Genomic DNA, 72,089 nt, shown 5'->3' with positions numbered 1-72,089 from the left:
AGAGTATGGACATAACTCTATTATTTATGGTTTTCTCATTGTTCTTTAATACTTTTAAGGAAGCCAAACTACTGTGTAGGCCTTATCCAAGGTTTACCCTACCAAGCTCTACCAAATATGATGCAATCGCCTAGTCTTTTGCTTAGAATAGAAATAGTAGTCTATAGCTACAGTGTCAAATCTTACAATGCAAATAAAACTATTCTATTCTAAAACTAATCCTATTCTAAATGAATTATCAGAATTTAGCGGGGTTGTCTAGATCATTTGACTAAATATAAAAAATGAGTAAGGTGGATAAAAATAATTTCACTCAACATGAAAAGATTTTGTAATGAAAATTATTTTGTTGTGAGTGTCCAGCCATCGCTACGAGATACCCCCACTGATAATGCAGAAATTTTCACTTTGGCCTTTTCTGTAGATATGGAGAAAGTGAATGAGGAATTATCATTCTCCTTTTCATACAACAGGGAACAAGGAACCACCAAATGAAATAGAGTAGCAGAAATAAAATAAACCGAAGTATGTCTTGTTTAGACAGCAAAAATTAAATTGTGAAATTCAGAAAGCAAAAAATCCAAGTGGTTTCAATAGGAACTAGTGCTTACAGACCAGTTCCTTAAAAAAACAATAGTTCAGTTGCACTCTCTTGCTCAGGAAACCCTTCAGCACCTACGTGCCTGAAGTTGGGAGATGGATCTCATTTTTTGTGCTCTTTCCCTTCTGCTGATCATTGTCACAGATTAGAGAGTCTCTGGTCTCATCTAGTATAATCTTCTGGCTTCATCCTCTAGTTCATAAATTACTATCCATTGGGGTTTTTATGGATAAAGTGAAACAAATTAATTCACAGGGTAAACCTTTGTTAAGGCAAAGATTTCTTTTTCTTCCGTTAAGTTAGTATATTCTTTAAGTCATCATCTATTAAATACTGACCACAGATGGCAGCATGAGTTAGTACTATTCCGTGATGTAAAAGTGCAAAAAGCTCAAGGGTTATTTGCACAATAAAATGTCACTCAAGTTTGTGGGTATGGTATGTTCATATGTAACTCTTTGGTTCGATCCATTATTATGTCGCCAAACATCAGACACTAATTTCTAAAAGTAATTGAACTCTTCATATAATGTCTAAGGAAAAGTACCTCTTACTTTCTTCCTGATGGGCTCCCTGATTCAGTCATGAATTCTTCATTCCAAAAAGAAACTCGAATAACATATTTTTACAGAAAAACTCAGAAGCCTCCAGAGCTTTGTGTGGCATGTGGGAGTAGATGATTGGGTGAATGAGAAAAGCCAAGTAACTCCAATTAAAGCCAGTGGGAATTGCACAGCTAAACCCCTGTGCCCTGCTTTGAAGAATTAGGTTGAAAATATCCATATTTGATTAAATGTGCTTTCGTTTTTCATTTTGACTTTCAACTAACGGTAAATTCTTTTAATTCTTTTAGATCCATCCAGAAGTCTATGTCCGAAAATGAAGCATTTGGTTAGTAACTGCTTAAATCGTTTACTGTATAGTCTCACAGAACCAACTGTAATTAAGGATCTGATTTGCTTTACAGCTGTTGGAGCAAATGCAAAGGAAAGGAAAAAATACAGTTAACCTATCAATATATTCCCCCTTTCCCCGCCGCTTTCATAGACACATTTGCAGGTAGATATTGAAAACAAACTAGTTAAACATAGAGATTTAAAGAACGTTTTATGGGACAGCATGAGAAATACTCAGCGGTGTTTCTTTTAATCATGTCGATAAAAGATTGAAATATCTCTGATCTAATCAAATCCAGGTCCCTGCCCATTCCTATATTAAACTTCCCATATTAAACTACTTTGCTTCAGCTTTCACAAACAAGTTCACTAAAGAAGAAATTCAGAGGGTTTTTTTTAAACCCTTCCTGACACTGCATATTATTATTCACACTTCTGGTTCAATGGGTTCTATTTTGTAAATCCTTTGTAGGAAATAATCATCAATTTCTTAAAAAGTAAAAATTACTATTTTTTCAGTGAGAGTTTCCTGTTAACATTCTATTATTTATTTTCTGGAGTTTGGGTTTGGTTGTTGTATCTAGCCCTTACTGAGTAAAAAGATGAGTCTATATGCCTGTAACAATGCAGCAGTATTTCAAAACAACGTGTCTCAGATAGCTGAAGGTTCTTCTATGTTAAGACTTCATTCTGTGGCCCCACACTGGGAAGACTTTGATGCAGAACAGTATCATTTGGCCTACAGCATCCAGGCTGCGATGAATTCCCACCACTTGACAGAATCGACACGTGCTTTCATAAAGAACGTTTTCTCACATAGAGTGAAACCTAACCCAAAACCAGAAAACACAACAACTTAATAGCCATCAATATGCCGTGAAGCATGACCACTTTGAAGTTCACTGAGAGAACAGAAGAATAACTATCTTGTTCTCAAAGCCAACCTAGTTTCTCCCATTCAAGCTGAGACAGCACTAGCCATGGAGCGTGTGTGACATAGATATGGGCATCTTTGATGCTTCTTCGTGCTAACACACTAGGTGGTTAACTGTAAAATTAAATAATATTTATACAATTCCTGGAAGCAAAATAAATGCACAGATGTTCTGTGGGCTCCTAGGTCTTAAAACCAGGGTTAAGATAACAAACATTCTGATCATGTTTTAACAGTGTTAAATGAGATACTAGACAGCAGCAAAAGATGATAAAACTTGAAGTCTGCCCACAATAAATACCATCTGTCCATCAAATTTCCTGCATTGTGAAATCATCAATTCATTTCTGTGTTTGAACAGACAATACAGTGTTCTGCAAGCTTGTTTGATTTGCATTCTGATGCTATTTTTATAGACTTTCCTGTTACTTCACAGGTTTGCTATGAATTCAGGTGACTGCTCTCTGTACTTTTACTTTAGACAGGAAAAATGTGAATGGCACGCTTTGGCAGGGTTCCAGGAAGCCAGAGAATGATTCGTACATCAGAAGGCACTGTCAGCTTGAAGGTAATTGCTAAACATATTTCAGCTGATTTTGCATTTTCCACAAAGTATTTTAAAAGGCACCTAGGAAAATTTCTCATTTTTCACCAATAATCTAGCTAAATAATTTGTCAAGTCTTATTGAGATTTTCCTTGTCCTTAAGGGGAGAAAAAAAAAAAAAAAGTAGTTAAAATAAAGCTTACTGTAAAACTGGGAAGCTAAGAATACAATCTGTGAGCAACAGAGTCTGTAGTCCACAGGCCAAAGAAGACTTCCACTACAGTAAATTTCCACAGTCTTGTTGTATACGGTTTGCCAACTGTAATATGAGCCTATAGTAGGAATCCATGTTCCCTGTATACTTTACGCTGCTCCAGGTATCCAACAAGGAAACGGTAATTTTTCCGAGAAAAAAACTCATGACACACACAAAAGAGAGTTGGCAAAATTGTGTAGGCAACTGTTTTGTCCATTTCTCTTTCTAAACCTGTTTTGACCAACTTTGTTGAAGCAACCTTACAGCTAATATATGGGAAATTGCTAGTGACAATGTTTAAGACTTGATCAATATAAATTCACTAAAATAACTACAAGTAATAACAAGTGAGCAGTCACTTTTTTGTCTATTTAAACATAAACTGGACTTTTAAAAATCAAAATGCTTTGATAATCTGCTTAATGTTGCTTCCAGGAATGGAATTTTTATTTGTACTTTTCAAAGTCAAGGTAGATGCGTTATAGTTGCCTAATCAGACCAAACCAGACAAGGTTCAACAGAAACAGAAACCAAGGTATGTGAGATTAAAGTAGATGTGTGTTTTTTGTTTTCCACTTAAGCCATCAAAGTGGGAAGATAGGCATTGTCTTAACTTTTAATATCTCCTGTACAAATGGTCTAGATACCATCTACTGTTAGGAAATTCTACTGTTATCTGGACATGCCAAAGAAAGCACAGGCACCAGCTTTCCCTCCGGATTTCATTCACTTCACCACTTGAAGATAAACTCTTAAATGCTTGGCAAATAGATCTAAAATTGCAAGATCTATTGTATTTGCCCGTATATGGGTAAATTGGGTTTCTTGGAATGAGAACAAGAAAGAAGAGTTGACAGGAAAATTTAGAGGAACTCTGCTCTTGTGATGAATTGATGAGGGGGAAAGGGACCTTCAACGAGTCTCATTGGCTTGCAAGGGAAAAGGTTGTAATGATAGGTGAAAGAAAAATGAGGCATTTCTCTCAAGAAAAGTCTTGATTTTAACCAAAACCATTCTGGAATGATCCCTCAAACTACTCCAGAGGTTGTCAGTATGGAGGTAGAAAAAGGCTGAATAAGAAAACAGAACTTTTTGACCTTGCTCCAGAGTCTTTTCTACTCAAGAGGGTTTTTTTTTTTCCCCTTTTAAATATTATCCAAAGCATGCAAAAGAAGCAGTGCACATTTTAAAAGCTGACAAGTGTTGTAATTGAAGGGCAGGGGCCCGGAGGGAACAGGAAGCAAAGCTGGCAGCTAAATAAAAATCTCCCTTTCCCCTACTGCAGGAAAACGATTTGAAGGGAAGTCCCCTTCACACGGTGGTGAAAACCATTGCAAGGAGATTTACAGTGTATCACTATTGATCAAGATAATTTGTCACTATTGATCAAACCTTTCTCTTAACAGTGATAATCCTTCAAGGTCTGCAAGTCTATTGCATAATACGAATTTCTGTTAGATATAATAACCCATGCGCGGTGGCCAGCATAGACTTCTTTGCTTACTTCAGGGCTGTATTCACAGACCTGATCCACATCTCACTGAAGTCAATGAAAACATATGCACTGCCTGACATCCACCTTTGGATTAGGTCCTTAGTACTGCTGTGTGTATAGCCTCGACAACAATCAGTTTTCCAGACTGATAAGGCAGTAAAAACATATATATCGCACAGACACAATAGTAAGAGTACCTGGTTTTGCTCACAAGCCCAAACTCAAATCGTCAGTACCAGATTTACCAGCTTAAATGTATAATTGTTGAAAAAGTAGAATATGTAAGTCACAGTCATCAGGCTTCCATGACAGAGTATTAAGGAGAAAAACAGAAAAGAGCTGACATCTCTCAGGGTCAGTCAACATAATTCTCCACTGCTCCTAATAGTAATAGTAACACTCCACAGTAAAGTGACTGGTGCCCATTGCCAGACTAGGAAGAAAAGAACATTGCAGCTCACATGTTCTTTTGCATGTTGGTTTTTTGTTTGTGGGGTTTTTTTTTGTTTGTTTGTTTGTTTTTTACCCACATACCCTATTTCATACTTTAGTGGATCAGAGATCTGATTTAAGCAAGAGTACTGCAGATGCATGTTATTATGGCTAGCAAAAGAGATCATGGTTGGTTAGACATCACTAAGATTTGCTTCAATAAGTTGCTGTTGTTTATTTGGTTTAATAAATTGCTGGTTTATTTGACCAGAATTACATTCAAACAGTAGCACTGTAAGTAGTCTTTCAGGCTAAGGTCATTATACGTTGCCCCACAGTTCTTTGTGATTCAGCTGTAAACAGCTATCAAATAATACTATTTTGGACGAGACTGTGAGAGGAGTTGCGGGCACCGGACTGAACACTGTAAAACTTAAGTTTTAGACCTTACAGAGCTTACAGAGCACAGGGGCAACGTGCGCAGATGCCTGCAGGAGATGAAAATGAATTAGCTTGAGGACCAGAAACAACCCAGTTATGTTAAACTGGTGTTGCATAAGCACTGCTTGACATGAGTTATGCTGCTTCTAGAAGATCAGCTAGCTCTATATTTAAATAAGCAACCGGATTGTCAGACACCTGGCTCTCAGTGACTTCAAGGAGATTTGCAGATGCTTGAGACATCTCAAAATATGGTCAGTCACGTTAGATTTTTGGAATGTAACGTACTTTTTGGAAAAGCTTTCGGTTTTATTGTAACCATCAAGTCTGAAGGGGAAAGACACTGTCCTATAATTATAGAAGCTCTTACAGGAGCCTCCAAAGGCAAACTCATGAAATAAAATTTTCTGTGACTCATTTTTCCTCTTCCTGTTGACGTACATGGCAAATAAAGGAAATTGTTGGATGGTGTTTTCTATGCAGCTGACCTATGGTTTCAAGGCAGAACTAGGATATGAAAAGAGTGTTGCTTTTTTTTGTCAGATGCCCAGATTGTAATGTCTGAGTTTTAAACCAGTCTTACAACATTCAAGTTGCAAAATTGTAAGCAATATTATTTGTTACTGTGTTACAATTTTTGTTTGCAGAGGATTTTCTTTTAGGAAAAAAAAACAATCCTAAAAAAGTCTCTTGATTCAGAATTTGCTTTAAAAATAACATGAAAATTTACATCCTAACTTGCGGCCCTTTAATTTTTTCATTCAGATGAATTTAGGGTTTTTTTGGCTAGCTTTACACACATTGTTGTCTCGTTTAATTCCAACATAAGCATAGGCATTTCGAGGACTGGGATCTTACTTACTTCTTTGAATATAAATTTTCATGTTCAAACACTTTTTTTCATGTGATACCTGAAGAATCTCAGTCACTTGGAATTATTTGCTGAATTAATCTTTCTTTTTCTCTTGATTGTAGATAAAACAATGCAATCAATTTCACCTGCCTACAATTAGCCTTTGTGAATCTGTATGTTAAGTTAGTTGTCCTTTTGCAAACATGATAATTACTGATGTTGTAAGGTATTCCTCAGCAGCAATAAGGAGGCCAAGTTAGGGTTCCTGAAAAAAAACCCAACACATTTTCCTATCGGTTTCTGGTATCTTTGGAAAAATAGGATAACACTTTGGGCTGTGGTTAGCAGATAATTTTTCTTTTGTTGTTTCCTGCAAAATGACTGTGTGCCTCTGATATCTGCATTGATGAAACCTAATCACTAGGGCCTTTCCACAGTAGTATAATGGTGGATGTTTTGCCTTAAGAGTGGGTGTAAAAGTAGAACTTTCAAGGTAGACTTACTAAAAGTAAACTTTTCAGAGTTGTTTGACATGTTATTGCTCATTGTTATAACGACGGTAAATAATTTTCCCCTGTAAAACATTAATTTCTTGGGAGAAATGGTAGGGTGTTCATCCTTTGAAAGCTATCTCTAATCTAATCTAATTTAAGCTAAACAGATCTCAATTACAAAGATCATTCTTGTCCAGGGCCTTCATTTTTTATATGAATGTTCTATGCTCTCCTGCTATAAATTAGCAGGGCAAGAGGAAGTACTTGGTGGGATTCTGGGTTAGTAAACTCTGAGGACTAAGTACAGATGATGAGTTTTCTTTCTGTGAGTCAGTTTGCCAATTTGTTCTGTAGACTTACTTCAAAGCAGTTTGAGGTAAAATGCATGCTTAAATGATATATTATTAACTTCTGAGAGTCAAAATATCAGCTCAAAACTTCAAGTGCAATTCAAATGTTATTCCTCAGAATATCTTAAACCAGGACATTTTAAAGCATGTTTTCTCTTTTTTTTTTTTTTTTTTTTGTGTCATAATCCACAGAAGATAATATTATTGGTGATGGTATACATTTGCTGCAAGGAAAGAAGATAGAAGAAACCACATGCCAGGTGAAAGAACTACTCTTCTTTTAAGAATCTAAAATTTCATTCAAATTAAATGTATGTTTCTTGCTTCCATTCAGTACTTGCCTAGCCTAAACTTTGTACGCGGTATGCCTGTGTAGTTTAGAAGTTTAATTTAGAGCTTAAAAGACTCTGGTGACTGCCTGAGGTGGGCACAATTTTCATCATTCAGACCATATGGGTTTTAATACTTAGAAAACTTTTTTCTTTCCCTGAGTGAATAAATTTCTGTTAAATCGATGTGCTGGAATTGTGTCGAGCATGATCTATACTAAGTGTTTAGATCAGTCTTGCAGCATCCATATTGGCACACGTATTCTTATTCTTTCTGAATTTCTATAAACATATACCATATCTCCTCTTCATAATACTACATTAGTTATCCCACTAGTATGAGCAACTAAGGAATTCTGACCCTTGGGTTTGCAGAATAGTAGTAACATAAAAGTAGGTAACAACCCATCAGCTGGTGAGCAGCAGAGAGGTGGGGAGAAGGGATTGTAGCTCTGGAATTAGAACAATTGGTATTTGCTTGCAATTTCACTTCCAGTCCAATGTTTGCCCTGATAATATGTTACTTAAAGAGGCAATTCATATCTGTTGCAAATCAGCTTAGCTCTGCTGATTTCACATGACACAACAGTCTGCCCAGTTTGGGAATCTGACTAAAAGTGTCTAACATACACTTGTACAAGTGTGTGTTTCTAAATGAGGAATTAATACAATAAATCATTTAAAAGCTGAAAATCTGGTAAATTTTCCTTTACAGAAGAATATTACTTTCAAGGTGAATATTAAACTTCATAAAAGGCTCCCAGCTGAGTTTTCCCTGCTGTTTTTATACAATGCCAGGAGTCCTTTTGGATGTTTAGGTTAAAAGAAAGAAAAAACTGTACATACATCACCCCGAAGGCATCTGAAATAAGACAGAGAGCTGTGAAGACCCAGACTTTAGGCAGTGCTCAGCTCCCGTGGAGGACAGAGACACGATCTGGCTTAAAAAGGAGACAAGTCAAATGATCTGTGTATTGGGGGACAGACGACCGTATTGGTGACTTTAAAGCCAGTATGCTTCAGGTTTCTCTTGCTTTCTTTCAGGGTGTTATGTGTCTCTGTATTGTTAGTTTTTTCCCCATGATTGCCTCCTCTCCCCACTGTCAAAACATAGGTGGGGAGGAAGGAAAGGAGAAAAGAACACTTTTCTGTGTCTCATTCTCTTTGTTCTCTTCTTCTCATCTTCTATGTATTAAGAAGACAGATGATTATTCTTTGATTTCCCACAACAGCTCTTCCCTTAGCATGAGGGACCTCTGGCTTTGCCCCTATCCTGCCACGGCAACCTCTGAGCTGACTTGTGATAAAATCCTGGCGGCCATTCCCCAGACATTGTAGAATATGAAAGAAAAAGGGGAAAAATAAATACTTGGCAATAAGGCCTACATATGCTTTAAGTATAAGTTTCTTTAAAATCCCTTAAAGCGTCTACCTATGAACTATTTGCCCCATTTTAAAAGCCAAGTTCTATTTTTGACTACTCTAATTTTTTGAAGATGGTTTTTGGGGCACGTGACTAACAAGTTGTAGAGACTTGGATACTTCCAAGCTTTGGTACCAATTTAAGACCTATTGAACCCGGCTTTACAGCTTGCTTGTTTAAAAATTTCATTTTTATGAAATTATATTGAGTTTTAGAGATGATTACCACTGGCCTTCATTATCATCAAGATAACATTGATATAATACCCTTTGAAGCTACCAAAATAGTCTAATTATGTCTGTTTTCATTTGATGTACTGCTTTATGCATACAAATAAGGAAATGCTGAGAGACCAGCACTATGGGGGACGCTCTCACACTTTTTCTGCAAAATCAGCACAAATTAGTGCCCTTATGGAGTGTCTATATGCTGATGCACACAGCATAGGGAACAAACAGGAGGAATTGGAGGTCTGCATGCAGTTGCAAGGCTGCAGTCTCATTAGGATCACAAGAATATGGTGGGTTACCTCACACAACTGGAGTGTAAGCTGCCATGGTTGTCACTGCTATCTTCAAGGGGGCCAGAAGGAAGATCCGAGGAACTGAAGGCCAGTCAGTCTTACCTCAATCCCTAGGAATGTGATGGAGCAACTCCTCCTGGAAACTATTCCAAATCATATGAAGGACAAGAAGGTGACTGGGGGTAGTCAGCATGAATTTATGAAAAGGAAATCATGCCTGACCAGCCTGAGGGCCTTCTACAATGAAGTGATTAGCTTTGTGGAAGAGGGGAAAGCAGTGGATGTTGTTTATCTTGACATTATTAAGGCTTTCAACCCTGTCCCCTGTAACATCCTCATGGACAAACTAATGAAATAGGGACTAGAAAAGTGGACAGTGAGATGGACTGAAAACAGATTGAACTGCTGAGCTCAAAGGAATGTGATTAATGGCTTAAAGTCCCACTGGAGACCAGTCCCTAGTGGTCTACCCCAGGGGTCGATCCTGGGTCCAGTACTGTTTATCATCTTCATTAATCACCTCGACAATGGGACAGAGTGCACCTTCAGCAAATTTGCAGTCAGAGCAAAACTGAGAAGAGTGCCTGATGCATGAGAGTTGTGCTTGGCACTCAGGCCTTCAACAGACTGGAGAAATTGTGCAAACAGGAACCTCATGAAGTTCAATAAAGGAAAGTGCAAAGTACTGAACCTGGGGAGGAATAACCTCTTCCGCCAACACAGGCTGCGGGAGAATTGGCTGGAAAGCAGTTTTGCAAAAAAGGTCCTGGGGGTCCTGATGGACACCAAGTTGACCATAAACCAGCGATGTGCCCTTGGAGCAAAGAAGGCCAGTATCCTCTTAGGATGCGTTAGGCAGAGTGTTGCCAGCAGGACGAGGTCATCCTTCCCAGCTGCTCAGCACTGGGGGGCTGACCCACCATATATGCGTGCTGCGTTCAGTTATTGTCTCTCCAGTACAAGACAAACAGGGGAAATACTGGAAGAAATCCAATGACAGGCCATGAAGATCATTAAGGGACTGGAGCATCTGTCATGCGAGGAGAGGCTGAGAGAGCTGGGACTGTTCACCCTGGAGCAAAGAAGGCTCAGGGTGATCTGATCCATGTGTATACACACCTGATGGGGGAGATGAAAGAAGACAGAGCCAGACTCTTCTCAGTGGTGCCCAATGACAGGACTAGAGGCAACATGCACAAACTGAAATATAGAAAATGTCATTTAACATAAAAAAAACCCACCTCTTTTCTACTGTGAGGGAATGTCAAACACTGGAAGAGGCTTCCCAGAGAGGCTGTGTAAAGTCTGTCTTTGAAGATACTCAAAACTTGTCAGGACACGGACTTGTGGAATTTTCTCCGGTGGACCTGCACTGAGCAAGAAGTTAGACTAGACAATCCCTAGAAGTGTCTTCCTTTCTCAGCTAGTCTGTGTGAGTCTGGGATTCTACAAGACATGGAAGAGAGAAATTTACAAGCAAAGAGTAAATGGGATAGATGAACATTTTAGGGTTTTTTCCCTCTCATGGAAAAAAAAAAAAAAAGCAAAGGAAAGAAAAAAAGAAAGAAAAAAGAAAGCAAATAAGCTTCCCTGAGTGCTTCACAAAAGCTTTAATCCCTCTCCATTTCCTAAATAGATACTTAGTTCATTCCATTCATTCTGTCAGTGCTGGAAAACAGGGGCTTGGAACAGAAGTACAGGTTGAAGAACACAGCATGAGCAACACTGTAATAATTGTACCTTACCATAAAAAATAGCTTTGCTTTCTGCATTTATTTTTCATATCTTTGTTCTTGTTTGTTCATGTCTAGCAGGGCTCCCTCGATGGCTCAAACCCTTTGTAGCATATTGGGAAGGACATAAAATATGAAGTAATACAGTCTTTGGGCTAATACATTTTCAAAAATGTTTCATGCCTCATTTCTCACGTAAATTCTTAGGTTGCATTCAGCCTTCAAAGTGTCATTCGTATTCATGAAGAAAAAAGGCTAGCGTTCATTACTTTCACTGATAAGCTATGAGCACTGTCAGGCTTGCCCACTAGGGACTGCATCAGTGACCCAGGGAAAGTGTATTCTCATGGTGTTCCTATCGCGAGGACATTGTGACCAAAAAATGGAATATGGGCAAATTATGACAGTGTATGTAGTCTTGCCTTTGCTTAGTTCTGAGGATCCTGCCATTTTCTCTGCATTGTTAATGCAATTCAAGCTCAAACCCTTGGGACTCAACACCCCAGGAAAAATGAGGCGAACTGAAAAAGACCCTCTTTAGAAATGCATCAGTGACACTTGCTCCTCAGCTGAGGGGTTGTTGCTGAGGAAAGCCTTCTGTAGTTTTCCTGCTCGTTGAGAAAGGAGAACCAAGATCTAGGATGAGACCCAAGCATCCCATGATATAATGCATGTCTCTGCCACTGTACCACATAGACTTTGATGTCTCCAAGATGTTACTCTCAGATAACTAAGGAAACTAAGACAGCTCAATATCAAACTGATTTCAATGGGTGTCAGCTGGTGCATGTCAGCCATTGTTCTTATATGCACACAGTATGGAGTTGAAAGACTGCTGAGCTCTCAATCTGTATTCAATGACACGATACTAATTAGGTTTATTCATCTTATTTATGTTGGATTTTTTTAATGCCACTTTTCTTATCATCTAGGTGATAAACTATGAGCAGTGGATTCCACCACGAGTTCACAATCCGAGTGCGGCTGGTAACAGTGAAATGGTGAGTTGCCATGAGAATTGTTCATTTTTTTTTTTCATCAGCAGCTAGCAGCCTAGAAGAACAGGCTTTTTTAGCAGGATTTCCTTTACTGTGTGTTGCTTCCCCAAAAGTTGAAAGATCTTTATCCATATCCATGGTATTAATCATGGTATCTCCTTATCTTTTATAGAATACCTTATTATTGCTCTGCTATTAATCATGATATTTCTTTATCTGTTATAGAATAAGTTATTATTGCTCTGGGATCCCCAGGAGAATATCTGCCCATAATCCTAGCCTGCTTAGTTTGACTCTGCAGTCATTTTTGAGTAGCTAGAGTACCAGACTAAAATAATGGGACTATTTAAAGGTCAGATATGTACGGGCAGGAACACATGAAAGAAGTTTGTAGAGTGCTCGGCTATATATTGGTTGACCATGGCTTTACTGACATTTTTAACATAAAAATTATCTAAATTAAATGCATTTTACAGAACTAACTCTTTGTATAAATAGGGCAGAAAGTTCTTTTTCATCATGTACCATTTTAATATTCACTATGTGCAGCAAGGGTATTACCGAAACTTTCAAAAAATTTCTATCATACAGTAATGATAGCACCATTGACACAGTAAACATACAGTAATTTCTGTCTTCTCACTATTACACTGTACTCTGAATTTAAGTGCATAGGTAATTATGATTAAATCATTGCAGTTCTTTGAGAAAGGCAAACCACTGAGGAAAAATCACAGCGATTAGACTCTGCCATGACTAAATACTTTATGCTGAGAAGTGACATGCTGTGCAAGTACTTTTATTGAAATGAACGCAGTTACACCCAGGAAAGAGAATGCTCAACAAGACTGAGATTCCTGGAATCTGACCAATAGTGTTTTACGTTTAGCTTCCAAATTGCTGTATTTCTGTCACCGGATAAATCCTTATGACATCTCAGTGAGCAAAGATTTCTAAGGTACTTAGAATATCTTAGGATAAACTGGAAACAGTTTATCAGAAACAATTTAGGTCTTTTTTTTCTGTAATATGTTTTTATAAGTGCATTTTTAAAACATATCTTTTGTCCATAAGTATTCATGCACACTTCATGCAAATTATTTGCAAGTAAAGGGCAGCCTGTGATTTATTTTTTTATACAATTAATTTCATTTGTGGTGTGACATGATTTTCCATGACTAAAACCCAGTAAGCAGTAAGCAGAGAAATAAAGAATATTCTTGTTCATGAGGGAATTCTTTCCTTATAGATCATTTTTCTTATAGATAGGGCAAAACACAAGTACAGCTACAATATGCAAGTGAGCAAATGCTCTCACCCTAGAACAGGGGGGGGGAAGGGGGATTTAAAAGTCTGTAAATGTGTTTAAAATGAACAGCTTTTTATAAGTGGAGATGTACTGCTCTGTGCACTGGTCTTCAATATTCTCCCCTAGTTCCTTTTGGAACATCCTTCCCCTTCCACAGAGAATGAAAGTACTGGGAAGTTGCTTACTCCAAATTAGTGTATGCTACTGGTCTAACCAGTAGCGCTGTACATCCTGTCACTGCACTTCCTTCTCTCATATCCTGGACAGTGGCAACTAGAGATACCAGATTCCAGATAACACAAACAGCAAGAAAAAAATTGCTTGAAACCAGAGCATAGCATTTAACAGGGTTTTCTCACCTTTATGCATGCTTTCACTAAGCTGTGGCTGAGGGTTGCCGGGACAATACACCAAAACTGTGACACCAGGATGGTCAGTTCATCTGATGGTCTGTCTGGTTTCTACATCAAAGAATGTTTTACCTCTGTTTGGATAGGTGGTTCAACTTCTGGGTTTGACCACTTAGGTAAACCAAAATAAAATGCTGTAAGTTTAAAAACTGTCCCATCGCTAACTGATATTGTATGAGTTTTCTTCTCCATAAAAGGGGGTTACTGTATTTATTACTTAAGTACTTATGACATTTCACTAACAGTAGATTCTACCAAATGGGTGCTTTTAAGGTAAAGAGGATTAGGTTTGGCCATTAATATAATTATCTGAATAGATTACCTTCCGTTTATCTTGATGTCTCCATGATGGAAATCCCAGATCATAACTCAAAGTCACCATGTTGCTTTTGTATCGTTGCTTATAAGTGAACAAATTATTATTACTACAAGCGATCTTATATTAGAGCAACATCAGCATTTTAAACCCACTTTTGCAAAGACATCTCGCAATGAGAGACTGAAAAATTACACCTCAATTTCACTCTTTAGATAAGCTGAAACTGCAGTCCTGCTATCTTGAATTTGGAAGAAGGGAGAGGGGACTTGAAATACAAATCAGAACATGAGTAGTCTAAGGATGCTTGGATTTGGCCCACAGCGGATGATGAATACTCAGATACAAGCTGTGAAAGGCCCCTAAGCTAAGGTGGATATGCCATCCTACAGTGATGTTCCTCAAGAAGACCTAAAGGGTTTTAAACTCAAAACCACTAGGCTTTATTAGTCTACAAAAATAAATAATTTATTCTTCAAATGGCAGAAATAGAAAGCACCTAGGTTTTGCCTATATTAGTAGCTAGCACAGGGTAATATGTGAGTATCGGCACAGCAGAACAGTTGGTGCTGATGAGCTGATGTCCACAAGATATGCATTATGGGGGATCTATCTGTGTTCAGATCCTCTCTGTTGGACATCCAACAGTACCTGGAGTTCATCAGTTGATCTTAATGTCATCTGCTATGAATTCAGTTTGTAGCACTTTAAGACCAAAACACAGCTTACAGGGACAGCTGTGACATTTACTTCAAATACATGTCCCCAATCAAATCTAAAATACTAAGGTAGCCGTAATTTACAAGACACTGGAGACATGAAAAGATGTTTGCATTCAGCTCTCTGGCTGTCTGCTATGTTCCTGTGGTTAAGTCCCAGTTCCCAGGACAGTCTGCAGTCTTCAAGAAACGTAACGTGCTGCTGAGAAGAAGGGAGTCTAAAGCCAAGCGCTGCCCACCATGGGAACTTCTGCATCACTCACGGTGTTTAGCAAGAGGAGGACTCCTAAGGACCTGTCCTTAAGGACAGAAGTCAGCATAGCTCCATCAGCGTGAATGGAATCATGCTAATTTATATCAGCGATGAAGGAAGTCATTAAAGGTGTATCTAGAGATAGACTAATTAATAATAAGGCTTTACACAGGCAAGAACATTTCATCAGAACAGTGCCTGAAATAATAAAATAGTTTCAGATCTTTTTGTGTGCAATTTTACACATGTGGGTATATGTTTATTTCACTAGGTCATGCTTGGTTCAAGACAATTTCTAATATTATATTAGTCCATTGGTCTTACATGAGAAGGATATACCAGATTCTGTAGGCTATTAAACTCCTATGCCAATTTACAATTGGACCAAGATGAACTGGTGGTACAAATCGTTAGGTACAAACCCTTGAAAGGGTTTGTCATCTGCTAATTCAAACATCTGAATATACAGAGGAACATCTCACCTACTCTCACTTAGCTTTCACTAACTCTCTGCTTCAGCTTCTTATAATTTCAACACAACTGTCTAGTGACACAAAGCTAACTAAATACACATAAAAATGTCCTTTGCTTGGGCATAGAAGTCTTGGACTTCTATTTCGGCTTACAGAACCTCATGTCTTCGTAGAAAAATATCTGAACCTTTGGCACCTGAAGTACAGCTGTCTTTATAAGCAGTTATCTGTCAGGTGAACGGTGGTCTTCTTTTTTTAGACTGAATTAACATACACCCTCTCCCTTACCATTGCTGCAGGGGATAGATGTAACTTGTAATATGTGAATGCTGGGGCTTCAGATGCGCTTCATGCTAAGTCTTTGCAAAAAGCCTTTAACCTGAATAAAAGCTGAGGAGTTCAGAATCTCTCGAGACCCATCCCTAAGCAGCCTGCCCGCTATACTTTAGACTGTGCTAGCAATCTCCCTGATGACTTTGTCTCGAAGGATTATGCATAAGAGAAGGCAGAAAGGATCTATGATGTGTGACCTAATTGTTGAGGAGAGGGCAATAAAGGTCTCTGTATTTCTGCCTTCTGATAACATCAGCACTAGCACTTAATCATTTGTAATCACCAAAGATGCATTGCCACAATAGGCTAAATTCATTATTGGGGTAAATAGGTGAACATCCATAGAAGCTAGACAGTATTGTTCCAAAAACTAGCCATCAATGATTTACGGTTTTATTAATTTCTGATATATTTACTTTTTTTTTTGTTGTTTCTAAGAAAAAGCAGATATCCTATATGAAACACAGCATATGACTATGGAAGAGAGGTTATTTGCTGTCAAAGTATGAAACCTCTCTGAAGCTCACAGTGAAGTTGAGTGTTTCTGGACTGATTTTTAAGATCAGCTGGTTTAACATAAGTGAAAGCGTGTGAGATGGCTGCGTGTTCATAAAGTTCCTGCTTTAGGACCCTATAGTACCCAAACCTTGAGTTGTTGGCTGTACAATAAGAGATTTGAATTGTCGTTTACATTATTGTCATTTCATCTAGAAAAGGAAATAAGGCCTTGAATACAGGAAGACATCAGTATTTCAGAACACACTCCCATAAAAATTTAAATACAGTAGCTCACCATATCTGGGATTTCTGTGCCTCTCTAAAATGCTTTTGGGTAATGTAGTGCATGGATATATTAAAATGTTTTCTGGAACTAATCCAGAATTAAGTAATACTGGGGTATTAAAGAAAAGTAATATGTAAACAACAATATGAACACTGATCTAAGTTTGATGCCTCTTGTGACTTGCCTTTTTCCTTTTTCGTATCTATTTGTCCCAATCAAGTGACTGCCTAACATTTAAAGCATTCTGTAGATGACTAATTCTTTGAATCCGAGAATTTGTCCTTCCCAAAATAAGCATCATGTTACCCTTAGTTTTTATTTGTAGGGTTTGAATACTTTTATTTTCTTTGGTTTTTTGCTAGGGTACAGAGGCAGATGATAAAGCAGAGTCCATGGGAACACTAAAACGATTGCAGAAATTGGTCCGAACCAAAAAAACAAGTACACAAAGCTTGGAAGATGTCAAACATGTTTTGCTCCCCCTCAGTAAGTACAGCATCATATCAGCATTCTTTCCACCATTTGGCAAATGACACTGTATTGAACATAACGGTAAACAATCCTGTCCTGGTCTGTCATTCACCACCCACGATTTTCAAACCCCAACTGAGATGTTACTGCGATACCACTTTAGTGCTGACTTCCCCATAGTGTGAAAACCTGTTTCCTGTCACACTAGCTTGAGTTTTGTAACAGTATATCTTGCAAGTGGGGATTTTAGCAAAATAGAATTGTATAACAGTGGGGCCTCCGTGCTGGGGACAATTTGTTTTTAGAGTAGTTCCTAGTTTTGTATCACATTTCAGATCAGAAAGGCAAAACTCAGAAATGCAAAGATAACTTTCAGTGTTAAGCCATGAGTCAGTAGCAGCTGGGAGCGCAAGAAGGTCTGTGGTAGGGTAAGCCTCTCGCCATACCTGATTGCCATAAGACACAGGAATTCTGAACTGATGCTGAGCTTATGTAATTTTCTCAAGTCTCCTATAGATCACTGATCTGACTGCGCAGCAGTTCTTCATCTGAACTTGTTTTGCCAACGTTAATTTAACAGTGCGTGCATTTGTTGTACAATGCAGTTGTGTACGTGGCTATTTTTAAAGCAATACTAGCAAAATGAGTTTAAACTATCTGATGAACTATTGCTCCAGCCAAATCATTGCTTGGGCTGAAACACACGAGGAAATTCAGATTTCAGTAACGACTTTGTAACTACAACATACATACTGGGAAGGGGCGGAAGAGGAATTATCCAGAAAAGCTTTCCGAACTTTCCCAGTATTTAAGCTAAACTCATGCTCTCTGCAACTATACAGCAATATGACATTTAATTAGCAAATTTTCATGCTCAATGCAGAACCAATACAATTTTCTAGGCCTTTGAGGGAACAAGACAAATTTACCAAATGGAGAATAAATCTTGCTTTTGACTCAGATGTCTGACCCAGTACAAAATCCTTTCCATCTCTCTAATTATCATTATTATTTGGGGTTTTTTTATGGAGTCCTTGGCTTTTTCATTATGTAGAATGCAACAGACAGCATTTAAGAAAAAGGTGGTTTATTTTCTCTATGAATTGCAACATACTAAACCAAAAGTATTTGCATTTTTAAAGATACATTAGACGATGCATATCTTTCTGAAGAAGATGAAGAAGCACTAACTTCTTGCATGAAACTGACAAGACCTCAGGAAAAGAAGACCTGGAAAGACAACGTGAGGAAAAAAGAAGAGTCTGAGACTAGGGCAGATTTTATTTCTGCATCTCTGGGCCGCTCATATACTTCCAGGCTTAATAACCTAGGAACTATTTCAATCCATTCGGAAACTGAATTTCACTTGTGGAGTGACTGGAAGCCATTTCCTGATAACCAGCTCTGTCCTTGTGACTTCTTGATTTCAAAAATAGAAGAATGGGAAAACTGTACTTGCTCTTCTCATCAGCCACATCTTACATATTCCCTAACTGATATGGATCTACAGTACTCCTGGGTAAGTGGAAGTGGTTTCTTTTGTGCTGATACACATAAAAAGTGGAAACTTTTTGCTCCGATTCAGCATTAAAGAGACACTGTCATCTTCTATGTGGTTATGAAATGAAATAAACCAAATTTAGATTTCAGGTAAATGTATGTGAATGCATCGTTCAGGCTAACACCAGAGGTTCATATAGCCCTAGGTAGTTCATTTTTAACCATGCAGACATCAGCAGCATTGAGATGCATGGCTTTAGGCTATTCTGTTTCTCATCAGACACGCTGATTTTTTCATCTGTACGTTAAATACTCATACTTCCAGGCTTGGAAAACTTTCTGGAAGTCTGGGGTATGTCGTTAAGGGCCAGTGGGCTTGGATCAGGCCCCTAGAGGTCACTGCAATGCTAGTAAAGGACACTAGAGTTATTTAGACAAATGTCAGAGGTTGAAGAGGCAGAGGTGTTTCTGCTTTCTTGGATCAAATCAGCTGGTGGAGCCTCTTTTTGCAATTACCTTTGTGGCAGCAAGAAGTTTTTAGGGCCAGATACAACAGAGCATAGTTTAATCTTGGTCTGAAATTATCTTTCTGGATAGCTATCTGTAGGAGGCTTTTCTATTTTAATTGCTGGCTTTTTTAAAAGGGCTATTTAAAACTTGAAAAGCAAAACCAAGAAAAACTATAGTTCTTGAAATACACAAAATATGGACTCTCCTCACTGGGCACAGCAGGTCTTCTGGCACTCCACATGGCGGTAAGCACATGGAGGGTGACTGGCTGACTGGAATATATTAGGGAAGACGTGCCTTTATGCCCATTCTCTCTTCAGTGCTCAGGGACAGAGCTGGTTCTCACTGTGCAATAAGGCTAGCTCCCAGGAAAGTGCATCTAAACCACAGGAGGCAGGATACCTGCTGAAACCTACCAGCTGCGTGTTCAAATGGAGACCTGAGCAACCACAACCTTAGTTCAGAGAGTCTCCTGCTGAAAACAACATTTTCTCTCACATTTACTCCTATATCATTAGGGAAGGTACACATGCATAGATGTGTGGGTCAATATAGCAACCATATTTCTGAATACACGGAGGCAGTCATTCAGTTTATTTTCAATGACACAGAAGCTGACATAACTACAGGCAATAACTGAAACATGGGATTTATCTAGCTGAATGTAGCCCAGAATATTTTCCTGGGATTTGACATAGAAAACAGAAAGGCTAAAGCTTTGGTTGATGGAACTGTAATTACAAAAGAGGGAAAGCAAACTATGCCTAAAAAAAGCTGAGAAAGGTGCAACAGTGAAACCCTGGGCAGTCTCAGCACTGCAAACTCCCAGGAAGAGCCCTGGAGACAGACCTTCAGAGCAGAACATTGGCAGAAATAGGCTGGGAACTGTGAACAAAGACTGTGCTCTGTCGGGTGAGTCCTCATGTCTGCCAGTAAATAAGACTCTGTAGAAACTGAATTGTGTCAGGGATGCTGGGTGCCATCATATGCCTGCTTCTAGAGAAAGCAACTTTCAGTATTCCAAGCTACGGCTGAAGTCCCAGGGTAAAATAATAATAATAGATGTGTCGATCAGATTTATGAGAGTGTAAGTGTCGATACAAATAATTTTATTTCATTTTGTCACAAACAGGCTGTTAACGTTCTCTACCCTGGTGAGATTTGTCCTACCCATGTTACTATTAAGTGCCAGCAAGAGGTTTAGTGCTTTTTTTCCTGCATTATTGTTTATTTTGCCATCTGCTTTCCTGATGGGCTTCCTGACTTTAATGTATCTCTGTGGGCTTAGTGTCTTTAGATTTAGATTACAGGCAATGGCAAGACATCTTATTCTTTGCATTTGCATTCTACCAACTGGCTCAATTGAAGATTACAAAGACTGGATTTTCAGTTTTGCTTTTTAAGAATCAAACAAGCTGACACTGGTGGTTTTGCTATGAGGGGATCAGACATTGGGGATGATGCAGATGTTCTTTCTGATGTTGATTTACTGCTTAGAGTAAACCCAATATATTCTATAATACTCTTTCTGATTCCATGGGTAAAGTATAATTTCATTTTCTTGGCTGATCTTGGCTTGGCCACTACTCTACTGCCTTTGCTGCAGTATGATGTGGAGGTGATATGTTCTGAATTGAGGCAAACAGGCAAAAGTGGTAGATATGTTCTGAATTGGATATGTTCTGAATTGAGGCAAACAGGCAAAAGACTAAGATCCAAGATTCTGCTATTCCATCTGCAAACTGTGGCTGATCTGGTTTGGGGAACAGACAAATATGTAGGTTGGACACATACTATCCAGACTCATCTCAGCAATATATGGAAAGCTGATCCAGCTCAGCTTTAATTAAAGCTTAAATTGCAAATAGCAAATTAAGTAATGCCCTCTCATAATCACAAGGAAAAATACCTGGATCTCTTCATGATAGGTTGCTGTTTAGAGAGACAAAATGTGAGTGATCCTGATTCCCTCCCTCCAGTTTCTACCCTTGACTCCTTTCTTCCTCTTCCTTTCTTCCTCCTGTTGTGGTTGAACCCCAGCCAACAGATAAGCACCACACAGCTGCTTGCTTACTCTCCCCCCATTGGATGGGGGAGACAATCAGAAGGATAAAAGTGAGAAAACTCATGGGTTGAGATAAAGACAGTTTGACAGGTAAAGCAAAAGCCATGTGCACAAGCAAAGCAAAAGAAGGAAATCATCCACTTCTTCCCATGGGCAAGCAGGTGTTCGGCCATCTCCAGGAAAGCAGGACTCCATCACACATAGTGGTTACTTGGGAAGACAAATGACATAACTCTGAACGTCCACCCCTTCCCCCAGCTTTATATGCTGAGCATGATGTCATATGGTATGGAATATTTATTTGGTCAGTTGGGGTCAGCTGTCCCATCTGTATCCCCTCCCAGCTTCTTGTTCACTCCCCAGCCTACTCACTGGCAGGGGGGTATAAGAAGCAGAAAAGGCCTTGACTGCTCAGCAATAAATAAAATATCCCTGTATTATTAACAATGTTTTCAGCACAAACCCAAAGCATAGCCCCATACTAGCTACTATGAAGAAAAGGAACTCTATCCGAGCCAAAACCAGCACGCTCCTCAACACTTTACATGGTCTCCCTTAAGGTGCTTCGTATTGCCATTGGTTTTTTCACCTAAAACAATAATAAGACTGACAGAGATCACCCAAGATGGTGACCTAAACAAGAACTGTGAGAACAGACTGCAAAAGTCACATTCATCTTCAGCTACAACAGGCTCACCAAACTCCTCCAGCTACTCTTCCTTCAGCCTTCCCCAGTTAAGCACACAATAAATACCTGTGTTAGCCAACTGCCTCTGGCACAGGGACATTGGAAACAACTCAAATCTCACCCATCCTGCCCACCTTCATGCATTATGGAAACATTTTAGAAGTCTGTATTTCTGTCCTTTTATTAAATACAGAACTGAGTGTGCTGTGTTACCATTTTATAGCCACGGTGCCACCGTTAGCAACTTTGTGCAAAGTTAACAGACATAGGTCAATTTTTTTCTGCATTGTTCAGCTGTTTACAATATAATTAGTGCTTGGTCAAAATTTTGCTAGGGGCAACATAGAGCATTGCTTTTTTTGGTGTGTCAAGATTGCCATGTGAAATTATTGTTACTGATATTCTTCCTAAGGAGATGTAATTTGTAAATAGTTCTTCCTTAGAAAGTGGAAGAATAGATTTAAGAAAATACTGAATACTTCAGCAAAAAAAAAGAAAAAAAATATGCCTGAATGAAGAAACTACTATGCTGCATATTTTCATATTACCACAAAGTATATTGGGGAGAGAAATGAGTGATCCAGGCTGGTGTTTGTAATGTTATGAATCAGCTTAAAATCAGGAGGATGGAAGAAAAGACACCACTTTAACTACCACTTGACCTTAATGTGAAAGGTTTTTATACTTCTTTTTATTCCTCAAGCTTAGCCCTACAGAAAACAGTTCAGCTGTCTGTCTCGGACTTTTTTTCTCATTTTGTTTTAAATTGTGGTTACTAGAAGCTGCCCTTCTGCTATTCGTATGGTAAGATCTTCACTACCCTAACAAACTAGTAAACTTAGAAGCGCCATGTCCATATGACTTTTATACAATCTGCAGCCTTCTATTGCTATTTATCAATCTGTGCAATTGCGCTAAGTCTTTCACAACCTCATGTAAGGCACGGAGAATCTAGAGTCAGAAGCTTGGAAAGTACAAGAGCTTGATGGGCTTGACTGGCCATGAAACAGGCACAGAGTGGAACACATAGTGGGGTCACAACTGAGGCGTCCTCTTCACAAAAGTGTTCCCAGACTGTCTTGGACATCCTGAGATAGAGGGAGAAAAGCTGATGTGTCCCTTTCTTCTCTCCCTCAATACTCTAACATGCTACTTCACTGGCTGACCCATCCACTCTCCCAACAACTGTGCAATGTGGAAGCTGTGTTCGTAGGATGACACAGGCATCCTTTACAGGAAAGGGAGAGGACACAACATCTCCTGTTGGAGATAAATCAGCAGAGAGCTACTGGAATTGGGTTTCTCTTCTTGCAGTGTCTTAGAAGCATGGTTAAGTTTAACAGAAGAAAGACCTAGTCACTGATACTATAAGAATATTTATCTGTTGCAATGAGAATGTGAGAATGAAAAGGCAAGAGTCATTTCCCAAGACTAAAGAAGGTGAGCAGAAAGAAAAAAATCTAAGAGTGCTGCAGAGCAAGACACCTTTTCTCTCCCATTGTCAGGTAAAGAGGAGAATAGAAAGCTTCAAAAGATTGGTTTCTATCCAATATGAATGCATTACCTTGTGGTGGAATGAACAGTAAGTTTGGGGAAACTGCAAGTGACTTTATGTCAACACCTATGTTCATTCACTCTCTGTGTTACGGTCTTATCATTGTTACATTAACCCTGTTAATATCACATTGGTTCTCTGCCATTTCAGTCACCTTGCGGCTTTTTGTTTTCCTCCCAGTCTGACTTGCTTTCTTGCCAGGCGAGCCATGTCACAGCATCTCTCTTTGACCCTTAGTAGACATGACTAGTTTGACATTCATTGGTTTGTTGAAGAAACACTCTTCTAAGCCCTATTTTTGGACATTTTCTTGTCCTAACTTTTCCTGAGGTATTATACTTAACAGATTCTGGTTCCTGGTTGCCCCATAGTAGCCTTTCTTGCTTGCTATGATGGCTCTTGCCCTGCACTCTGTACTGCCTCTGCTGCTCCTGGTCAACTTCGTTCTCAAAGAAATGCTGTATATTGCCTTGAGGTTTACACAGGTCATTGGATCTCTTGTGATACCAGTAACTGATCATTGCTCTCTAGGTTAGTGGAGTGGGGAGTAAGAGTATAGACAGCCAGTAATGGACAAAGAGGCCAGATAGTGTTCTTCTCTAACAAAATGTTCTTCAAAGCTGAACACTGCATTTGACCATTTGCACAACTCACAGAATGGCTGCAGGAAGATTTCTACTTCATTTCAGCCATTAGTTTCTCCTGTGCACTAGAATGCTGTGGGATTTAATGGACTTTCTGCCTGCTCAATTTTCTTAAGCAATTTGACTGTTTTCTACACGTTTTTCTTTCTTGGGCAAAAGTCTTTCTGTTGAGAAACACCTGAACATGACTTAGAAGAGCTTTCTCAATTACATTTTGAATCCTCATTTGCCGCAAATATAGCACTAGAAGGAATTCCTGGAAATCCCAAAATCAGTTTTCTGAAACACCAATTTTCAACTGCTCCAGTCACTCTGGCTGCTTCGGTGTCAGTAATAAGGCGTCCTTTTAAAAGCTGTAGCTCTTACTTATTCCTGTTTCAGTGCCAGGGTAATAAGCCAGGTCCTTACCAGGTATAAATCTATTTTCTACTGGTGTTAGGAAGTCCTGCTCAGCTGTACCCAAGCTGAGGCCCAAAGTCTTTGCCCAGGGAAGAGCCGAAGAGCAACTGAAAGGGTGACAGTAAAAAAAGCAGTCAAGACCATGATGATGGGTGTTCAGGTGATAAGCTGCGGTTGAGACATGAAAACAGGATTTGTTTTCTAAGATATGAAACTGTCCCCAGCTGCTTGTCTTTCGTCTTATCGTATCTTCATTTACAAGCCCTCCAACAGATTTCCTGTTGCTTTTTATAACATTCTAGCTAATTTCACCTGTTACCCTGCTCTTCCCATCAGTCCACCAGCTCAGCCCTTCACCCTGTGTACTCAACACCTCTTCTGCAGGGTGAAGAGATAGCTAGAAACACCCCCCGGTACTCCCCAGACTGCAGAGTCTTCGAAGGTACATGAATTGATAGACAAAAAGGAACAGCGCTATAGCTAAATCTAGCACATGGCTAAGATCAAAGGCACTCACTATTTCCCAGTTCAAACCCTGTCCCAGAACCTTGTGAAAGCATATTTTGAAATTTAAGCCTTGCGAGAGGGTGGAGATTGAGATCTATTTATACATGTCTGTTGTAGTCAAATGCTGGTGAACTTTGAAAGGCTTTGATTTTAATACTGGAGAAAAATCAAGATCCATGACTGAATTTTCAGTGTTTGCTTTTCCTGGAAATTCCAAGAAAGATATGGACTCATCCAAAAAGATACAATGCTAGTGAACTTAGGAGCACTCATTTTGCTGATGTTTCAGTGCCTGTGGAGTCTTACTTTGCCTCCTGTCACAGGGCGCTGTATTTAAGAAACTATTACATCAGGAAGTTGGTAAATATTGTATGGCTTGCCTCAGTTAAAGACAAAAAGTGAGAGGAAATCACCTCTTAAAGCACAAGTCTTTATCCCTCAAGCCTTGCGCTTGGAAGAAAGGAGCCTGGGAGGGTGTCCAGCCCCACTATAGCTGCACCATTGCACTGTGCTGATAGCAAATACCTGCCACTGCGATTCTGCATCCTACAGTGATTTGTGCTACTTCCTGCACAGTAATGTGAAAAATTTAGAAATTTAGTGTCTTCATCTGTGTTGACTTTGACCACGCAGTCTCAAAGCAGGTTTTAAAAAACATGAAATACCTGATGCCGCTGCTCTTCGCTATGGTAACTCTTGTCCTATTTTATATTTTTAATACCTTACTGGAATTTTCATAGCTATATAGGGAATTATGTCATATTTTCTATTAGTCTTGGAGGCATGTACACCTAACCCTACTAAAAAGCTTAACAATTCCAAACTTTTCCCTCTGAACATTGTTGGACTGTTCTGTAAAGTTGGATTGGTAGTACTTGCTAGTATACATAAGGCAGAATGTTAATTAAGTGAATTTATTTGCAGTAAAAGATATTTTAAAATACCACAATATTTTTAATACGGTTACAGATAATTCCAGAAGAACATTTCAATTTTCCTCAGCAGATTTCATGGGTTTGCTTCCGACATATCTGCTAGGCATTGCAGAGCTAGAGCTAAAGAGAAATTAAAGGTTATTTTGGATTACTGTTGTGAGTGTAGTATGAAGGAGAATATAACTGTCAAAAGCACAGAGAAAATTGTGCATTTCATATCCTTATTCTTTGTAAATTGCATATGAATTCTTATTAGAAAAATGGAATGCTACCTACTTCATGAAACATGATTAAGAGTCAAAACATGATTAAACTAAGTGCAGTTGTTGATAACAAAGTGTCTGATGAAAGGCTGACTTCCTGACTTCCTGTTAGCATCCTTTAGAATTGCCAAAATGATGCACTTCCGCTTACCAAAAGAAATAGATTGTGTTGCCTGTCTGCTGCTTTGTATACCTACACTGTGACAATATTATCCTTCTGTGGATCTGCTGTCAGTCCAGTATTTTATAATTGACATTTTTCTTCTGTTTTTTTTTTAATATTAAAAAGAATTATAAAAGTTGTCATTTCTTCCCATACACCATACAAAGCAACAACAAAAAAAAAGCATACGTTGCTCAGTTTGAGCAGTGCTCCCATCAAATGAATCAGCTAATACAGGCTGTGTTTTGATCCTGTGTTGTGGTAATGCACTAGCTCCTAGCGCTGGCAGGAAGGTTTTGACCAATGAAGCCATCAGGTTTCTTGGGATCTGCATATCCACAACTGCAACTTTTTAAGTGCAATTTATCTCCTTACACAAAGTGATGCGGTTTTACTTCTGCATAGGTTCACTTTTGAAATCTAAACTTTGGCCTGATCTTGTGCTTCTAGAATTGGTGACAAACTTGCCGTTTGTAGTCAAAATGTTTAATCTTCACTGTGCTTGCATGAGCTCAGTATACCTTTTATGTGTGCTCATCTTTATTCAAGAGAAAAGGCAAGAAAGCAAGCTTAGCTTCTCATTTCTTCAGTGTCCCTGATGAAGCTGAAATTCAAGTGCTACCCACATGACTAACTCGGTAAGGATTTTGAGGCTAAGGCTTCAGTAAGGAAGCCACAACCCAAGATGACGCAAGGATCCTTACCGACCTTAAGTCACAAGAATACGTAGGTGGTAGGTAGTGGTGCGTACAACAATGCCTGATGTTCCTTGTCTTCTTCCCTAGCTAATTCAAATTACTTTTTTTGGGGGGAACAGTCATTTTATGGAAGTTCTGAGCTGCCTCAGGAGCTGATTATCTGATTACCTTTGCTTGCTTGTTTTGTGAGTGTAGATTGAGCTAGTTATTCTCTTTGGTAAGTCATTTTTGTATGCTTTAAAGTATTCCTGTAAAGCCTATTTGTGAAATAAGCCTTTCATAAATCAGAAGAAATTAGTCTTGTTTTCATCTCCCTCACACAGAAATGTAGGAAAAGTCACATGATATCAGTGCTCAGCAACAGCATAAATGGAAGAGTGAGGATTTTCAGTGCCAAAAAGGCATTAAGATTTCCAGGGCTGCAGCATTATTATAATGAATGTTTTTCAAAGTCCAGTAAGAAAAGTAATTCTGTTGTGACATTCTCCAAAAGCAGGGTATGTCTTGCATAATTTCTAACTTGTTTTTAGAAACCGAAAATTTAATTTAAATACTGGGTCTTCGTCCAGCTTTGAAAAAATAATTGTGGGTAAAATGAACAAGAATAGGGCTTGAAAAATAAGACTGGAAGTGAAACAATAGACACACAGTGGACACACCTCTAATTCTGCTATTTAAATACTCTCAGTTATATGAACAGACCATTAGAAGACAAAGACCAGGGCTTTTCAGAAAGAACTGGACAATGATTTGTATCTGAGTATTCTCTTCTATTTTGAAAGGAATTCACCTATGGTAATAAAATTTCTGGACTGACTTTCTGTAGACATTTAATTGATTGAAGAAGTTCACCTTCCCTAATGCTGAAGCAAAGCAAATTGGAAACTTGAACATAACATAATTCTTGCTGGAAGTGCTTACGCTTCAATCCATTTCAAGAAATCTGGCTGAATATTTTTCATGAAAGGACCAAATTAATTAGGTTAAATGACATGAAACTTCTCATTCACATCTACTTACAACTTACGTTAGATTGCTTACCACAAGAAATGATGACAAACAGTGCGTGGGAAGTGGGAAAATCAAGAGTTCGGATAGTTTAAGATCATGAGACAGAAACTTTTGCAGATATTTTGAGGGTTTCTATATTTAGTTCTGGATTGTGTAGGTGTTTCAATACTTAGATTTCCTTCCTCACAGATCATCCTTGTTTCCACATAACTCCCCTGGAAATTAATCAGCATGGCAATACATGTGGCCTCAGTTATGACAGGGGACTAACACGTTAGCTGCCGTGCTTTGCTCTCAGATAAATACAGATAACAGCTCACATCCTACAGCAAGATGTGTACAGGTGGCAAAGGGCAAAATGAGTTAATTCTGGTGGCCATTTTAACATAGGCAGGATATTATTCAGATTTTTTAGTTTGAAATCCTTGAAGACAAACTCCCAAAACTTCACTTCCAGCTATATTTACTCTTTTTTTTTGCGCATGTAACCACAGGGCCAAAACCTGAGGATTATGTGCAGCCAGTGAGTTTTAACACCATTTTTTAGCATTTCACCGAAATACAATGACAAAATAAATCTTTATTTCAGTTCTTCATAGCAAGCAGCAGAGCTTCCTTAACTCTGTGAGTCACGATCCAGTGATTAAGGATGTAGATAATGCAGACTGAATTCCCTGCACTTCTACAGACCTCCTGTGTGATATTAGACAAATCACTTAACTTGTCTGCCTCAGGCTTCATTTGCAAAATGGGGATAGTATGTTATTTTACACATCGGACAGTCGTTGCACGAGCAAGAATACACATACCAACTTGTGCACCAGAAGAGCAGGAGTTCAAGCAGTTTATTTGCAGATCCTGACACCTCCATTCCGATTCATCCTTTGCACTGAATGAGAAAGACATTCAGGAGAGAAAATGTGGTTAATATTACAGCTGCATCATTAACACCACATCATAAAACATACATGCATAAGGGTGAGATTCAGGTATCACAGATGGCATTACTTCTGCCTTCCCTTGGCTTTCAAACTTTGCTTTCTTAATCTAATGATTTTGAGTGCCTATGGTATATGAGGGTGCTATTTTTTAGGCATTTGGGTATTATTACTTAGGTTTATAGGGGTGTTTGAACTCAAAGATGTTTCAAATATTTTTGTGAACTTTCACCTCCCAAACTAGAGGAGCATAGTACTAACATTTCACCTGTTTTTACATATAATATTACTTGCTGTAAACTAGCAGGCCTATATCTAGCTTTCAGAATTTTGTTGGTCCTGGATTAAGACTCCTGTCCAGTTTGCTGTCTGCAGGTCAGCAGAACTTTTAGAAGATCATGGAGCTGTTGGAGGAAAAAGTTTTGTTGCCTTTTCATCGACCTCTGCTTTCTGTGGCAGCAACAAGGCAAAGGAGACAGAAAATGCACAAGATAATACATGTGAAAGAAGTAAAAATGATCAGATAGGTAAGAGTTAAAAAAAGACTCTCTAGAGAAGTGGTATGCAACGAGTGAGTATAAAGCTCATATACTTTGTGGGGAATTGAGAGGTGAAGGAGTTCGATAATACAGTGAAAAAAGATAAAGGTTGGTGGAGGGAATCCTGAAGAAAAGTGAGGTGATTGTGAGGAGGGAAAGCATTCACCTCCCTTTCCACAAAGCAGAGTTTTGGAGACAGCCCACCCTTCCCATTGCCTTCTCCCCCCAAAGACAAGTTACTGACACATAAGTAATTACCTTATACCTACTGAGTACCCTCACTGTCCCTGGGAGTGCTTTTAGCCCACAGCCTTAAAAAAACCCTAATGCATGTTATATTAAATCCTTAATGAAATAAATTAATGTGACTGTGCTTCACTTCATTTTGGTGATGAGCTAAGAGCATGTTGCCACACCGTTAGTGAGACCCAGCTGACCTCTGGCAACTTACTCAATCATGACCTTCCAGCCCTGGCCCGAAGTATCTCATGGAGCCCCAAGTGAGGCAAGCAGGCCACTAACTATGACCGGCACAGCATGCAGTAATCACCTGGCCAGTTATCCTCAGTGAAGGACTTGGTGCTGAAGTCCAGCAGGAAAAATGCCTCGTCTTCTTTATGGGAGAGCTCAGTGTGGCTGCAGCTTGCCCACCTTCTGTCACCCCTGCACTGGACCAAGTGGCTGATGGATTGGGGTAACCATCTACACCTGCCAGATGCATATACAGAGCAGAAGCCAGAACTCCCTGCAGCGAGATTCAGGCCTGGAAGTGAGAATAAGAGCAAATCAGCTGCTGGAGTCTCATTCCCAGTGTGTGTGATTTGCCAGGTCTGCTGATGGAGGCAGACTGAGCCACATCCTGCTGGAATTTGTCATTAATGTTAGCACTTGAATCAAGTCTTGCAATGGATAAACCCACGGCTCTGGTACAGAGTGCTTTAAGAAAAGAAAATCAAATGTAAGATTGAAACTAATCACCTATTTTTAATAATGAAACTTTTTTGTGTTTCTTCTGGATATCAATCAGGTATGATATCTGTTAGATTGGTAGAAAGAAAGTTTTAAAACCAATTACAAATCAAACCAGCTTGTCCCTCTCTGTCCTTTCCAAATTTTGATTTTCACCCACTTGAAACGATGTTCAAAGAGAAAGGAAGAACAGCATTTTCCTCTAGAATCAAAATTAAATCGAAGCCCTGCAAGTGAATATGCAGTATACCACACTTTATTCCTTTTCATGTTAGCATTCGCACAGCAGTCCTAACGCTGTGATGGCACAGCGACTTGACACTCTGACATCAGTGAAGAAATTCAGCAGGAGTTGTTTACTGGTAAAAGATGGCTCAGACTACAAAGAGTTTCCTGACAGCAGGCTGTGCATTAGAGTTAATCAGAATTTACTTTTGTTGATCTTGATTCTAATCAGAGATAGGCAGGCAGACATCATGTACATACCTTGAAAAAATCCCCTGCTGCACTGCCAGTGCCAGTGTGTTAAGCTGGTCTTCTAAATGTTGAATGAAGCGTGTCATGTTTTGTGTATGAGATTAAACCAGAGAACCTAGATTTATTTTTTATAACAGTCTCCTTTATTGAAAATCTCATATTTGGGTTATCTGAATAGATGTCCAAGGCAACTGTCACTCTTTATCTCTAAATGCATTTCTGAGAGGCTGAGCTTCAGCTGGATAACTATAAAACAGTCATATAAACCTGCAAATGACATGGGATAAAATTCCTTTGTAGCTGATTAGTAATCGCAATGTTCACTAACAGAATCCATTGAGATCTTCTAGGCATGAAAACTGCGATGTAGCTTTGAGCTACATTTTAACATTCGCTCCGAGAAACAGCTTGCTGTTCACTTACATGCCTGAACCCACAGCAGCATCGTCCTGCCAGTTACTTTCTGTTATTCATCACAGACAGTAAAGTGTATTCTGCTTACAATAAATTGTACAGGAAAACCACCGGTGACGCACATATTTCTGTTGGAAATTATTACACGGAGGCTGGATAAAGCCTGTGGTTGTGTTTTACAAGACACCAACCTTGCTGACTTTGAATTTTCCCAACAGGAATACTTAGAAGATATAGATACAGCTTTGGCTCTTACTCTTCAAGGTAATAGGAAAGGGATTTGTTCAATAGGTGAAAGGCAGTCTCCTTGAGAATCCCTCTGTCACAATAGTATAGATTTTTATTAGCGCTAGTGCTAACTTGACATAGCGTAGGTATGACTGATCTGTTCATCTACTGCTAATGCAAGAGAATGTGTTGGGATCAAAGTTTGAGATAAGTTCTTGGTACTTCATTTTCCCTTTAGGCCAGGCGGTGTTGGGAGCATGCCAAGGACACCATCTGAGGGCTTGGCAATGAGACACTTTTTCTTACTCACAGAGTAGCAACTGCTTTTTGTACCAGACACATCTTTAAATTCAGTAGAAGGTCTGGTAGTGATGCTCTATAGCCTGTCCCTGCCATATTTCTTTGTGACTCCGTTGACCTTAGTGGCAAAGGATAAGCAAAAGAGAAGGAAGAATCACAAAAATATTTTTTCAGGAAGAGAAGGAAGCCCAATAGTCTGAGGGAGGCTGAATTCACAATTCCTGGGACTTGGCTTGATGAGAGTATTCCTGCTGCTCTGCACCCTGACCATTGCTTAAACAAGCATAGACTCCACTCTGTTGTTGTTCGTTCATGCTGTTTCAGTGGATGTATGACATTAAAAATCGTCGTAAAAAAAAAAAAGTAAATTATTTAGCAAAGATCAAATTTTTGAAGCTAACTTCAGATGTTAGTTATTAGCTTTGCTGAATAGCCAGTTTCTGCAGGCTTAAGAATTATACTTTATACAGGATAGGAGTCGTCTTGATATAGTGTTATCCCTCTGCCAAATCAGGGGTGTAAGCTTAAAATATTCTTTAATCCCACCTTGTCTCTCAAAGACTATGAGTTTCTGTAACTTCTTCATTTTTTATTCCTGATGAAAAGTACGTAGGATTCTATTCAATAGGAAATTACACACCTTGTTGCATGAAGCCCCTAAGCATTTTGGGCAAATTTTCAGTACTGAGTTCGGGATGCTTGCAGCAATGAGTTTGCAGTGAGTTTCAAAGGTGGGATCTTAAGCATCCGGCTACATTCCCCAGCATCCCAATGGAAAATCACAGCCTTGATCTTTGGAGTTAAAATTAAAAGTGAGTGCTAAGTTTAAATAGTTACAAAGATAGCCCAGACTGCCATATCTGGCTTCTTTCATGGGTTGTTGGAAGAGGAGGGAAGGCTTAATTTCACTTGTTCACATAGTTCCTTTTAGTTTCCGTAGAGTCTTCGCTGTGGTAGTTTATGAAGAGAGCTCTGCTGAGGAGTAGCAGTGACTGTAACTGTGTCTGGCCCTTGCTCAGATTAGACCAGGAGAGGGAAGTATCTAGCTATGTTCGGCCCATAATTAATACATTTGAGGAAATTGTGTCCTGCTCATGAACATTCCTTGAGGAAATAAAGATTAAATTTGTTAAGTAAATTATTCACTGCAAATTATTCACTCAGCTCCACTTGCTATTCTGAGATTTCTGCAATATCTAAGGGAGCTAGATCATACAGGGAGAGCCACGGCCAGAAAAGCAGAGGCTGAAGGCATGATTCCTTTCTTGTACAAAGTACAACTCTTATTTTAATTAAAATAAACAGACTAACACACTCTGGGATTGCTCAGCATTAGGGAAAGCAATGTACAGCCCCAAGGTATCCCTGTGTTTCCGGTTAAACTCAGACCAGATTTGTCTGACGGACAATGAAAAATGAGTTGCTAATGTGAAAAAAGTCTCATTTCATTTGCTTTTTGACAGGTGACCAGCATGCTAAACCCTTCAATTTACTTTGCACTCCACTTTTTAGTATTATCAGAATAATCAAGTATTGAAAGGAGAAGTTTACACTTGCTGTTTAGACTGGAAGTATTTTCTCCTTTCAGGGCAAAGTAACTGGATGGAGCCACTGAGGGAATGTGGCACTGTTGGAGCACTTGATATCATGTGGGAGAGAGGCTCATAAAACACTTGGATATCCAGGAACATTCATCATGGCCCATTCATTAGAACTGAACAATGATAATAATAAGCCATAATGTATGTTGCCTTTTATAAATATAATGACAGTGGGAATCATTCTCATGGGGTCGTCTTAATTATTTTTAAGTGGATAGCCTTTTTTCCCCATAGGATTTTCCCGAGTGAAGAGTGACATTGCCTGGGTATTTCTAATCCAAGCCCCATAAAATTCTCCTGAAAAACTTCTATTGATTTCACTGGGGTTTGGATCAGGTTCAAAGACCAGCAAGGAAATGGGATAAGTTACCTGCAGTTGTGTCCAATAGAAAACTAAGCATGACAATTTTTATTTTAATTTTACATAGATATTCATTCACCCTTGAAAAATTAGCTTCAAATACAGAGGATATAAGCACCGAGCTTATTATTAATTTTTAATTCAAAAGTGCCCTCTTTGAAATGTATTGATTAACTAAATTAAATGAACTTAATATTATATACGTTTGATTTTCTTCACTTTGTTACTTTTTAAAACTAGTGTGGGTCAACCTTCCAAGGGCAAGAACATAATCAGGTCAGCTTTCAAGCTGCTATAATTTTTCTGATATGTGGATGAGGAAAGGAAATAGATATGGGTGGGCACTATATCTCTTGAAATGGCCTCTTTCTTCCTGTTTAACAATAAATATTCTACAGAAAGGAAGCTCATATATTACTCTTCAGATGAGTTCCCATTTTATTAATCATGAAGATTTTAACAGCAGCCTGAGACAGGAAATCACAGTCTAATGATCAGCAGAGTCTGATTTAATACTCACATTTGGATCAGATTAAAAAAAAACACAATATACTGCAATGTACTTATAGGTAGATAAATAATCAGATTTAATTGCTATAAAATATGCATACAGCTTTTATAACAACATATGGCCCTACTGAATTACCAAGGTTAATTAAATATCCATGGTAAAACCTTATGGATACAAACTCAAATAGACTTCTCAGGTGTCGTTATCAAATATAGGAAAGAAACATATCTCTCAGAGTTTGTCAAAGTTATTATTATTTATTCATAAATTATTAATAATATCAATTATTCTGAATACTGATGGGTATGTTATTATTAATAACAACAATAATAAATTCAATTTTGTTCTAAATTAGTCTAGTTCAGTGTACAATGTGAAGTGAAACATCTTGGTTAATGGGTTGAGGTTCAACACATACTCCACTGCAATCCAATAACCTAGAGAACAATCTTACATTATATTTGGCAGAATTTCAGCACATTAACTCCAGTTCCTCCTCCCCTTCTTACCCACCTGGTTGTTAGAAGTTCTGGTTGTTAGAAATTCTGGAAAGGAAAACCTCATTATACCATTAGCATATGACAATTATTCTTTCACCAGTCAGTCTCAATCCAGTCAGTAGCCCACTCATCACAATCCAAGAAGGCGCCCACAACCTTTCTTAGGCATTTAAATAGAAGTACAAATAGCAAACTGAAATGGGAATTCATCTGATGAGCAGTGCCTTATGCCTCCCTGGAGTATTCATAGGATAAAGGAAGAGGAGACCAAATCAGCCAAGAGACTACCTGCCTATCTCCTCATGCATGCTTCAAAAAGTTAGAAGTGTTTATGGGACTGGGAAAGGCAATTCTGAAAAATAAGACCTGTGCATTTCTCATTGGCTTTCAGCCATCAGATCTTTCCATTTTCAATTTGGATGGTTTCTTGTTTCATCTTTACTTGAATTAGAATTCAACCAAATCTAATATTAAAAGGATGACACAGAGAAAGAAAGGGGGGTGCACTGAGTATTTGGATTCACAAGGACTTCTGAATTTTTATTTGGCGCAAAAGACCTCCACAGCGACTTGTTTTTTAAAAGAGCTTTTACCTATGCAGAATGAGTAGAAGTTGCTTAAAATAGATTTGCTTGAAAAAAAATTTTTTCAAAAAGTTATCAAACTTTTAAAAAAGAAAATTAATTTTTACCAGTGGGGTTTCTTGGCACTTACTCTTGACCTTTTTCTTGCAACTTACTTAGAAATACATTGGGTTCCATTTGTAGTAATGTTAAATTAAGATGTAATTGAAGCTCTGTGGATAGCCCAAAAGCTGGGGGCTTGAAATTCAGAATTTGTCTCCAACTTTCAGCAAAAAGTTGGGAATTTTTAATCGTTTCGGGTTTTGTGGCCTATGATTCACAACAAATAAGTTTTACTTAGAATACTCAAGACTTTTGTTTGACTTTGACAAATGATATCAAGCAAAATGAAGCAGAAATTCAAAGCTATCTTAATACCTCCACCTTCATTTAGCCTCTGGGCTGTTTTTAAGGGAGTATAAAGGACTTCTGTCGTTCTCCTCTGTCTCTTTGTTGTAAGCCTTCTCTTAAACTTGCTGCTTCTTGTGACTTTGTCACCAAATCAAGGACAATGGAGATCTGAAAAGCACTATTTCAGGATGTCCAAATTCTGTGATGAATTGCAAAAAATTATTCCACCATGGAAAAGGAAAAGATGGCTTTAGAAAACTTCCCTTCTCTACCAGTGTCTTTTAATCTTTTTGCTTTTATTGCTTTACTGTAGAGCTCAGAGAGAAGGTGAGGTGTTAGGGACCAGCTAGACCGTGTACCACAGCGCAGTGCAAATCTGCTGCGCAATAATATCCTTTGGTCATCTGAACAGCAGCACAGCTTCTTCACATTGAGGCCCAGCAGAAGTTGAAATGAAGGGTACAGCTAGTGCCACAAGGCTGAATGGGGAAAAATGAGAGAGGAAAAGAGGATGATTTTCTCGAGGTTTTCTGAAGTCTTACTGAGGCCTAATGGTGACAAAAAAGGAGATAAATTTTAAAGCATTTCTCACTCTGAACTCTGTCCTAATTTTCAATTCATGTCCTTAGTGCACTTCTATCATTCTTTTCCCCGTCACTTCCTTCCTTTCTTCCTCACTCCCTCCCCAAATCAAGATTTCAGGTCACTCACCCATGCCGCAAAGCAGCTGCGTGAAGTCACATCCTGACAGAATCAGGAACTGCGTATCTGATGTACGCTTGTGTAGCACACTGTGTTGTACTTAGTTTGGTTACAAGCTGGTAGCAGTTGCACATCAGTTGAATAAACTTGAATTAAAAATGTTAAAGAGAAAACCATCTAACGTGTCTGATAAGGAGAAAAGTCAAAAGCCAAAGGTAAGAATGTTTACTTTTTATTGTCAATGAATAATAATAAGAGGAATTCCTAACAAATTTTAAAAAGAGGTTTTCCTTTTAAATCCTAGCTTCAGGATTTCCTGATCTTATTGCAAGTGCCTCGGTGCTATAATCTCAGGAATCCATTTGTATATACTCATTCTATAAAAGTGATGATCCAATTCAAGGAATCATCACTGTGAAGCTGCTATAGCTATGCCAAAGGGTCCTGGTACTGGACATTGTCTATTGTTATATGCTCCGCGTCAGTCTTTTAACAGAGAGGCTCACAAGAATCCCCTCTCCCTTTCATCTATAATAAACTGATGATGTCCCACAACAGACTGCGAGAATCAGTGAAAAATTAGAAAAACTATTAAATTTGTTCCTTATTTTAATAAATTTGCTTTTGCATCATCATAACCAAAGGACAAGAGTGTACTTGGCAATCTGTGTTTGTCATCTTCATTTTTCTGGGAATGTTTATAATTTCAGCCTGAAAGAAATACTCTGAATATATTGATAATATGCTACACTGGACACTTTCCACAATCTGGAATTGCAAGAAAGAAAGTGAGAGTTTTGTGAGATGCATAAGGATGTCTCCTATGCTAGAAATTTATTTTCAGTCCCTGGCCTGGCTGCAAAATGACCTTTGCAAGTGTATTGTAAGTCTGAAGAGAAATGGCTACTGCTAGACCTAAGTGCTTCAGTATCCTTTCCTATTTCAATTTGCCAGTGCTGAAAATTTAACTAAGAAATTAGAAAAGCCTTTCAGCATATCTCTGCTCTCAGTAACTCACTGTCTCCTAGTTTACAGACCCAGTTTTGGGACTTCTGTGTCCTGAAAGATAATTGCAGACACTATTCCAGCAGGAATGTCTTCTGGTTTTACAAAGCATCAGCTTTTGTATATTGCACTTGCAGTTTTGGACTATGAGTCATTAACAATTAAGATTAATGTTTCTTCCATGAATCTGAAACAAGTTTGAATCTATTTTCCCACAGACTTTAACATTTTCTTAAGCATTTCAGTGGTTGGTATGTATTTTCTCCTGTTCAATCATCATACTGTTTTTTAAAGGCAGGGAAGAAGTATAATTAATATCTAATTACACTATAGGTTAAGCAAGAAATGACCATGAGAGACTGTAAATGGGCTTTGTTTTCCTGTCTTTTAAACATTTTGAAAAGTCAGTTTTGGTCGCTCTCTTCTTATAGAATAAGCCATTCCTTAACAACAGTCTGATGTTTTTTTTCCTCCTACACATTTACTTATTCATTCATGAATGCACTCCATGCTATTAAAATGCTGGCATTCCGTCTTCTCAAAAAAATATACATATATATCATGGTCATGGATTTGATTCACTGTATGCATAAAGCAGGGATAAAAAGTCCAACCACTTGACTGAGTGTCACACCTGCTGATTTTGCTGTGGTGACTTTGTCTTATTGTAAATGTTTACAAAAATGGAAAGGTCTTGGTAAAGTGGCTCAAGATGTCTTTCTGCCTTAGTAGCGTGCTTTGAAACACTTCAGCTACAGTAGTCCCACTTTTGCACAGAATTTTGTAAACTTTCCATGACAAGAATGTTTTTGCTGAATGCGCTATTCACAAAAAACGGCATGAGAAGGGACAGTCCCACTTCGCACGGAATAGAAATCTTAGCTTGTTGTAGCATGTTTTGAAACATGCCCTGCGGAAGCAACGCAAATGCTGAACTTGCTTAATACAGAATTGGGTAACATGGGGTGCAGGTCCTTACGTCCTGACAGAAGTTACAGGATTTCACAAGTGACTTCCCTAGATCACTTCCTGGCTGCCCCTGCTCTGCGCAGGCCACATTTGGTACCTCCTCGTACTCGCAGGGCAGGACACCATTGTCACCGTGGAGGTCTTGGTCTACTTCACCTTGCCTTTAGGTGGCTTAGGTGTCCCACTGTCTCTAATACATCCATACGGGGCTGACACAAGACCTGTGGGAGAGCCATGGGGTCTAGAGTCTTAAGTGAAAATCAGGTTTGCTACCTTAGGCCTGCAAAGAGGGCACCAAAAAGATCTTTTTAGGTAATGGAATCTTACCCATAGTGACCAATTATCTTTATCACAATTGGATGAAATTCTGTCTATTAATTCAGGTGTTTCACCAGCATTTTCTTTTTAATCCTTTTGCTTTTATTACTTTCCAGTGTGAAGAATATAGGTATCCAGTTATACCTTTTGATAAAGATGAAGGAATACCATGCAAGGCCAAGGTTAAAAACCTTCTTGAGGCAATTTGCTTTCCCTGTATAAAGCCTCTCCTAGTGGTGGGCAAGTCAATGGCCAATGCAGGACTAATGCAGCTTTTCAGTATCTAACTGCCAGTTCTCTGCGTGCAATCTACTATATTGATTGCTGTGGTGCTTAAGGGACTTCTACAGATGCATTAGGTGCTACACAGACAAAAAGTAGCATCCTACAACTCTCAGTGTCTGCGATGAAAGGGTTGATACTTGTCCATTGCCACGAAACAGTAGTGTTGCAGTTTGTATGGTTATGCAGCAGGATTTCTGTAGTGCTGCAGTCATGCCAATAGCTTCTTTGCATATCTGGCAGCTTTTGCATACGCATGGATATGCATATAACTGCTGTGTGGTTTGTATGTAAACTAACTAAATAAAGATTCCTTGGTAGGCAAAATAAATCTACACCTGGTGTCATCCCAGAGAAAACAGGGAGAGAAATGCAAGAGAGATGCTTTCAAAAGACATACCGAAAGGACTCTTATAGTTGCCGATGTTTCTCGTTGTAGCTACAGGTACTGCTGTGGAACTGTACACTTATATACCTTTTTTGTACATCAGCTGAGGACCTGGATAGTTGAACTATAAAGTCCTAAGGCCTTAAAGTACCCTGATTAATACTGAAAAAATTCAACCAGATGAAGGGCTAAGCTCTCTGTTTCAAGCCTGTCTGACTAATCTAACCTGTCTATCTAGGACCTTAAATGACTTTCTATCACAAGAGAGCCTCTGCACCTCCGGTCAGGAGGTGAGAGCTGCACCAAGAGGCAGCTCTCTCTGCGCTTCCTTTCAGTCTCCCCACCTGCCCCCCTCTCTTTCCTGTCAGACGAGACATGGCTTGGTTTCTATCGTGCAGCTCCCTTGAGCTGCAGTATTACTTGTGGGCAGGTGAGGTCAAACAAACAAGGTCTTGCACCGAGCCCTGAGGTTTGCGGTCATGCTGATGGCCGGAGTCGGCCCAGCTCCAGCAGCTCACTGCAGGGAGAGCACGTGTCTCCTGAATTGTTGGAGTTTTACTTGCCGAGCGGGAAAGTACTGTAGCAAGGTGGGGGGAAGGATGCCTTTACTAGATGTGTTTCAGCTATGAGTTCGTGCAGTCTGTCCCACCACCCCTTAGAGAGCTGGGGAGGAGGAAAGCGGTTGACTTAAAAGGACGAAACCCGTCACCTGGATTTTAGCCTGGATTTTGGCCCTTGTGATGTACAAATGCTGGTGTATCTGGGGAGTAGCATGAAGCAAATTTAGAAAGATGATTAAAAAAACACATTCTAAGAAATTATACAGGAATCCAGTATCTAGTCTCCTTTTCATATGCTTCAGGCAGTACCATATCCTGGCACCACACAAATGAAAAACCATTAAAGCATTTTGCAGCTACTCTGCATTCCACTTTGCACTGGTTTACACATTTGACCAGGTGCAAATGACAATGGAAGGTGCAAATAATCTGTAAAACTTCCCCGAATTGTCTTGCCCACTTCACGGGATGTAATGTGCTGGGTAGAGCCTGTTTCTTTCTCTCTCTCTCTCTCTCTCAAATTCCTAAGGACATAGCAAACTTGAGAACTGCCTGATGATTCTTGGCTTTACTTCAAGCTGAAGCAAAGGCAACTTTCTGCCATTTTTTCTGGCTTGACTGAAGAAAGTCTTGTGTCATTACTTTACATGACAGTTGATCTATGTTTATGCTAAAGCTTTGAGACGTTTTTGTTTCCTTATTCCGCTTCCAAATGCGCTTGGTGCTTGGAACTCAGATTACTTCTGGTGTGTAAGACAATTCAGGGTCAATGCCTGTGCATTTTGTTTAGGCAAAAATATGTCCAAGTTTCTAATTAAATCAATATTAGCTTACTTAATAAAACCATTATTTATTTTCAGGTTTATGAGAAAATAGTGGCAAACCCAATGGGAGGAAATATTTTAATGTGAAACTTTGTTCCCTAGTACTATTTCATACCGATAATTTTCCTTTTTATAAGCTTTAAATGAAACCCTGCCTCCATGGAAATCAATGCATGTTTTTGCCATAGACTTGAGGCCAGGATTTCCCCTCTTTATATATTTTTCACAGAAGGCCTGATCCTGATTCTGAAAACACTTAAATGAATAAATTAGTTGAGATCCCATTGATTTCAATGGGATTTGTCATCCGAGTAAAGTTTATTGCTTGCCTAAGTGTTTGGAGCCTGTAGTGCAGACAAATGTTGTAAGCAAGTTTTTTGGTGCTGCTTTTTTCTTAGACAGTGGCTTTTGACTTATTAAAGAAAAGAAAATAGAAAATAGGTACAGCAAACCGAAACACCAAAAATAATTCAAGATGTAATTAGATCTTCTGTAGGACAAGATCTGCAGTGAAGAGCTTGCTCAGTGTTAATGAATATTAACTAGGATTTATCCCTGAGTGGGGAAAGCTGAGGGTTTTAATTTTATTTCAAAGGTAAAGACTGGTAGATTTCTGAAAATAGCAAGTTTTATACTCTTTTCTTTCCCCCTGAAATTTTGAGTGCATAATAAATGAGCCACTGCTAATGTCACAGTTGCTAATTTTCACAACCATGACTGAAGTGATGTTCGTTTCCATTTGCATTTCATTCTAACAATGATGAGAGGTGATGAGTTGATGATAAGCTGTTTTCACCGTACTGCCCGCTGTGCAAATTTATGCTTATAGGCAAAGATGACACATAGTTCTGTCATTAAAGGTCTTTTATTGCATTGCCTCTTGAAGAAAGACTCTTTGTCAAAATCCATTTGAACTCTGTTAAATAAGCAGAAACGGATGACAACATCTGGGAAGTAGTTTTAAGAACCTGGTTTATAGTGGAAATACCTGTGGGCCTTTATCAGGGAGGGTTCAGAGAAAGAAAAAATGATGCTTGTAATAACCGTGTGTGTGTAGATGGGGAAAAAAGGGATTGCAGGTGACACTTCAGAAGGTGTTTCCTGCCTCCTTCAGGCTTCATAAAAAACTAGAACAAGGTTAGAGTTAACCTGGGGTTATTTTTCTTGTGAAAGTGGAAGGCTTTACAGTCATTACCGTTGCTCTTACCTCTGGTATTTTTTCTTCATTTATATTATCATCTTGCTTTTGATCATCAGCCAATTTTGAATTTTTTTTACAACAGCAGTTTCAGAAATTTGTTTCTGTTTCAGCATATGTGTTAGCATACCTCTTCTAGTAAGGTCTTGATATTTGAGGAATTTTGTCTTCTCACTAGAAAGTAAGGGCCCCAGGTCTTTGTGGGGAAAGAACAGACATCTGCCTCCTGCCCCTTGCCAGGAGGATGATTAGGATGTCCAAACCCCACATTTTGATGCTCAGATCAACATACAGGCTTGTTGAGGGCTCACACGACTCTAGATTAACTTGTGTGCCAAAGGGAAAAATGACATCTGTGGCCTGGTCCAGTCCTGGCCTCTTTTGTGTGTTTCCTTGATTACAGCACCTTTTAAATTTTGACCAACTTTGCACAAAATTCAGGTAATTTCTTATTTCTTCTCTGTCTTGGTTTTCCTTTACTAGCCAGTTGTAAGTTCCTCTAGTTAGTCTTGCTAACCTCATTCACAACGTGTGGTAGGTTTGCTGTTCTTTCAGGTATGTTTAAAGGCAAGGGAGATATGGGCTACTGGGATACTTGAGTACTTGGGTTTAGGTTTTTCTGCACAGTTTCTCTCCAGGGAGAAAAGAAACGGTATAGGCGTGCTGTTCAACCAAAAAGCATGGAAAAGCTATGGTGCAGTTTCATGTCTTCCCTTTACCATTATATTTGAGATAGAGATGGAGTTTTGTCACTGACAGCCTGCAGCCGTGAGATAAAGAAATAGGCTTCACTTAGCAACAGCACAGCCAAAAGCAGATGTGTGAAGATGAGATGACAAAGTGGCTGAGACAGCTGAATGAGCTCACGCAGTTTGACTCTCTGCTGCCTTCACCTGTGCAAAGTGGATGCTGAGCTTTACCACTCATGAATTGCTTTCATTCGCTGCAGCTGCGCTGTTTTTCTCCTATAATTCTGTCTGTCTGCTTCCTTTTAAGGTCAGATGTTAAGTCCAAAAACTGCTTCACAGAGCTGGAAAGGTGATATGGTTAACTGATGGATGAGTAGCTCAGAGCCTGTGCAGAGGGTGCATGAAATGACTGCTGATGGTAGAGCAGGCAGTCAGCTCTAGTCATGAGTACCTGGCAAGGCTCTCCTGATATTGTCTGTTGGGGCGTTTCCTTGGTTTTCTTCCCATTTCTATAATGGAGCTTATATTCACTTGATTAATGTCTCTTGGTCATTGTATCTACATGAGCAAAATGTTTGAAAATTATGTGTTTGGGATTTTGCTTAGTATCTGAGGGAATGAAAAGAGCAGATATGTTCCTACCTGTTCATGAAAGTTAAAACCTTGTAGCTGCCACAATCTCCTTTGCAATGAAAGATCAGATTTGAGAAGGATTTGGAGGATGGCCTCGAATTTGGGCTTCACGTAGCACCCCAGATCCCTCACTGCTGTCTGTGCCTTGGTAGCATTGCTCTATTGGTGAGTGTCTCTCAACTACATGTAGTTTTCATGGAAGTTGTGGGAACAGTGGAGTGGTGAAAAGCTTGGTTTCAATTTTGTTGTGTGTCAGAATGAAAACACACTTCAAAGGTCTGGTACGTTTGTTTTTCATGAGATGAAACTGTAGTTTTCCACTGAGCTGTGATAGCAATAAACCTATGCCACAGAGATAAGCAAATGCAGAGAGTGTAACTGATGTGCCCATCCTAGACTAGTGCCATTTGCTGTTCCCAGTACTCTCAGTGAGCTGTTGATTGTACTCATTCCTTTCTGGTATAAGAGTGACCTGAACAGAATCCGGATGCTCTCTTGTCTTCAGATGACTAAATTTTTTTCCTGGATTGCAGTTGTAGAACTCATGCTACGAGGAAAACCTAGAATTTGATACATCATAACTTCTGCATTAAGAAGTATTCTTATGCAGCATCAAATCTCTAGGAAACCCTGAGCTGTAAACTTTCTTTGAGCTTCCACACTGCTCCAAAACCAAATTTTATTGAATTTATTTTATGAGTTCAAATTTCCAAGGAGCATACTTTACATGGCTACTTTATAGGCATATGTTGTGCAAGCATGTCCAGTTTTTGAAGCCTGTGAGGCTGCAATTAAGTGCCATGTGTGGTTTCTTCAACTGGACCATAAGGATAACTTTGGCCCTCTGATGGCAATAAGCCAACACTGGAACTCAGCCTTCTGACAAGGGAGGGAAAAAAATAGTGCCACTGGTCATCATCTTCAAGGAATCATAAATTAACCCACTGTAATGAGTATAGTCATCTTTTTTGTTTGTTTTCTAAGATAAAAATAATGTAAATAAATGGACATATAGATTTGATGAAACACTAAAATTCACAGTGACTGATGATAGATACTGCAGTGAATTTCGCTTCTCTACTATAGTGCATCTCCATTAAGGCAATTTCAGCTAATCTCACTATGGATTCATTAATCAAGTGTAGTCAGGATGTCTGAAGGGAGATAATGAGGGGAAAAAAACAGGCCTATTGTTTGGATCTTATTCTTCAGCTAGTTAGTCTGTTTATCATATTCTGTAATATTTGTATCCCAATAAATAAGTTCCAGTCACAATTAGTTATCATAACAGATGACTAACACATCCTTATTTACTTACAAGTTCAAAATTATTCCATAAATAGATCAATAAACTTTATGTTCTATTTACATTGCATGCCTATATAGATTTCCAGCCTGTAGTATCAGTTAACAGTGAAATGGAAACAGGGTGGACCAGTAGCATTTTCAGAATTCCTCCCATTTAGCCAAAGGTGCAAGCATCCATGGAGTCAAAGTCCCTAGTCCTACATCTTTTTCTCTAAGCACTAACATCCTAAGTGCATACTGCAGTATCAGCAGTCTCTTAGTACTTTCCAAAATTTCTCCTCTAAAAAGCGTAAGAAAAGATTTGTTCAATTTTTACTCATTTTTTACTCGTTTAGGATTGCATACTTTATATCTGCCCCACATAAAGCTGTCACTATATTACTTTAAGAAAAAAGAAAAAAGAAAAGTTGAGGTTCCAAAAACCCAGTGGGGTTGGAGACTGCTGAAGATGGGAATGTTTATAAGCTCTGTGATATTAACTGCAGCACTCAACCTCAGGTGACATAAAGCATGCAAAAAAGAACTTTCTGTCAGTTTTATTATTTCTAAAAAGGTTCCCCTTGAAAGAGAAGAGTGACCTTGCTCTGCTGAGCTGACATATGCCACTGAATTAATGGCTAAGCTTTGCTGTAGGGAAGCTTGCAGAAACATTACAACTCCGATGGCTGAGTTTGCTGTGAACATTAATCAGGGGAACCAACATGATGTATCAAACACTCATTTAAAAGTAATAAAAACTAACTCTCTTTCTCCCTCCTCCCCCAAGTTCCTTGGAATTAGCTTATTGTTGGTCATTACCTGTTGTCAAGGGTAAGACTGCAGGACGGCAGTAAAACTTGTATAAGGGTTTTCTAAAGTTTGCTTACTCTTCAAAAAACCAAACGAGCTTTTGGGACGGTCAGATTTAACCGTGACTTAGAGGTTATTTTTTTAATCTTGTTTCCTTCTGGAAGGTTATTTGAAGGAACACCTTCCACCGAAAACATGCCTCTCCCTAGCGAGGAATGCAAAAGCTGCCTTTCATTCTCAGTGACTCCCTGGGAGCAGGACCAGCTCCCACGTCATGCATGAACGGAGCGTAAGATAGGCAAGGAGGCTTTCGCTGCCATTGAAATATCCCCTGTCAAGGATCTCGTATGGCTGGGGTACAACGGTTGAGCCAGAGAGGCTGTGACCAAAACCCTGTCACACCAGGCAGGAGTATTTTCGGCCTATCCCCTGCTGCTCGGCTGCGGGGTTGTCAGGCGAGCGCGCTGCAGTCAGCAGCTGTGGCCGCTTCTCAGGCCTGCCGAAAGGACCAGCAAAGCCCTTGGACCTGCTGCGTCTCCCTGCGCTGTTCTGTGTGCGGTCCATGTGTAGCACAACAAGGCAGTCGGCTCCTTATCGCCGCCTCTGCTCTGGCCTGGCAGCATTCATGGCAGTCGCGTGCGGGAGACCCCCACCTCCGCTGGGGGAGTACGCCGGCTGCCCCGCTCCGTGCGTGCTGGATGGGCACGGGGGTCCCCTGGGGGCCGCATGCTTCTTGCCTTGTCTTTGGGCGTATATATTTTCATCTTCACTTAAAGCCCGTTCTGCAGACGCGCATGTGAGTGATTTCTCTCGCATGAGAAATCCAGCCGAACCCTGCCGGGTCAGGACCTAGGTAACACACAGCATTAATAAAATCATGCTGTATAAATAAGCAGGGATAGGACTTTAATTGAAGCAAGTTGATTCGTTTTTAAAATATGAGAATCCATCTGGTTTGGAGAGGAGAAAGTTTCAGGAGAGGAAAGATGTTGGTATTGAAGGGATTAAAGATCAAAGCCTGCAATGCCCACATAGTGTTTAACCAGTCTTTACTCAGCCCTTTACTGCAGTCACGGTTCTGTGGCGGGTGGCTTTCCAGGCTTGTCCCTCGATGTTTCTGCCCATGTGTAAATGAAGGGTAAAAAAGGATAGCGGGGAGGTAGAAGTGCACACCATGCCAAGTCCTTAACTGTCATTTTCATAGCTCCTCTGAGTTTGTCACACATCCTTAACCTTCTTTTAAAGTCATTTTCTTCCCGTGGTTTTGTGTGCCACTGAAAGTCACTTTTAATTAAATGTCGTATAAATAATAAAGTCTTAATTACATAATTATTGCAAATACCTGTGTGCACACTCCCAGAATTGGACAGACTGTTAGAAGAGCACTTGGAGTGACTTTTCTCATCGGGAACTCAGAGTGCTCTGCAGCAACCGGGCAGGAGCGATGGTGCTCAAAATTCAGGGTCAACGTGCATTTAAAGGAAAAGGAGCCAGATCCCTCCCCCCCCTGCACATTTTGCAACGCTCAGTTGTAAAAAAACTTTCTTAGTGTTAAGATCGGCCTTTCTTAAATTGCTTCCTTATTTAGTTCCTCACAAACTTGTTTAATCAACACAGCACTTTTTTTTGACTGAAGAAATTGACTTTTCGCTCAGACGGCCTGCGTGGCCTGCCTCTTCCTGAGGAAGACTTACAGACCTTGCGAACCGTCTCGCCCTCGTTTAACTTCATGAACGGCAGCTTCACCTTTGCTCTCGGCTGCGTCGGTGCCTGCCCTGCACGAGGTGCCCTTTGAAAGCACTCGAGCACCGAATTTCTAGTGGAAAGTCTGACGTGGGGGCCAGCTTATCGGCAGCTACGTGCTTTGGGTCAGCATCGGTTCAGGCTTGGGAGGCCGAGGCTGGTACCAGATAGCGGTGCTGATAAAACAACCGCTCGGTGTTTACTTTGGAGAGTGAAGTTTGTTGACCTGGAGGAGTGTGAAGTATGATTAACTCATTATTTTACACAGCTTCTATTTTCCAGTCATTTTCCTTCATTAAAATGAGGGTGTTTGTTCTGATGCTTCACGGTAGCGCTTTTGTTCAAAGACCACTTTGCTCCCCTCTCTCCCCACCTCCATGCAGTTGCTGAATACCAGACCACGATAACAACCAGTCTTTTATAGAGTCATTTTTAAGCCAGTTAAAAATGCCATTTCAGTAGATTGCCCTATTTGAGTTAGCAAGAACAAGCTGTATCTTTTTTATTGCTTTTGACTGGCAAAGTACAAGGTTTAGGCCATGTTTCGTGTGGGCTATAAAGTTATATTAATAGCTTGGTTAGTGGTCAGAAGTTCTATATGTGTAACTAATGTGTAAATAGGAAAAAATCCCCGAGGTAGGGAGGTCACAATGTCTTCTTTTTTTTTTACTTCTGTGTTACTCTTTGGAGAGATACTGAATCTTGTATGCAAATTCTCATTCTTTATACAGCACTGAGGGTTTTTTTTTGTTGTTGGGTGTTTTTTGGTGTTGTTTTTTTTTTCTTCACAGAACATCCCAAAAGCTAAAAATTACTGTCTTGCCTTCCGGGAAAGTAGGGGACCATTTATTTGATTATCTATGCAAGAAGATAAGCTAGCAGACCGGCAATATTCTTCCATACTTTGGTACCTCTTAATTTCATTCTCAGAGTAGTCTCCTCCTTCTGAAGGGAGGAGGAGCATCAGAGAATAGAAGAAATGAATCAAATCCTGAGCTGCACTTATCTCCATCGATCAAAGTGGCAAGCACAGACTGTCCTCTTGGGAGCTGCTGTGGCTTCTTCTGAGCAGAGAGGGAAGAATACAAGTGTCTGTGGCAGGAGAGGAAATTGGGCAACATGCTGAGCTCCCTTTTTGTTACTCTCAGTGACTGCATTTGCCCCTGTACAGCTTACATGGTTTGGGTAGTCTAAGGATGAATGGAAGCTAAAAATGAAAATGTATGGAGGAATTTGAAGAGATTTACTTGTGCGAGAGGGTCAGTACAAAGCCATTGCGTCAAGCTGGACTTAAAAGCTATTTTGAATAGGACTTGTAGCAAAACATAATGGGCCAGAATTTCTCACAGCAGGGACCCAGATCTCTGAGCAGTGTGAATTGTCCAAAGGAAAATATGAGATGGATATCACCCATAATGATCATTTAGCAAGATAACTGCTGTCAGTTTTGGCTCAAAGGTTGTCTTTAGACATGAAGAAACTCTGACTAGTTTATCATAATAACTAACTGACTTCTCCTATGATATGCCCTACAAGGTACGGATGATTTATAACAGAAAGTTACGGATTGCAGAACCCATTCTTGTTGTTGGTTTTCTATTTGTATACAATACCCTTTTCTGGGGAAAATGATAGGCTATTTACAGACAAACCAGATCACCAACTGCAAACTGTCCAAATTAAAATAAACAGCAATTACATAGCACTTACCCCTTTAAAATGGTTATTTAAAGTTCCTGGGTTTATGGGAATTGAAGATAAAGGAACAGATGCAAGAAGGATTTAAAATACTGGAAAATATCTTTGATATTTTCTATTATGCTAATTAAGTGTACCGAAGGGGAAGGGATGAAAGTTAATGCATTGATTTGTAGAAATTATTTGATTGGTCCTTGTGTGGGAAAAAAAAAGTGTTTCTCCCCTGCCCTGGCCTCCATTAGATTTTAGTGGGCAAATTCATATTTGTTTAACGTGTCCATTGGTAGGTCTTGCATGAATCCAGCCAGAAAAATCACTTACCTTTATAGGATGCTGAATCCTGGTATCAAAAGTCAATAGCATACTTCGTCTTAGCAGCTTTGCATTTACTTTAAAAGCTTCCCTTCACCTGGAAATCCAGCTTGTCCATATCTTCCCAAAGTAGGTGTTCCCTGACACTAATGCAGTGACTGACACTACTGAAAGTAATAGTCCTGTTCCCTTTGCAGCCCAGAGCTCCTAAATCTGCTTTTCGTTATCAGTATAATGGGGTTGAATACATTTTTTAAAAGGTGGTAGCTATTGATTACTTAATGGAAAAAGTTAGTATAGAGAATTGCTGAAGCAGCCCTATTTAGTGCTCTCCAGTGCAACAAGACCATTATCTAGAATAGTGGAAATCATCCTGTAACCCTTATTAATATTTAATAGGGATGCAGCAACATTGAAGTACACTACAAAATAGCCCAAGGCTTCTGCACATGTAGGATATAAGGTTGTTTCAAGGGTCGAAAAAGAATAACCGATTTCCCTGTGCTCTAGCTGTTTATAGGTAAGACCAACAATAAACAATGTTTTCCCTCTTGTTCCTTTTAAAGTATTTGCAGCACATCTGCACTTTAATATAGAGCTATTCCTACCAGACATCTTGAAGTGATTGAATGCAGCAGAAAGGTCAGTGTATGTTTAGAGATCGCTGCGTGAGGCTATTTTATATTTTCCCAATATTGCTGTGAATCCCAGCCTCCCACTTTCTATCCCTCCCGCTCCATGCTGCAGGGCACATTTGGCTGGGTTGACAAGCCAGTGAAAGGTGTTAATCCTGTCTAATAGAACTATAATCCTTGGGGCTGTGTTTTTATATCATACTATTGAGCTAACCCCTTGTCACAGGATACTGTTCATCTACTTAATAGCAAAGTTCTTTATGGGAATTTTAGATAAAATTAAAGTGTACAATCCGAATTGTCCTTTTCAATTTCACAGGGTAAAAACAAACAAATAAACCACAGTGTTTAGCCAACAGAGATTTTCTGAGAGATTACAATCAATTAGGAGGAGAGCTGTGTGATTTCTTTTCTTTTTTTTTTTTCCCTCAGTGAATAGTAAATGTCATTTTATATGTCCAAAAATATTCACAAATCTGGGTCAGCTTCTTCAAATAACCTTTGGCTGGAAATATTTTTCAGGTTAGACGTGCCCAGAAATGCAGTGGGGAAAAAAAAAAAAAAAAAAGATGTTATTTCTTTTTCTCTTAAGCTGCAATGCTTAAAACATGGACCCAAAATGTGGGTACACTTTTCCTCTTACACCTGGCTCTGCCCAGGTGTCTCACACTGCTATGTCCATATTATTTTTTTTTTGGAGGAGGAGGGAGCTGATTAACAAATAAGTGTGGGAAAACAGGGAAATGAAACAGCAAGGAGCTTTTACTTTCAGTGGTGTTCCCGGGGATGCTGATTTTCTTCTTCTGAAATGGAGTCTTTAAGACCAAGCATGGTTTCCTGTAACTTTTCTTTGTCATATTATTTTTCCCTCTGCAAACTATTTTTAGTTTAAAAGTGACTGCATGTAAGAGATAAAGGAGCTAATATGGATAGTAGCCCTGTGATTTATGAGCAGGGACAGACTAAGATGGGGTCCCTCCTGGATGGAAACACCCACCGGAGGTCTGTGTGTACTCCACGTAGCTGGTATCGTTTTGATGAGCTCCTTCCTTAAGATCATGGTGGTGAAGCCTGAATGTCACCTCCCCACCCTGTGCAGCATCAGGAGCCTGACACTGAGTCCCGCAGAGGACTGACTGCCTCCAGGAGAGGAGAGCGTAAGGGGACAGAGCAGCAAACAGCAGGTTGGTAGCTGTGGGCAGAACAGGTACAGGGATGTACCAGCACTCAGAAATTTGCCAGAAGTTGAAATCATTACCTAGGTCTCGGCTCAAACAGTTTTTCGGTTTTCCAGCTTTCCAGAGGACAGCGCTTCTGCAGCATGACTGCCATCTGGGTAGGAAATTGGAGGATGGTGGTGTTCCCAGCGGTGCTTGGTGTTTGGGCAGTTCTGCTGCTCTTATCACTACTAAGAGATTTCTCCTTAGCTTATCTGGAAACAGGTTCACGCTGGCATTAAGTGCATCTGCAATGCAAAGGCAGACAATGGGGCCAGCAGTTAAACCAGTCCTTTTCTCCTCCTGTTGTGTTGCCCAAAGGATGGTCTACCTCAGCTGCCTCTGAGGCCACGTCTTGAAAGCTGTTACCTGATAGAGAAGATTGGAAAGCTGTAATGGTAGAGCAGAGCCAGGAGCTCGCAGGCCCTTTTGAGGCTGGTGGTGTTCCTGGATAGAGCGAGAAAGGAGGTAGCTGGAGATGCCAGGGGAAGGGGGCACAATGGGTGCTTTAGAAACCTGTGAGGAGATGAAAAGATGGCTCGTGTGGCTGTGGGTAGGGGAAGAAAGCAACGAAGCAAGGAACTGCTTTGGCTGAAATCACGTGGGCAAGGTAAATGGATGAATATATACAGGAAAACCTGTAGCCAGGTAGTCTGAAATCACTTATTAAATAATCCAGGATGGTTTTTTTTTTTGTTATGATTTGCTATTTAGTTCAGTGTTTTTTTTCCTCCAGAGAGGATTTTGAATACCCAGAAATATACTGAGATGATATTGCATAGTATATAATACTAAACCCTGCTCAAGAACTCTGATACTGCATTAAAAGAGTTTAATGTATAAGAGTGAAGAACTTCAAAAAAAAAGGAATCATTCCGGATTTAGCTTTGAGTACTGGTGAAGATATAAAAACAAGCTCTTGAAGACACTGTAGAGTGGACAAATGTCCCAATTCTGGCTGTTATTAAGGCCACACTTAACGGGACTTCTGACTTGTCATCAGTGCCAATTTTATGCAGTTTGCCACCACGGGCAGTGTAGTGTCAGACAGCTCTGCCTGGGCATGTCTGGCAGGTATTGCTGTGTGACCTCTCACGCAAAAATCTGCTCTGCCACTTGCCTACTTTCCATGTCACTTGTCATGTACACAGAAAGGGTGAAAATTAGAAGGAAGTAAAACCAATTCATTCATGGTCTCTTAATGCACAGCTCGGGTGATGCAGCCTTTCTTATGTGACTCAAAGCTGTGGCACAGGAAAAAATTGTACCTGTTTATGTTTAAAAATTGGATTTTTGAATTGGAGGATTGGGAAGAAAAACACGAAGCCTGTGTGATTATTCTGTTACTTACTCCCTCAGCAACGTATGCGTTTTGGACAAAATGTATTCATAATCCTCTGCAGTCCTTGCTGATTCCTGTTGGTAAAGAACTGTAAACAGTGTCCTCAGCTGCAAAAGTAAACTGTATAAGTTGCCACAGTTTACACCACCATAACCAACTCTATAGCTTGTATAATATTTATGGAAACACCTTTTTTTCCTAAGATTATAGACAGCAATCTTACCTAGAAATAACTCATAGATATCGGTGTATAAGTAATGTGAAACTGATGTAGAAGAACTCATACTCATATCTATAGTATTTGAAGCAGTATTGTTTCTCTTATTCATTTTTCTGCTTCTGGCTGTGCAGTCATTTTTTTTTTTCCCCTATAGTCACCTCCTAGTTTGTTTCTAGCTGGATGTAGCAGTTCATGGTCCACTGATCTGGGAGGAATTTTTAACACAAACAGGTGACTTGGCAGTTACATTTAAGTCTTAATAACAGAACAAAACACTACCAGTGAGTCAAAGTTTGTCTTCTCTTTTTTTACAGCGCACAAGCAGCTTTGGAAGCTTTGACCGTTTCAGGCATCACTCGATATCAAAGACAGATGATTCAGCTGAGGTCTGTATAACACAAAGTTTTACTTTATTCAGTACACTTTCCCACGAGAGTTATGCAAAACCATTGGGAAACTATTGTGTAAATTTTACACAGGTGAGAAATTTGCTTGTGTACCTGGATCCATCTGGGTGATTCAGTCCCTGCCAAAATGAACAAGAGAATGACACCCAAACTTAGGCACTTTGATGTGAAGATTAGAAACAATTTTTCAGAAAGACAAAAGTGCTCTTCAGGTTGGTGCGCACCCAAAGTAACCAGCACGGGTATGCAACCCACGGATGTGTCATTTCTGTTTTCAAGGCCCCTGCAAAGACATCCTCAATTCTTATTTGGATTAACGACAACAAACAATGGGAAACAACATTTTCTAGCATAAACTATATTTTCTTTCTGTAGTTCGCGCATACAGTGCTGTGCTGCAAAGCTGTTTATGCACACGATTCTCCAGGAAAATGGCTATGACTGACTTTTGTCATCCTAACTGCATTGGTGTTCTTAATATTTTCCTGTAATTCCTATTCCACTACACTGAATTTCATTTTCACGGTGAGTTGTTGCTTACTTTTTTATTTCAAATCAGATATCTGAGCTGGAGACTATAAGTGACATTGGAGAAGCAGTACAAACTAAAGCAGCAAATAATGGAGGAAGTCTGGGTAAGAAGATGAGAGCCATTTCCCTTACCATGAAGAAAAAGATGGGTAAAAAGTACATCAAGGCACTCTCTGAGGAGATGGTAAATACAGCTTAAGAATCTCTTGTTTGATTATAATACATGTGAAGTAAAAATGTTACATGCATTTTTCCTGTTCATGTTTTAATTGTCATCAGTTATGGCAATCGATAAAAACATGGTAACGCATAATGAATCAAAACAGTTTTTGGTATGTACCCTTTCTTTCATGTGCATGTTAATGTACACACACATGCACATATACAGTTACAGCAACACATGGTAAGGGCCCAAGATAGACATAGGATTTTTACATCATTTAATTTTGTTTTTTGATCAAGGAGCATTTGTATAAGCATCCCAAAAAAATCTCCTGATGTGGACACAAGGGAGTATTGGATGAACCCCATCGGCAGTCTGATAACCTGTACAAAATGCTTTATTAGAAGAATTTATCTTTCAATACAAGAATTATTTCCAAAGTCCATTTTGCAGAGGTCAGCCAGCATCCTGGAACATAACTCATATGCCTTATCTGCTTTTACGTTATCTAATCTTAGTGAACTTATCTTTATTAAACATAAAAAACATGTAAAGTTTCACACACTGCAAACCCTGTTTTCTCAATATGTTGTGTCAGTGGGTTCCAAATTTTAAGAAATGTAAGGAAAAAGGACTTGTCGTACTTAACCATCCTAAAATATCTAGCTAGCCTGCATCCTATCTCACACAGATGTCAATAAGTAGGGAAAATAAATAGGAAACTTCACAAGTAGAAAATAGGGTTTCCCAGGATACCTTCTGACAGGTTTTGGAGGCCAAAGACAAGGATTCCTATTTCATTACTTTAGCTTGCATTTTTGCTAAAATTCAAGAGGTTGCAATCCATGATTTTTATATTATAAGAAAGAAAAATCAGAATTTTCACATTTACCTTCTGCACGTTTACAGCAACAATTCACATAACAGAAATTCAATGAATTTGGACACACATGTAGCATGATCTTCAGTCCTGCAGGAGAAGATAACAACACCAGCCCACTAATTAATCTATGGGTTATGCTGCTGCCTGGTGTAACAAGCACTGTCCTTGTTGAAAACCAATATAGCCTTTCATTTCAGTGTTATGCCTTATACATCCCTGTATCGGTCTCTACTTCATACATGCACTGCCATCTTTACGTGACTTCATCAGCCAACTGATGAATAATTAATATTTCCCCAAATATAACGTAACATCCTAAGTACTGCAGGATGTTTCAGTTGCATCAGGATACCACGCACATTGGCAACGTGATGAAATCTGCTGAAGAAATTCCGTCCTTTTGAAAGCTCATCGTTATTTCATTTAGTTTTTACATCTTCCCTAACTTACCTGTGACTGAAATATGGATGTTATTGTTTTGAATAGGCTGTGATCCCTGAGGCGTGATTTAACGTTATAAACTCAAGGGGCCAATTTCATACGCCATTAGATTTTGTGAGAGAAACATGCATCTGTTAATTCTGAAATACACTGGATTTTGATGCCAAAGCGTGGGTCGGGCAATGTGGCGAGCGTAGTGCTAGAACACACTGATGCCGTACATGTGTGCAAGCTGTCTCCTGAAGGTCCTTTCTGGGGTGCCAGCCTGCCGCCAAGCGCCCATGATTTTCAGAAGTTCAGCACAAAACACAGCTGTGTCAGCTAGCACTTCACCACGTGCTTTCAGAATTAAACTTCGTATTTCCTCCTCTGGGGCAATCAGAAAAAACACTTTACGTGGCTCCCTGTGAATTTCCCTTTACGAGCCTTTGTCGCTGCTGTGGTATATTGCAGTCTTCTGAGATGGAGAATCAGTTTAGCTGCTTGAGTGGGAGTGGGATGGAGTGAGTGGGACAGAGAGGAGATAGGGGATTTCTCCAAGATCATAAGGTGCTGGGGGTGGTGCTGGGCATCCTTAGTAGCAGGCACCAACTGCTAAACTGCTTTGTCTCATACAGTGGTTCTTAGTAGTGTAATGAAGAGTTAATCTCCAATGATGATTTAAAAGAAAAAGCCCAACTGTTTGTCTAAAATACATCTCTTAGTCTTTAACACCTGATTTTTGTGTTAAAGAGTGAAGAAGGAAAAGATGACAGTGATCCTGGTGGTGGAACACACACTGAGAAGGTGTCCCTAAAAGCCAGTGACTCTATGGAAAGTCTCTATAGTCTGAACAGTGGCCAGAGCTCATCTAGTAAGTACCAGATATTCGTATTTCTTATTCAGTCACTGGATCAATATTGTTATTGTTTAAGTCTGAGGTATCAGAGCTGGTGATCAAAAATGTGATAGTAGAAAGCTCTTCAGTCTGGCAGAAAAAGGTGTAATTTGATTAAATGGGTGGCACCTAGGGTAGATATACCTCTCTCCAGAAATAAGCCGAGTGTTTTTAAGAGTGGAAATATTTACTGAAGTAAAATAATAGCATGGGTTATAGAGGATGTCGTTGGTATATGTGCCATAAATGTTTTCTGGGGTTATCACTGCTATGGTGCCAGCACCCATAGGGTTCCAATCACTGGGTGCAGCCACACAAGCATCCTCTCTGGGGATAGTGGCTGTGAGCTCATCCTTTGCCCTGCAGATGTGAGGCAGACAAAGCGTGAGGTCTCTCTGAGATGATGGGTGATGGGGGCCTGATGTAGCGGCTTCAGGTCATGATGCGGAGAGACACAGTCTGCTTCTTCACAAAACCACTGGAAACCCTCCCACAACAGGGTAGTCTCAGCCGGAGGGCAGATGAATCCCTGATGAAAAGTGCAGTCTGCCTCCACCTCTCTATGCGTTGCTCTGCTGTGGACACTTGCTGGGCAGCAGGCCACAGCTGTCCATGGTGACGTTGCTGTGCCATCACCACAAGCACCACGTGAGCCCTAAGTGGGGACTCGAGCTGCAGCCCAGACCATTTGCACTTAGTAGTTAATCTGGCCCTGAGATGGAGCTATGCACTTAAGCAATCACCTCAAACAAAACCATTTTTATGATCATTTTCTATGATGTGATTTGTGAAAATTGTATATGGGAGTTTACTTCCAACACACTGCTGCTCTTATCTAAAAACATATTTGGATGGGATATTGCAGAGCTTGCTCAAATTTGCTTGAATTACTCTGCCGATATTTTATTGCTCAACTTGGATAAAATGACAGGCAGAAATGTTGATAAGATTAAAATTTCCCTCTGCAATGCAGGTTCCTTTGATGTTTCAGCTAGCTCTGTAATGAAATAAAATAACTTCTACAGTACTTGTTTTCATTTCTCTGAATAAACAGGAGAAGTTCAGCAGAATTAATTCCCTAAATTGCACTTTTAGAGTACATTTTATTAATCTGCAGAGGTAATATTTCAAAAAGTCTGTAAGCAAAATGGGTAGTCTATTAGTATCATCACCAGAAAAAGATTACTGTAGGGAAGATGTTAATAAAAGATCTCCTACCTATTTTCTTCAGTCTCTTGTAGTAGGCTTTTTATTGAATGTATTTTTCCTGGAATGTGTCAAAACCACACAGAGTACACTCTTTCTCTAAATCTGTGCTTTCGAACACTTTCGTCTCGGCTGCTGTGCAGCAGAATTACATGTCTGGGCACTTGGTGCAGGAGCACTCTCAACTTACTTCTCTTTAAGGTGGGGTGACCAGCTGCTCAGATGGAACGAGCAACAGGGACAGCCTCCGGTTTGATGACGAAGTCCCTTACAGTGGGCCCTTCTGTGGTCGAGCCAAAGTTCACACCGACTTCACACCAAGTCCTTATGACACTGATTCTCTGAAAATCAAGGTAAGACAACCACCAGGCTTTTCTCTTTTCCAGTAAGAATGCCAGGGGGGCATTTCTTAAATGTGAAAAATATGTTTACTAATGCATTTTTAACTGTTAAGCACCTGTAACACTCAAAGCAAGATCAATCTTGTTTTGCAGGGCTGCTTTAAGGACTTAGTTCAGTCAATGCCACAAAGCCAACTGCTACTAAAGGCTTTTTAAGGCATAGAGTCCAGATAGGTACATCATCATGGTATCTACCTGGATACCACAGCTTTCCTCAGACTAAAATACATGTTGCTTCCCACATACTAGGTTTGGAGTAAGAAAAACTTGAGCCTCATGGGACGTGAAGTTGCTTCCCCAGCTTTTCCAGTCATAAGTAGGATATATCATAAGCTTAGTGGTACCCATTGTTCTTAATGAAAACAGTTTGAGTTTCTATTAAGCTTTTCTTTAAGCATACCTTTGAACGATGAATATTCTCTGTCCCTGGCAACATGGCAGGGGTGTCCAGGCTGTGTGAGCGAGAAAAAGGGGCTCCAGACATGGCCCCAGTTAAACATTACTAAAAAAGCCCAGTCCTTCCCCTCTCCTTCCATGGACAGATACATTCAATATCATCATCCTTCAGACTACTCATGTCTGCCATCTGGACTTCATTCTTTTCCTTCTTTGTAACCACCTTCATATCCAGATTACATATTCACACTTCAGCATCTTTTCTTCTTTTTCACAGCCTCTTCTTATCAAAATCCTCATCTGTATCTCACTGCAGTCTCTCCCTCCTCCTTCTCTGGCCTATGTATACACTACAGCCGTTGCTCTGTCAGTACTTGCAGTCTTCACCCCTTGCCCTCCACCTCCACCCGTACCTTTCTGTTTAACTGGTCATGAAATAGCAAATGTCTGCTGGCTCACATAGGTTGCTTTTTTAGTCACTGAGGTGGTGCATTTTAGAATTATAAACTAATATTTAGGGTTGAAATCCTTTAAATTTATCTCACAAAATTTCAGTACCCTGAATCTGAATTCAAAGTGCATCTGCAGCCTGGCTTAGAGCCACTGCCTAATCCTGATCTGCATCCACGTCTGAAGTTCCTGAGCCTCCATAAGTGTGTAGAATAGTATGTGTGCTTATAGACCTTTAAACAAATGTTTGTTTAGTTTCCATTTCAATGAGCTCATAGCTCTGATCTCTATATTTTAACAAAACCAGGTCACTGGAACACAGTGAATTTCATACTTGGGTTTGTACCAAAACTAGGGTGACTGTTTTACTTACTTGCAATTTTTTGTCCAGATCAGAAAAGATTTGAAAGTCTTGGATTTGTTAACAGATATTTTAACAAACTGAGTTTGATTTTTAAGTTTGTAACAGAATGCCAAATGAAGTCTGTACATGGGGAGTTGTTGGACAACTCTTTAAAGACTTTCAACTTTTTTATAAGTTCTGTGGTACCTGTCCAGAAGAGAGGACTCAATTCTGAGGCCATGGGAGCAAGTTGTGTGACTTACAAGGGAGCCTTTTCACTACAAGAATTACTCAGTGACTGTTTTGCTAAGCTGAGACCTTGGTTCCCACAGCGTGGCTGTAAACACCTTTACCAAAAAGCCCTCTTGAAGTTGCTGTGTTGTCTTTCTTTTTTGGGCTCGCATTTGCGATTGCATGCACAAGTGTGGAGAGCTAAAGCCTTCAGATCTGTCTGCTAAGGCACCTTCCACTATTTTCTCAGTCAATTGTGTTAATAGTAGTGGGAAAATTTGACAGTCCTTTGGAAAGGACTGACAGGAAGATATTACGGGAGTTAAATGTTCTTTATTGCCTTTGAGAAATGTAGCCAGTGTTTTTTACTGTAAAATCGGTAAAAGTCCACCTTTCACATAGATCAGCTATCAGATTTTGAAGACCCTTGAGATGCTGGATAATAAGATTATTGTATAAATAGTTCGGCACGTATTTGGAAAACAACCTCACAGTGTTCCTTTGCTTTTTGCACAAGCTATGCCCACTCCCAAGCTATGCCCACTATTCATGGCAAAAGTTGATTGCTGATGCAACCCTATGCCCTTTCAGGGACCAAGGGGAGCACAAAAAAGATGAAAGGTGCTGCTTATGCTCACCTCTCCTTTGCAAAGGTTTTAGAGATGACTAGCTCCATTTTCTGTACTTACTTGGCTGGGATGTTATACAAGCAAAGGAGCTAAATCTAGGTAAGTTAAGACTAGTTAAGATTCTCTGCTGTCTGTGCTTGTTTTGGTCCATAGAGGAAAAGCTACATATAACAAACCAGATGTGTAAGCAGTGGTGTCTTTTTTTTTTTTTATTGTTCTAGAAAGGAGACATTATAGATATCATCTGTAAAACCCCGATGGGCATATGGACAGGCATGTTGAACAACAAAGTAGGAAACTTCAAGTTCATTTACGTGGATATTATCTTGGAAGAGGAAGCTGCACCCAGAAAGATAAAGCCACACAGAGGAAGCAAAAGGACCAAGCCTAAAACATTGCAAGAGCTCCTGGATTGTGTCCACCTGCAGGTCAGCCAATGCATTTCCCAGCTGTATTCGAAACGTTTCATTTCTGTGTGCCTGGGTTTGGATGTCATTTGCAGGCAGAAGTAGAAAGGCAGGCTTCAGCAGTGTTGATGTCAGCAAAGCAGTTTCATGTCTTTTATCTGATGAGAGTGGCTTGTAGAACTGTGTTTTACCACATCATTTGGTTAGGCTAAGAGACTACACGCAAACAGGCATGGTGGTGAGCTCTCAAGCCACCATAACCTGATTGCGATTGTGTGCCTAAGGGTAGGAGGTGTGTGACTGTGGACACCACAGGGACTGTCTGCAGTCTGACTCCAGTGACAACATTTAGAATTTGGGGTTTTAATTTCTCATGATCTTTAGGGAGCAGCAGCCTTTCTGCACTATGCTCGTGTTGTTCCTCTCTCCCTCTCTGCAACCCTGGCTCTCGACTGAGTGTCAAAGCATAATTAGGTCATGATTTACCAGCAACATTTTTAATAACAGTTATTGCTTTTGTTCTGATGCAAAGACTCCTTTCCCTGGAGTACACGTAGGGTTTCATACCTTGTCAACACACAGCTCAAGGGGGACCATGTGTGACAGAGCACGGCTGAGGGCTCCCTCAGCTTCTCACCCTCACTTCTGTTGAAGGGGTCCTTCTGTGCAAAGGCAGAGCACGCCCTACCTCAGAGGCCTTCCTGGACCCAGCATGGGAGGCACTCTACGGGGTGACACACAAAAGTCCAGAAGCTCGGCAGATTCCATCATTTCTGGCAAAGCTCTGTCCTGGCCCAATTTGCTGCCATACTCTCAGACACCTCAGCCACGGATGATGGGATGGTCAAGAGGACCCCAAAGCATCTCCGCCTCTGTCCTCTCTGTCCTCTCTTGCTCTCCAGCTCTGGTTTTATGCCAAAGGCAGGTTGATCAGACTGGAGCATGGAGCCCATTGCAACCTGACAAAAAAGTATAAGAGAAATTGTGCTTATTCCTCTACTAAACATAGTGCTTGTTTACATGAGAGGATTTCCTTGCTTTTTTTTTGTAGGAATACGCCTCAACCCTCTTGCTAAATGGCTATGAAACTCTAGAGGACTTAAAGGATCTACACGAGAGCCACCTGATTGAATTAAATATTTCAAACCCAGAAGACAGGGCAAGATTGTTATCAGCAATTGAAAATCTACAAGACTGTGACAGTAAGTGTTCAAGCTTTTTTAAGAGTCATGTGCAAGTATTAATTGAAGAAACACATTTAAAGAAATAGCAATTCTTACATTGATCTGTTAAATGATTTTTCTTTTAGATACAAAACATGGAGTCAAATGCTTTTCTTATTTGTTCAGATAGCAAACTGTACATCTCTTCTAGATATATACGATTACTATACTAGTAACACATGAATGATTTAAAATTTCTCATTTATAGGTCCTAAACTAGAGATTGGCAGCAGCTAGTGCTTGAGAACAACTCTATTTATGGTTGGGGAACCAACCCCCAGAGAGTTTAAGTGACTTCCTAAAAGTCACAAGGTCTGTGAAAGAGCAGAAAATAAAACCTTCCAAACTCTGCGCTAATATATTAACCAAAAAAAGAGATTATTTCAAATTGCTACAGTATTTTCTTTAGTTTTTTAATTGACTTTCTGCAGAAGAATGTAGTGTTTTCTTCCCTTACTTCATCCCACACTTAAATCCTTATCCAAATCAGTTTCATTTGTAGGAAGGTTTAAAAAAAAAAAAAAAAGAAAAAACAACCCCCCAAAAAACCCAAACAAAAACAACCAACAAAAATCTAACAGCTGGTTTGCATTCTTTTCTCAAAATGAATCTGACTCAAGCTTCCACTGAACTTCTGAAAGCTGATCATATGGTGTGTGTATTGATCACCATTATGTGTTCTTCACTTCTTCTTTTCACTGGGAGTGGAAAACTAGGATACAGAACAGAAAGTACTGTTCTCATGATATTTTCATGATAGTTCCAGCCTGACCTCTAATTTTTAATAATTTATGTCAAGTTCCCCGAAACTTCAGCTAAGCCTCTACTTAATCAGACACTCAACCAAAACAGACGTTTTTCTCTTCACTAATTGTGCATACTCACCACCTATCCTGAGCTGTCATTTAATCAGTTGTGCAATTGAGAAGCATCTGAAAGAAAGAAAAGGAGACCTGGAAAAGCAATGACTTCCTGGGATATTTTAATACGAGTTCTTGTCAGCTCTCCATTCTTTCTCTCTTCAGTAGATAGGTCACATTCCATTTCTCACTCAGCACATGTACATACATATGCACATACCTGCAAGTAGCCGTATACCCTATGTGCATCAGTACATAAATCTGGGTTTTTAAGAATGCCTTTTGCTACCTCCTTCATTCAACTTTCTCTGCAGATGTTCTCTAATCTCCCTCTTTGGGTCTTTGCTGACCTGTTTTTTCAACTATTTGTTTGGGGGTTTTTTGGGACCTCATTTGTATGTGCAGTCTTTCCTGTTCTTAGTCAGCATCCAGGGAAAGGTAAGATTCATGCAAACATGTTGGAGAGGTATTTAAAGGGTTTTCTTTGCCCACCGGGATCAGTACTTCTTTCTGGTCTATAGCTTTGTGAGATGATAGGCTAGAAAAGGACTCTTGATGGGATGTCTATGTAGTAGTGACTGAAAGAGTGAATCCAGAAGAAAGAGAGTTACATTTTCCAAGAATTGTATTGCAGGCATCCAGCTGGAAATCGTCTGAAAATATGTTCATCCTCCTAGTTTGCCCTTAAACTGTGTATACATATACTTGTGTATACTTCTTGGTAACCAGCCTTGCTGCACTTTCTGCACCTTTTATTGTGTATGTTTTTCTACATCAGTATTTAAGATTAAAAAAAAAAAAAAATTAATGAAAAACACTAGATTGTAGTTTTGCATCAGTGTGAAAAACAAAACCAAAACATAATGGTTTTTAACAGACCACACAAGTGTCAAACTATTCTGGAGTGGAGTGGGTATGGTTTACTATTTACATTCTTCCAGTAACAAAAGCGTAGCAAGCAGCCTTAGACACCTAACCTTTTTAGAAGATGACACCAAGTTTTTCTTTTTGTGAAGATGCCTTAGCACTTAATATTCTGCATACACCTGTGCAAGGACCAAACCTAAGAAGGTCCTTGCATATCCCATACAATGAAAATTAATAAATTTACCTTAATTATCCAAATAAGGTTCCTCCTAATTGACAGCATGGGATTAAGTCACTTCTCCAGGCAAAACAGTGTCCCTGATGTTATCTGTATGGTAGTTTAATAGTTTAAATTCTTGTAATGGTTCTGGAAATAATAACATTAAATCTTATGAAGTGGCCCATGCTTCAAAATCAGTGATGACACTGTAGTCTTAGATTGAGATGAAATTAATATTTGCTCCACATCCACTTTAGATAGGTATAACCAATCTTTCTAGTATTATTCAATAAAATAATATTCCCAGAATTTATGAATACACATGGGGACCAGAACCAAGACAGCTTTATATACCATGCCAGCTATAAGCATTCATTTAAGTCTAATTGAGTTTCATAAGACTCATGTATATTTTAAGGTAAGCCACGCATAAATACCTTCCTGGTTTGAGGTACTGTCTTGAATGAGGACTGAATCAAATCCTTGCCTTATCTGGTTGCCAAAGGTTCATAGCGTCTGTCACGTGACTGGTAGCAACAGAACAGAATTTAACAACTTGCTCTAAAAAGGAGGATACTAAAGACTAAAACTGATAGAAGCCATCTGCTAAGTCGTTACAACGAAAGACAGGGAGTCAAGATGATCTTGGGGATAAGCTCAGCGTGAGCCTGACTTCATCTGAATCATTTGACCTCTTTGTCCTTCTGTCAATCTGATTGGAAAATTGGGTTGAAAGAGCCAGGTGCTACTGTGAGAGTGAATTCTGCATCTGAACTGAACTTTCCTAGGTCAATATTTTTTTTTCCTAAATGGGCATGACTCATTCCAGCATAAATGATTTTTTAATTAAAATTGATTTTCTGCATTGCTTAGAAGTGAGCAGCATAATTACCCACAGCTACAAGGTAATCTGTTTACTGGCCAAGAGTATTTTAGATGTAAGTTCAGCACTCTTCCAGGTAAAAGTTCACTGTTTTTATAAGTTTTGTGAAAAAATATACGGAGGCCGTAGACCATATTTACTGTTCTAAGCCCATCTTTCTTATAGAGCTAGAGAGATTTCCATACCTCTGCATTACATTTGTGCTTCCATGAAGCATGACTTTGAGTAATGGATGGAGCCTGAGGTATGGTCCGCAGTTGAAATGCAAGGGTTTCTGAGTTTTTGTGACTCTGCTGTTATTCAGAACAGCCAAGCGTGCTGGAACATAGCCTCATTTTACTAGAGTCTACTATAAACGTAGTAAAACAAGATTTAATTTTTCTTTAATGTGATATCTGATATTGTGAAATGTTCAGATGTTTTTGCAGGGCTTTTAATTTCTTTTTCTTTCCTTGGATTTTTCTGGACATTTATTGTGTTATACTAAGTGATTTCTTCACGTCACGTACTTGTGACTATATAATTAATGTTGCAGAATAAACAGTCATTGAGTTTTCTAACCAAAAGACCTGCAGCAGTGGTTTCCACATTAGGTGCTCCTTAAAGCCATCCAAAATGTAGGATTTCTGGCAACGAGAATATTTTCATCTTACATTTGATTTAGACCTGAATGAATTTGAAAGGAAAAACTTTACCCATCTCATACCAGGAATTAAAAAGTCAGTTTTATTAAGCAAATACTACCACATAGCAGATTTTAAGGAGACTTGCTTCCTGGTACTGCACCATCTTCTTTCTACCTTTCCTGGGAGTCCAGGCCCAAATTCACCATCAAGTACTTCACGTAGCAAGGCTATCCTAGAACTGCAAGGTCTTGTAAGCTGCTCGTGACCTTCCCCACCCCCTAGATCTCTTTTTAGATTTTCTGTAAGTTGATCAGACCAATATATTTGGGACAAAATGATTGGTTTCCATGAATTCATGGCTGGGGAGAAAAAAAAAAGCTCTTTTTCATCAAGTATTTCTTAATAGCTTTCCATTCTTCTCCCAGATGGCTTCTAGACAGGAGATGGATGTCTGTGCTTTTGTAGGATGCTATTTTTAAAGTGAAGCAGTTGCTGGATGGTTAATGAATAAAGTAATAACAGAAGTTTAGAACTTTTTTCTTGACTGCTGTCTTGCTTCCCAGGACACACGTTTTTGTGTGTGCAAAATAGCCTTGACTCTCTTCTCACTGAGATGATGTAAATCAAGAGGTCCACTCCTGAAGTCCAGTGGGTTACATTACTCTGAAGCTATTCTGGATTAAAGAAGAATTAGACTTCACTGGATGTGTGCGTACAGTAATTTTATAGAAAAAAAAAAGGTGCATATGTGCAATTTGGGAGATAGTATTTTACGCTTATCTCCCCAAACCCATTTCCTTAGCTTATGTTTTATATTGAAGTGCCATATCATACTCAAAATCCCACTGCCAGTATCAGATAAGGTTTGCTCCTTATTTATTGTACCTGGACAGCAAGATAGCAGATCACTGAGGACAGGACTTTCACTTCTCATTTGCGTTCCTTACATGAGGACCTAGGATCAAGAGTACCATTTGGCCTCAAGTTACGCTAGGGGAGGTTTAGACTGGATATTAGGAAAAAATTCTTCATGGAAAGGGTTATCAAACATTGGAACAGGCTGCCCAGGGAAGTGGTGGAATCACCATACCTGGAGGTATTTAAAAGACTGGCAGACGTGGTATTTAGGGATATAGTTTATTGGTGGACTGGCAGTGTTAGTGTTGATGGTTGAACTTGATGATCTTAAATGTCCCTTCCAACCTAGACGATTCCATGATTCTATGATTTTACACTGGGCAGTTCCTTTAAGTATGTGGGATTACACAATACCATGTCAAGGTGAAATAGTGCTCAAAAACAATCTCCCCTTCTGTAATGTGGTGCAACTCATTGACATGGACATAATATTTCCTGATTTCCCAAGGAAGCTCATCCTTGCATGCATATTAGTATTGTTAACCTTTTTTCAGGCACATCTGTTTGCTTGCAGATTTTAGAGAAAAAAAAAAACAACAAAGCTTTTCATTTCTGTTTCCATCAGAGACTCTCCTCTCACATCAGTTCAGTATCCCTCCCAGAAAAGCTATGCACTGACTTCAGTGAGTGTAATTTTTTAAGTTGCATGTCAGTGAATACCCCCAAAAGGTTTACTCCTTTGAGTCCCCAAAGTATTGCATGTGTTTACAGACCCACTTCAGGTTTCTGTGCTTCTTTTTCAAGAAGTATTGCCCTTTACTGCTTCAAAATGATCCTTTCTGAGTTTAATGCTTTATGAGTTTTCATTTCATTTTGATAATTGGGTGGTCTAACTGATACAGGCACTACAGGTTGATACATGGCCTTCATACGTACCTAGGAGGTCTAACACCAGCCTTGGAGACACACTTTGTTCTACAGCATTGCGCTGCTGCATACATCACTGCTGCACCTTCCAGGAAAGCATGCAAGTGACTCAGCCTAAAGCCCCGTGCTACTAGCCCAGTTCTCCTTCTGGGCAAAACTCATGAAGGCAAACTCTCAGACGGCACACTCATGAAGTACGGCTTGCTGATGGGTCACCTGTTTTTTTTTCCAAGACAAAATCCAAGCCTCCTGCCACTCATCTGGTTTAAACTGACAGAACTGCATGGGAGCCAGTGTGACCTCAGTACAGTCTTGAGCTGAATTGCCTTAAACCTAAGCTTAAAGTGCCTTCCTAATCAGGATTTTAAACTCATTAAAAAAGGAAAAAAAACTGGTGAAGGAAAGAAAGAGATCTATCCCTGCGTGTGGGAGGCACATCTATGTCATTGAACGACAAATATTCGTTTCAAAGATCAAAATAGCAGGGAAGATAAGTATGCATCATACATCTATTACCAATGCTAAAGACCTCACTTTTTTTTTTTTTCAGAAGTCCAAATATAATCTTACCGTCTAAAGTAGTATTAGACTATACGTGTCAAAATGATGCATATCTTGGACTCTTCTGGCCATATCATAGACAACAGTGACTGAAAGCTATTTATCTCATATGAAACTGCTTTACTGTAGAAAAATGATAGGACTTCCATTTGTTGATAAGGTAGTTATTTCTGATGATTCTGCAACATCTAACAGCGGTTTAATTTTATCAACTCCTGTTTCCTGTGCACTGTATCTTTCTTCTGATGTCCAAAAGATTAAGACAGTAAACTTACCTTTACTAATGTGAACCCTGAACATATACGTGCTAGAGGAAGGAATTAAGTAGAACTGAATGTAAGAGCCAAAAGCTAAAACAAAACAAAACAAAAAACCCCATAGTTTCTTTTCTCATGAAGCAACATCTAAAGTTGTATGCTACATATATTTATAATACTCAGTATCCTGTGCAAGTGGTTTAGTAATTGCTGCATAATATTTAAGGCTGCTTTAAAGAGGGGAAAAAAAAGTGCCGAAGTTTGCTTTCAGTCTTTTCTTCTTAAATATGGGTGAGTTTTCTTCAACTTTTTCTGCTGAGAATGAAAAATAGAAAATTTAATATATTCACTGTCTCAAACACCTGAACTTTTTTGTTTTCAGGTTTTCATGTAAAAAATTCTTCTACTGTTATGGGAGGAGATAGAAGTTTTACATTTCTGTATGTTTTCTAAATAGAAATTTCTTTTTCTCCTAATTGATCTAAATTTGGATTTTAAAAAATCTCAGTTCCAGGCTTGTCTGTGTTTTTTTTCCCCTGAAAGATACAATGGAAAGACATTGCTACAAAATAATTTAGGATCTGTTTTTCACATAGGAACTACACAGATTATCACAACTATTTACAGGGCACTAATATACTGACTGAAACTGTATTTTTTTTATAATCCACTAGTTAGTTGGTCTTTTTTCCATTGTAAAACAAACAGAGTGGATGGAGGTTCCTCTTTGACCTTGAAAATGTAAACAGGATTAACACTTTCTAGGTCACCGCTTGCCAGGGCAGCAGATGATGCTACAGAAGCTGATAAAAGTACCGGCAAGCAGCATTAGGCTGATGAGGGGATTACAGCGGAGGGCAGAGGAGCCCTGCCCGCAACCACGCAGGAGGACCTCACCCAGCCATGGGCTGAGCTCTGTCAACCCACAGTGACCAAGACCTGGGTCGTCTTGGCGCCGGCGGGATGGGTGCAAGGAGCTAATGACACAGTTTAGACAAGGCTTTCCTGGGGCATCTGCCGTTATTTGTGCTAAACTACTTCTGTTGCTACTAATAGCAGCAATAATACCTTCACTGGTGTAATGCCTTTTGTAATTCCTTCCTGACTTAAATCAGAAATCAATTGGACCCTACGTGACCAAATATTTTCCCTGCAAAGAGAGATAACATTTGACATGACAAACTATGTTCTGTAAGGTGAGAAGGAGATCAAACAGTTACAGTTATCAATTAAATCTGATGAAAGGTGTACTCTTTCACGCAAGTGCAATTAACCATTAAATTTATTTAAGAACAAGGTGGGACTCCTATTCTTTGAAAAGTATTTAAAGTAATCAGAAATCTTTTTTTTTCTTATTTTTTTTAATACATAAGCTTATGCCTATAACCTATTTATGCAAAAATAACTAAGTTGAGACATTAGATTCTTGTCTTGAAAATCATAGTACTTTATTAACTTAATTAGGCAACTGAAAATCAGAAAATATTAAACAGAAATCAGTCCACACAAATCTACAAGACTTCCATCAGGACCTAGAAATAATTCTCAATATATCAAAATGCTTTATGAAATAAGTTCATTGAAATTTTACCCAATGACAACTGACTCTCCTGCTGTTCCATTTCAATATTTCAGAGTGAAACACTTCCAATTTTACTTTCTAGTTTATTCTTTGCGATACCATATAACATAAGATTTAAAAAAAAAATAATCGAATTGTAAATCTTTCCCATGTTGCAAAAGCTTATAATTTCCAACAACTGAAACAAATGTCAATACCAATTTTCCTTGTGGAAATTTTATAATTCTGGGATTCAACCCTGGATCTAAACTAGATTAAGATTTTGACGAAGGATAAAATCCTTCATGAACTAGGACTTCCACTCTGTCTGTACTTGACAGCTTAAATCTGACTAAAGATTTGAAGCTAACTAACTACTTAACCATTGAGTAACAAGTCAAGTGAAATAAGGGAACTTTCTTTGCAAAAGCAAAAAAAGTTCCATTTTTCTGAAGGGTTAAAATCTGGAGTAAATCCATCTGTTTCCTGTGAGATTTCTTCCTTATACTTTGTTTTGAAATCAAGCTGCAGTTTGAAGTAAAAATCCAGTTACAGGAGGGCGATAAGGAAAGAGAAAAATATGAAAGGGGAAGATTTTATATTTTATGTCTTGTTTTCTGAAGAAATTTACTCTGAGTAAATATCATGTATTTCACAGCCAGAAAATACGAACACGAACTTTAACCACAAGATATATTAGATTCATGATATACAGGTATATCCTGTCTGCAAGGCACAAGCTTGTTGAGCTTTTTTTGAGGGGTCTGTTGATACTCTCCCTGAGTTGCAGATTTTTGGGTTTGAATAGATTAGTCGTACAGCAGCTAAACAAGGACAAGCTATTTGCAAGATAATTTGCCTCTACTTAGTTTTGGAACAGTGTTCAAAAACCATACAGCAGGAGTTAGGCATCTTAGCTTTCTCTGAGGCCTTTGTGTTTTGGAAAATAACCTTTTGGATAACAAGTTAATCTTAGGAAGTTTCCGTCAGCCATCCACTCCCGCTGAAATGCCCAGTGCTTTAGAAAACCTGATTACGACGTCTTTATGCCGAGCACTTCCGAAGACCAGCGCATTATATCTCACTACACAGTGCACAGAGTAGGTAAAATGTTGGGCGTTACATTCAAAAGACACAACACCTATAATGCAATGTGTTATAAACAAGGCGCAGTAGGCTACACGATTAATTGCATAAGCAGGCTCTGGAATACACGAGTGTGGGAGGGGAAAAGCTGCCACATCTACTGTGGGCATGGTGACCACGCGTGGGGACTGTTGCACCTGCGGACAGCCCAAAGGACCTCAGTCTAAAGGATATGGCCAAAGTCTCTGATTCATATATGAGCAATATACTGCAGGATCAAAGCCAACCTCAACATCAGCTTAGATGTTGTTATACTCATGTAATCATATTTTTAGTTCTTTGATGTTGAGGTTTGAGAAAAGATACTGATCTAGTCATGTGTATATACCAACTCGGTTTCTACAGTTCTTCAAGATAAGTCATGTTTCTATCTCAAACTCTTTCCCAGGATACTTATTTTGACAATTTTTTTTCTTTCTTTTTCTGTTTTTTCTAGTTGAACAACAGCAGAAAAGTGAGGGTGGTCAGGAGACACGGAGCTTAAGCCCTCACCATGGCTTCGACAAATCACAGTTAAATGACTGCCCAAGAGATTCTGGCTGTTACATCTCATCAGAAAATTCAGATAATGGTAAAGAAGAAGTAGATCCAGAAACCCTGTCTGACATGGTGCAGTCAATAACCATCACCGAGTCAAACTGATTTAGTCCTGCTGCTTTCCTGCATATTTTCAGAAAAGACAATCAGATTTGCCGGTACGATGGCGCAGAAGCAGAACACAAAATATCCACAACACAGAAAATCGACTTCTGTCTGATGTACGATGTTCTATACTGTTTAACATGTGGACACTTGATAGCTAAATGTTAGCTGATAATAAGAATATCTCATGTTTTTCTTTTCAATGAATCCCCAGACATTTCACTGAAAAAGTTTATACATATGTATTTATAAATATTTGTACAGTAAATGCATTTTCTACAATAATAGAGAATTGTTTTAGGTAGTGGTACATAAGCTGGACATGTTCATTTCTGGAACTGTCCAAAATGTAAATATTGTACATATTTATTTTTAAAAGACACGGATTAATTACACTGTCTCTATTTTCAGATGTGTTTTGCTGATATTTGTACAGAACGTATTTTCACTGATATATCATCATAATAAAAAGGTGGATACATTCACATCCTACTTTGAAAAGTACTAAGCTACTTCTCATTAATATTAAAGCTGTTTCATACCATTCTTCTCCAAAATGGTCTCTAAAGTAGACTACCACCTCCTACACTTTATCCTGGAGGCACGAAAGAACTGTAGTGGGAATCTGAATCAAGCTCTCTGTGTTCATTATCTTTTAGAGAACATAGCCTTTTGAATGGCTTATGCACTGGCAATTTCTTTATTGTTATTTCACACCTGTTCTCATTCTTCCCAAGCATTATACAGAGAATGCAAGCTTGGAGCAAAAGAATCAGTATCAACGCTACGCTTTTATGATCATTTTTTGTGAAGCTCTTGCCTTTTTGTGTATTGTGTGACGTTTGTTAATAGAGTATTTGTTTGTATACAAAACTCAGAAGATAATATGGTTATTGTGCACTATTGTCTTTCATATGAGATATTATTGTCATTCCCCAGTATATTTTGCACTGGACTACATATTTTAACTGCCTGTCTTCTTTTAGAGTACTTCCTTCAAAAATACAGAATCATGCGTTTGAACCCTTTAGAAACTACTTGACTTTTAATGTGGTCATTACATTTCAAAGACTGCTCTGTTGTAAGACTAGCGCAGTAAATGGCAACTCCACCGAGCATTTTTATCATGCATAATAATCT

General features: G+C 39.3%; 1 protein-coding gene across 1 annotated transcript; it reads left to right on the top strand.

The window, feature by feature from the left end:
* Nucleotides 1–36,949: 36,949 nt before the first annotated feature.
* SAMSN1 (SAM domain, SH3 domain and nuclear localization signals 1) lies at nt 36,950–71,441 on the top strand. Its single transcript, XM_082489210.1, has 8 exons — nt 36,950–37,038; nt 53,268–53,339; nt 53,920–54,075; nt 56,111–56,231; nt 57,663–57,814; nt 60,133–60,339; nt 61,370–61,520; nt 70,744–71,441. Exons 1-8 carry the CDS (start codon nt 36,982–36,984, stop codon nt 70,947–70,949), a joined length of 1,122 nt encoding a protein of 373 aa, XP_082345336.1. The 5' UTR covers nt 36,950–36,981; the 3' UTR covers nt 70,950–71,441.
* Nucleotides 71,442–72,089: the final 648 nt, after the last annotated feature.

This window comes from Vanellus vanellus (genome assembly GCF_965231255.1).
Source record: "Vanellus vanellus genome assembly, chromosome: 1".
Taxonomy (NCBI): domain Eukaryota; kingdom Metazoa; phylum Chordata; class Aves; order Charadriiformes; family Charadriidae; genus Vanellus; species Vanellus vanellus.
The sequence above is the reverse complement of the archived record's forward strand: the minus strand, read 5'-3'. Positions and strand labels throughout refer to the sequence as shown.

Coding starts and splice junctions, on each gene's coding strand:
- SAMSN1 (XM_082489210.1), top strand. CDS start 36,982: ATGTTAAAGAGAAAACCATCTAACGTGTCTGATAAGGAGAAAAGTCAA. Junction 53,340..53,919: donor AGACAGATGATTCAGCTGAG/GTCTGTATAACA, acceptor ATTTCAAATCAG/ATATCTGAGCTGGAGACTAT. Junction 60,340..61,369: donor TGGATTGTGTCCACCTGCAG/GTCAGCCAATGC, acceptor TTTTTTTTGTAG/GAATACGCCTCAACCCTCTT.